This window comes from Pseudophryne corroboree, unplaced genomic scaffold, assembly GCF_028390025.1.
Source record: "Pseudophryne corroboree isolate aPseCor3 unplaced genomic scaffold, aPseCor3.hap2 scaffold_551, whole genome shotgun sequence".
Lineage (NCBI taxonomy): Eukaryota > Metazoa > Chordata > Amphibia > Anura > Myobatrachidae > Pseudophryne > Pseudophryne corroboree.
The window spans coordinates 6,390-75,589 of NW_026970151.1; the positions used below are offsets into that span (position 1 = coordinate 6,390).

General features: G+C 45.2%; 24 non-coding genes and 2 pseudogenes across 24 annotated transcripts; 24 read left to right on the plus strand and 2 right to left on the minus strand.

Moving 5' to 3' along the window:
* The first annotated feature begins 20,243 nt into the window (after nt 1-20,243).
* LOC135032738 (U1 spliceosomal RNA) lies at nt 20,244-20,407 on the plus strand. The gene has a single exon (XR_010228218.1). It is a non-coding gene; the product is annotated as a U1 spliceosomal RNA (small nuclear RNA).
* Nucleotides 20,408-20,559: 152 nt separating this feature from the next.
* LOC135032762 (U1 spliceosomal RNA) lies at nt 20,560-20,701 on the plus strand (annotated as a pseudogene).
* Nucleotides 20,702-21,393: 692 nt separating this feature from the next.
* Nucleotides 21,394-21,557, plus strand: LOC135032733 (U1 spliceosomal RNA). The gene has a single exon (XR_010228213.1). It is a non-coding gene; the product is annotated as a U1 spliceosomal RNA (small nuclear RNA).
* A 152-nt stretch (nt 21,558-21,709) lies between these two features.
* LOC135032703 (U1 spliceosomal RNA) lies at nt 21,710-21,872 on the plus strand. The gene has a single exon (XR_010228187.1). It is a non-coding gene; the product is annotated as a U1 spliceosomal RNA (small nuclear RNA).
* A 674-nt stretch (nt 21,873-22,546) lies between these two features.
* On the plus strand, nt 22,547-22,710 carry LOC135032725 (U1 spliceosomal RNA). The gene has a single exon (XR_010228205.1). It is a non-coding gene; the product is annotated as a U1 spliceosomal RNA (small nuclear RNA).
* Nucleotides 22,711-23,682: 972 nt separating this feature from the next.
* LOC135032763 (U1 spliceosomal RNA) lies at nt 23,683-23,848 on the plus strand. Its single transcript, XR_010228242.1, has one exon. It is a non-coding gene; the product is annotated as a U1 spliceosomal RNA (small nuclear RNA).
* Nucleotides 23,849-24,000: 152 nt separating this feature from the next.
* Nucleotides 24,001-24,163, plus strand: LOC135032764 (U1 spliceosomal RNA). The gene has a single exon (XR_010228243.1). It is a non-coding gene; the product is annotated as a U1 spliceosomal RNA (small nuclear RNA).
* A 671-nt stretch (nt 24,164-24,834) lies between these two features.
* Nucleotides 24,835-24,998, plus strand: LOC135032720 (U1 spliceosomal RNA). The gene has a single exon (XR_010228200.1). It is a non-coding gene; the product is annotated as a U1 spliceosomal RNA (small nuclear RNA).
* Nucleotides 24,999-25,150: 152 nt separating this feature from the next.
* On the plus strand, nt 25,151-25,313 carry LOC135032688 (U1 spliceosomal RNA). The gene has a single exon (XR_010228173.1). It is a non-coding gene; the product is annotated as a U1 spliceosomal RNA (small nuclear RNA).
* A 671-nt stretch (nt 25,314-25,984) lies between these two features.
* On the plus strand, nt 25,985-26,149 carry LOC135032670 (U1 spliceosomal RNA). The gene has a single exon (XR_010228160.1). It is a non-coding gene; the product is annotated as a U1 spliceosomal RNA (small nuclear RNA).
* A 152-nt stretch (nt 26,150-26,301) lies between these two features.
* On the plus strand, nt 26,302-26,464 carry LOC135032696 (U1 spliceosomal RNA). The gene has a single exon (XR_010228180.1). It is a non-coding gene; the product is annotated as a U1 spliceosomal RNA (small nuclear RNA).
* A 674-nt stretch (nt 26,465-27,138) lies between these two features.
* On the plus strand, nt 27,139-27,302 carry LOC135032727 (U1 spliceosomal RNA). Its single transcript, XR_010228207.1, has one exon. It is a non-coding gene; the product is annotated as a U1 spliceosomal RNA (small nuclear RNA).
* A 152-nt stretch (nt 27,303-27,454) lies between these two features.
* On the plus strand, nt 27,455-27,617 carry LOC135032765 (U1 spliceosomal RNA). Its single transcript, XR_010228244.1, has one exon. It is a non-coding gene; the product is annotated as a U1 spliceosomal RNA (small nuclear RNA).
* A 674-nt stretch (nt 27,618-28,291) lies between these two features.
* Nucleotides 28,292-28,455, plus strand: LOC135032753 (U1 spliceosomal RNA). Its single transcript, XR_010228233.1, has one exon. It is a non-coding gene; the product is annotated as a U1 spliceosomal RNA (small nuclear RNA).
* Nucleotides 28,456-28,607: 152 nt separating this feature from the next.
* Nucleotides 28,608-28,770, plus strand: LOC135032671 (U1 spliceosomal RNA). The gene has a single exon (XR_010228161.1). It is a non-coding gene; the product is annotated as a U1 spliceosomal RNA (small nuclear RNA).
* A 674-nt stretch (nt 28,771-29,444) lies between these two features.
* LOC135032754 (U1 spliceosomal RNA) lies at nt 29,445-29,608 on the plus strand. Its single transcript, XR_010228234.1, has one exon. It is a non-coding gene; the product is annotated as a U1 spliceosomal RNA (small nuclear RNA).
* A 152-nt stretch (nt 29,609-29,760) lies between these two features.
* On the plus strand, nt 29,761-29,923 carry LOC135032672 (U1 spliceosomal RNA). Its single transcript, XR_010228162.1, has one exon. It is a non-coding gene; the product is annotated as a U1 spliceosomal RNA (small nuclear RNA).
* A 666-nt stretch (nt 29,924-30,589) lies between these two features.
* On the plus strand, nt 30,590-30,753 carry LOC135032744 (U1 spliceosomal RNA). Its single transcript, XR_010228224.1, has one exon. It is a non-coding gene; the product is annotated as a U1 spliceosomal RNA (small nuclear RNA).
* Nucleotides 30,754-30,905: 152 nt separating this feature from the next.
* Nucleotides 30,906-31,068, plus strand: LOC135032673 (U1 spliceosomal RNA). The gene has a single exon (XR_010228163.1). It is a non-coding gene; the product is annotated as a U1 spliceosomal RNA (small nuclear RNA).
* A 674-nt stretch (nt 31,069-31,742) lies between these two features.
* LOC135032726 (U1 spliceosomal RNA) lies at nt 31,743-31,906 on the plus strand. The gene has a single exon (XR_010228206.1). It is a non-coding gene; the product is annotated as a U1 spliceosomal RNA (small nuclear RNA).
* A 152-nt stretch (nt 31,907-32,058) lies between these two features.
* On the plus strand, nt 32,059-32,219 carry LOC135032702 (U1 spliceosomal RNA). Its single transcript, XR_010228186.1, has one exon. It is a non-coding gene; the product is annotated as a U1 spliceosomal RNA (small nuclear RNA).
* A 674-nt stretch (nt 32,220-32,893) lies between these two features.
* LOC135032755 (U1 spliceosomal RNA) lies at nt 32,894-33,057 on the plus strand. Its single transcript, XR_010228235.1, has one exon. It is a non-coding gene; the product is annotated as a U1 spliceosomal RNA (small nuclear RNA).
* Nucleotides 33,058-33,209: 152 nt separating this feature from the next.
* Nucleotides 33,210-33,372, plus strand: LOC135032680 (U1 spliceosomal RNA). The gene has a single exon (XR_010228165.1). It is a non-coding gene; the product is annotated as a U1 spliceosomal RNA (small nuclear RNA).
* Nucleotides 33,373-34,196: 824 nt separating this feature from the next.
* LOC135032660 (U1 spliceosomal RNA) lies at nt 34,197-34,359 on the minus strand. The gene has a single exon (XR_010228150.1). It is a non-coding gene; the product is annotated as a U1 spliceosomal RNA (small nuclear RNA).
* A 152-nt stretch (nt 34,360-34,511) lies between these two features.
* LOC135032756 (U1 spliceosomal RNA) lies at nt 34,512-34,675 on the minus strand. The gene has a single exon (XR_010228236.1). It is a non-coding gene; the product is annotated as a U1 spliceosomal RNA (small nuclear RNA).
* A 3,497-nt stretch (nt 34,676-38,172) lies between these two features.
* On the plus strand, nt 38,173-38,351 carry LOC135032705 (U1 spliceosomal RNA; annotated as a pseudogene).
* The last annotated feature ends 30,849 nt before the right edge of the window (nt 38,352-69,200 follow it).

Here is a 69,200-nt window from a genome sequence, read left to right on the forward strand (position 1 = left end):
AGGAATTAAGAAAATCTTTATTTAAGGGTGAAGATGTTTCTCACAAAATCGTTGCCCCAATGCATCATTGAAATTCAAGCTGGAAAGATGATTTTAATATATCACTTGTACATTTTGTATTGCTCTTCTGGTGACAATGTAGTTTGTTTTTGTCAATTACCATTTTAATAATCGGGTAAAGAAAATTAATTGGATTTTTGAAAGAAAACAATACTGTCAATATACTATTAAAAAAAATTAAAATGGTAAAAGTTATTGTACTTTAAGTAAAAATAAAAGCTAAAATATCAATCCCAGTTTTGGATTACTTTAATGAACAAAAAAAAAATGCATATAGCAAAGGATAGTTTCAATCTGCCTACCTCTGGGTTATGGGCCCAGCATGCTTCCAGTGCAGTACTCTGCTGCACATGTAAGTGCAAGAGATCCTGAAGCACTCACTCATCATGCGAAAGTACCAATGTGTTTCTTCATTGGTTGCTGGAAGAAACATCTTACAAAAACTCTCCAGATTATTGACTTTTTAAAGTTTTTCTAGGAAACGTTCTAGATGAATGCTTATTAGTCTTTGTCAGTATGTACTTTTTGCAAAGTGTCTCTGTGGCGCAATCGGTTAGTGTGTTCAGCTATTAATCAAAAGGTTGGTGGTTCAATCCCACCCAGGGATGTAATTGACCTTGTGATCAGATTTTGGTGATATTTAAGTAGACAAGTCAAAATTTCGAAAACCCCTGTTATGGTGTAGGGTACCTGGCCTTCTCTGATGTAATCAGAGTTAGATTTGATTCAGTGATTTTATAAAAACAGCTAGGAAGCACAATTTAGCAGTGGGTTGCAGAGAAAAAGAAATATGCTGGCAAAAAAATCCAATTGACTGATTAAACAGCTCTTCATTTTCTGGCTTTATTTTTATGCTAACAAATTTGTTCTCTGAAAAGTGTCCACAAAGCCAAGTATCTGATTAACATCTTTGTAGGGATGGTTTTTCACCTATTACTAAATTAAACTTGCTTCATTGGAAAGGCAGCAAGATGCATCCTCATTTCAATATCTACTGAAATAATACAGGTTGACACCAGGAAACATTAACGCCACTGCATCCTTGCTGCTTTCTCATGTGGAAGTCTGTTTAATGTGAAAACAAGGTGATATCTAATTAGCACACAGGTAAGGAATTAAGAAAATCTTTATTTAAGGGTGAAGATGTTTCTCACAAAATCGTTGCCCCAATGCATCATTGAAATTCAAGCTGGAAAGATGATTTTAATATATCACTTGTACATTTTGTATTGCTCTTCTGGTGACAATGTAGTTTGCTTTTGTCAATTACCATTTTAATAATCGGGTAAAGAAAATTAATTGGATTTTTGAAAGAAAACAATACTGTCAATATACTATTAAAACAAATTAAAATGGTAAAAGTTATTGTACTTTAAGTAAAAATAAAAGAGCAAAAATATCAATCCCAGTTTTGGATTACTTTAATTAACAAAAAAAAAATGCATATAGCAGAGGATAGTTTCAATCTGCCTACCTCTGGGTTATGGACCCAGCATGCTTCCATTACAGTACTCTGCTGCACATGTAAGTGCAAGAGATCCTGAAGCACTCACTCATCATGGGAAAGTACCAATGTGTTTCTTCATTGGTTGATGGAAGAAACATCATACAAAAACTCTCCACATTATTGACTTTTTAAAATGTTTCTAGGAATCGTTCTAGATGAATGCTTATTAGCCTTTGTCAGTATTTACTTTTGCAAAGTGTCGCGGTGGCGCAATCAGTTAGTGTGTAAGGCTATTAACCAAAAGGTTGGTGGTTCAATCCCACCCAGGGACTTAATTGACCTTGTTATCAGATTTTGGTGATCTTTAAGTAGACAAGTCAAAATTTCAAACCCCCTGTTATGGTGTAGGGTACCTGGCCTTCTCTGATGTAATCAGAGTTAGATTTGATTCAGTGATTTTATAAAAACAGCTAGGAAGCACAATTTAGCAGTGGGTTGCAGAGAAAAAGAAAAATGCTGGCAGAAAAATCCAATTGAGTGATTAAACAGCTCTTCATTTTCTGGCTTTATTTTTATGCTAACTAATTTGTTCTCTGAAAAGTGTCCACAAAGCCAAGTATCTGATTAACATATTTGTAGGGATGGTTTTTCACCTATTACTAAATTAAACTTGCTTCATTGGAAAGGCAGCAAGATGCATCCTCATTTCAATATCTACTGAAATAATACAGGTTGACACCAGGAAACATTAACGCCACTGCATCCTTGCTGCTTTCTCATGTGGAAGTCTGTTTAATGTGAAAACAAGGTGATATCTAATTAGCACACAGGTAAGGAATTAAGAAAATCTTTATTTAAGGGTGAAGATGTTTCTCACAAAATCGTTGCCCCAATGCATCATTGAAATTCAAGCTGGAAAGATGATTTTAATATATCACTTGTACATTTTGTATTGCTCTTCTGGTGACAATGTAGTTTGTTTTTGTCAATTACCATTTTAATAATCGGGTAAAGAAAATTAATTGGATTTTTGAAAGAAAACAATACTGTCAATATACTATTAAAAAAAATTAAAATGGTAAAAGTTATTGTACTTTAAGTAAAAATAAAAGCTAAAATATCAATCCCAGTTTTGGATTACTTTAATGAACAAAAAAAAAATGCATATAGCAAAGGATAGTTTCAATCTGCCTACCTCTGGGTTATGGGCCCAGCATGCTTCCAGTGCAGTACTCTGCTGCACATGTAAGTGCAAGAGATCCTGAAGCACTCACTCATCATGCGAAAGTACCAATGTGTTTCTTCATTGGTTGCTGGAAGAAACATCTTACAAAAACTCTCCAGATTATTGACTTTTTAAAGTTTTTCTAGGAAACGTTCTAGATGAATGCTTATTAGTCTTTGTCAGTATGTACTTTTTGCAAAGTGTCTCTGTGGCGCAATCGGTTAGTGTGTTCAGCTATTAATCAAAAGGTTGGTGGTTCAATCCCACCCAGGGATGTAATTGACCTTGTGATCAGATTTTGGTGATATTTAAGTAGACAAGTCAAAATTTCGAAAACCCCTGTTATGGTGTAGGGTACCTGGCCTTCTCTGATGTAATCAGAGTTAGATTTGATTCAGTGATTTTATAAAAACAGCTAGGAAGCACAATTTAGCAGTGGGTTGCAGAGAAAAAGAAATATGCTGGCAAAAAAATCCAATTGACTGATTAAACAGCTCTTCATTTTCTGGCTTTATTTTTATGCTAACAAATTTGTTCTCTGAAAAGTGTCCACAAAGCCAAGTATCTGATTAACATCTTTGTAGGGATGGTTTTTCACCTATTACTAAATTAAACTTGCTTCATTGGAAAGGCAGCAAGATGCATCCTCATTTCAATATCTACTGAAATAATACAGGTTGACACCAGGAAACATTAACGCCACTGCATCCTTGCTGCTTTCTCATGTGGAAGTCTGTTTAATGTGAAAACAAGGTGATATCTAATTAGCACACAGGTAAGGAATTAAGAAAATCTTTATTTAAGGGTGAAGATGTTTCTCACAAAATCGTTGCCCCAATGCATCATTGAAATTCAAGCTGGAAAGATGATTTTAATATATCACTTGTACATTTTGTATTGCTCTTCTGGTGACAATGTAGTTTGCTTTTGTCAATTACCATTTTAATAATCGGGTAAAGAAAATTAATTGGATTTTTGAAAGAAAACAATACTGTCAATATACTATTAAAACAAATTAAAATGGTAAAAGTTATTGTACTTTAAGTAAAAATAAAAGAGCAAAAATATCAATCCCAGTTTTGGATTACTTTAATTAACAAAAAAAAAATGCATATAGCAGAGGATAGTTTCAATCTGCCTACCTCTGGGTTATGGACCCAGCATGCTTCCATTACAGTACTCTGCTGCACATGTAAGTGCAAGAGATCCTGAAGCACTCACTTATCATGGGAAAGTACCAATGTGTTTCTTCATTGGTTGATGGAAGAAACATCATACAAAAACTCTCCACATTATTGACTTTTTAAAATGTTTCTAGGAATCGTTCTAGATGAATGCTTATTAGCCTTTGTCAGTATGTACTTTTGCAAAGTGTCGCGGTGGCGCAATCAGTTAGTGTGTAAGGCTATTAACCAAAAGGTTGGTGGTTCAATCCCACCCAGGGACTTAATTTACCTTGTTATCAGATTTTGGTGATCTTTAAGTAGACAAGTCAAAATTTCGAAAACCCCTGTTATGGTGTAGGGTACCTGGCCTTCTCTGATGTAATCAGAGTTAGATTTGATTCAGTGATTTTATAAAAACAGCTAGGAAGCACAATTTAGCAGTGGGTTGCAGAGAAAAAGAAATATGCTGGCAAAAAAATCCAATTGACTGATTAAACAGCTCTTCATTTTCTGGCTTTATTTTTATGCTAACAAATTTGTTCTCTGAAAAGTGTCCACAAAGCCAAGTATCTGATTAACATCTTTGTAGGGATGGTTTTTCACCTATTACTAAATTAAACTTGCTTCATTGGAAAGGCAGCAAGATGCATCCTCATTTCAATATCTACTGAAATAATACAGGTTGACACCAGGAAACATTAACGCCACTGCATCCTTGCTGCTTTCTCATGTGGAAGTCTGTTTAATGTGAAAACAAGGTGATATCTAATTAGCACACAGGTAAGGAATTAAGAAAATCTTTATTTAAGGGTGAAGATGTTTCTCACAAAATCGTTGCCCCAATGCATCATTGAAATTCAAGCTGGAAAGATGATTTTAATATATCACTTGTACATTTTGTATTGCTCTTCTGGTGACAATGTAGTTTGCTTTTGTCAATTACCATTTTAATAATCGGGTAAAGAAAATTAATTGGATTTTTGAAAGAAAACAATACTGTCAATATACTATTAAAACAAATTAAAATGGTAAAAGTTATTGTACTTTAAGTAAAAATAAAAGAGCAAAAATATCAATCCCAGTTTTGGATTACTTTAATTAACAAAAAAAAAATGCATATAGCAGAGGATAGTTTCAATCTGCCTACCTCTGGGTTATGGACCCAGCATGCTTCCATTACAGTACTCTGCTGCACATGTAAGTGCAAGAGATCCTGAAGCACTCACTCATCATGGGAAAGTACCAATGTGTTTCTTCATTGGTTGATGGAAGAAACATCATACAAAAACTCTCCACATTATTGACTTTTTAAAATGTTTCTAGGAATCGTTCTAGATGAATGCTTATTAGCCTTTGTCAGTATGTACTTTTGCAAAGTGTCGCGGTGGCGCAATCAGTTAGTGTGTAAGGCTATTAACCAAAAGGTTGGTGGTTCAATCCCACCCAGGGACTTAATTGACCTTGTTATCAGATTTTGGTGATCTTTAAGTAGACAAGTCAAAATTTCAAACCCCCTGTTATGGTGTAGGGTACCTGGCCTTCTCTGATGTAATCAGAGTTAGATTTGATTCAGTGATTTTATAAAAACAGCTAGGAAGCACAATTTAGCAGTGGGTTGCAGAGAAAAAGAAAAATGCTGGCAGAAAAATCCAATTGAGTGATTAAACAGCTCTTCATTTTCTGGCTTTATTTTTATGCTAACTAATTTGTTCTCTGAAAAGTGTCCACAAAGCCAAGTATCTGATTAACATATTTGTAGGGATGGTTTTTCACCTATTACTAAATTAAACTTGCTTCATTGGAAAGGCAGCAAGATGCATCCTCATTTCAATATCTACTGAAATAATACAGGTTGACACCAGGAAACATTAACGCCACTGCATCCTTGCTGCTTTCTCATGTGGAAGTCTGTTTAATGTGAAAACAAGGTGATATCTAATTAGCACACAGGTAAGGAATTAAGAAAATCTTTATTTAAGGGTGAAGATGTTTCTCACAAAATCGTTGCCCCAATGCATCATTGAAATTCAAGCTGGAAAGATGATTTTAATATATCACTTGTACATTTTGTATTGCCCTTCTGGTGACAATGTAGTTTGTTTTTGTCAATTACCATTTTAATAATAGGGTAAAGAAAATTAAGTGGATTTTTGAAAGAAAACAATACTGTCAATATACTATTAAAACAAATTAAAATGGTAAAAGTTATTGTACTTTAAGTAAAAATAAAAGCTAAAATATCAATCCCAGTTTTGGATTACTTTAATGAACAACAAAAAAATGCATATAGCAAAGGATAGTTTCAATCTGCCTACCTCTGGGTTATGGACCCAGCATGCTTCCATTGCAGTACTCTGCTGCACATGTAAGTGCAAGCGATCCTGAAGCACTCACTCATCATGCGAAAGTACCAATGTGTTTCTTCATTGGTTGCTGGAAGAAACATCTTACAAACACTCTCCAGATTATTGACTTTTTAAAGTTTTTCTAGGAAACGTTCTAGATGAATGCTTATTAGTCTTTGTCAGTATATACTTTTTGCAAAGTGTCTCTGTGGCGCAATCGGTTAGTGTGTTCAGCTATTAATCAAAAGGTTGGTGGTTCAATCCCACCCAGGGACGTAATTGACCTTGTGATCAGATTTTGGTGATATTTAAGTAGACAAGTCAAAATTGCAAACCCCCTCTTATGGTGTAGGGTACCTGGCCTTCTCTGATGTAATCAGAGTTAGATTTGATTCAGTGATTTTATAAAAAAACAGCTAGGAAGCACAATTTAGCAGTGGGTTGCAGAGAAAAAGAAAAATGCTGGCAGAAAAATCCAATTGAGTGATTAAACAGCTCTTCATTTTCTGGCTTTATTTTTATGCTAACTAATTTGTTCTCTGAAAAGTGTCCACAAAGCCAAGTATCTGATTAACATCTTTGTAGGGATGGTTTTTCACCTATTACTAAATTAAACTTGCTTCATTGGAAAGGCAGCAAGATGCATCCTCATTTCAATGTCTACGGAAATAATACAGGTTGACACCAGGAAACATTAACGCCACTGCATCTTTGCTGTTTTCTCATGTGGAAGTCTGTTTAATGTGAAAACAAGGTGATATCTAATTAGCACACAGGTAAGGAATTAAGAAAATCTTTATTTAAGGGTGAAGATGTTTCTCACAAAATCGTTGCGCCAATGCATCATTGAAATTCAAGCTGGAAAGATGATTTTAATATATCACTAGTACATTTTGTATTGCTCTTCTGGTGACAATGTAGTTTGTTTTTGTCAATTACCATTTTAATAATCGGGTAAAGAAAATTAAGTGGATTTTTGAAAGAAAACAATACTGTCAATTATAAGGGCACGGTCGTGCCCTTATATTAAGGCTGAATCGAACAAACGGAATTCTCCCATAGGGAACTTCTGAGATGGGGGCATGGTGTTTGAGGGGCTACACCTCAAAACTGATAGGACGTACTGAGCTGAAATTTGGCATGGACGCGTAGAATCGTCACCCGCTGCTGCAGGCCAAATTTCAGGGCAAAATAATAAAAAATGAGGAATTGGGAGTAAGCTAAAGTTCCAACTGTCAGTTTTTTTCTGCCACTCCCTCTGTGGCTTTTTGACAACGTTTTCCTATAGAGTGAATGAAGATTTTTTTGGGAAGGCATAACTCAGGATAGAGGACGAATTAAGACTTGGGGTTTGTTTTACTAGATAGAGTATGCCCCAGTGTAGTGCCTTTTGGGGTTGTGGTTTTTCAGAAAGTTATAGGGTTTTTTTAATTAAGAGAAATATGCCCCATTATAGAGATAGGGCATTTCAATTTGTTGCGCCTGCGCAGTGACCGCCAGCAGGGGGTGTACAGAGAGTAGCTCTGGCAGTTGGGCACGAGGAGACAGAGCGGGAAGGAGTCACGTGGAGCTGCAGGAGGACAGCCAGCGGTTCCCGGCGTGTGAGTTCATTGAGGTCCATGAAGCGGGAGGAGATCGCCGGAGCTGCGTAGCACTGGGTGAGTTCTGTCAGGCAGCCCACCGCTGTGTACCCAGCTTCCACTTCTCCCCCGCGTGTCCGGCCACCCTCCCTTCCCGCCCGCCCGGCCACCCTCCCCTCCCGCCCGCCCGCCCGCCCGCTCGCCCGCCCGCTTGCCCGCTGTGTGCCCGGCCGCCCGCCGGACCTTCCCTGGTGGCTGCCTGCGTCTCCTCCCCGCGTCTGTGGTGCGGCTGGCAGTAGGAGGCGTCTCGGGCAGCTGTGTCCGGCCACTCCTCCCTCCTCCTCCTCCCGCTGTGTCCGGCCCTCCCTACCTGCAGTATGCGGTATTTATCAAGGTCTCTATGGTCACCAGTCACCCCCCCTTCCCCCTCTCGCCCTCCCTGCTGTGTGTCCGTCTCCCCCCCCCTGCTGTGTGTCCGTCGCCCCCCCCCTTGCCCTCCCTGCTGTGTGTCCCCCCCTCCTCCCTGCAGTGTGTTCCCCCCCGTGCCCTCCCTGCTGTGTGTCCGGCCACCCTCCCCTCCTCCCGCTGTGTCCGGCCACCCCCCCCCTCCCGCTGTGTCCGGCCACCCCCCCCCTCTCGCTGTGTCCGTCCACCCCCCCCCTCCCGCTGTGTCCGGCCACCCCCCCCTCCCGCTGTGACCGGCCACCCCCCCCCACTCCCGCTGTGTCTGGCCACCCCCCCCTCCCGCTGTGTCCGGCCACCCTCCCCTCCTCCCGCTGTGTCCGGCCACCCTCCCCTCCTCCCGCTGTGTCCGGCCACCCCCCCCTCCCGCTGTGTCCGGCCACCCCCCCTCCCGCTGTGTCCGTCCACCCCCCCCTCCCGCTGTGTCCGGCCACCCTCCCCCTCCCGCTGTGTCCGGCCACCCCCCCCTCATCCCGCTGTGTCCGGCCACCCCCCCTCCTCCCGCTGTGTCAGGCCACCCCCCCTCCTCCCGCTGTGTCTGTCCACCCCCCCTCCTCCTCTCTGCTGTGTGTCCGTTCTCCCCCCGCCCTCCCTGCTGTGTGTCCGTCCCCCCCCGCCCTCCCTGCAGCGCCTGACACACGCACACGCAGCGCCTGACACACACGCACACACGCAGCACCTGACACACACACACAGACGCAGCACCTGACACTCACACGGACCTGACACACACGCACACACTCACACGCAGCGCCTGACACACACAGACACGCAGCGCCTGACACACACAGACACGCAGCGCCTGACACACACACTCACGCACCTGACACACACACACACACTCACGCACCTGACACACACACACTCACGCACCTGACACACGCACACTCACGCACCTGACACACGCACACGGCACGCAGCACCTGACACACACACACAGCACCTGACACACACACACACACACACACGCAGCACCTGACACACAGACATGCAGCGCCTGACACACACACACAGACACGCAGCACCTGACACACACACGCAGACACGCAGCACCTGACACACACACACACACGCAGCACCTGACACACACACGCAGACATGCAGCACCTGACACACACACGCAGACACGCAGCACCTGACACACACACGCAGACACGCAGCACCTGACACAGACACGCAGCACCTGACACACACACATACGCAGCACCTGACACACACACACACACACAGCACCTGACACACACACACGCAGCACCTGACACAGACATGCAGCGCCTGACACACACACGCAGACATGCAGCACCTGACACACACATGCAGCACCTGACAGACACACACACACACACACACATGCAGCACCTGACACACCCACACACACAGACATGCAGCACCTGACACACCCACACACACACGCAGCACCTGACACACATACATACATGTGGCATTTAACGCACACACGCACAGCACCTGACACACAATCATATACACTCAGAGCACCTAACACACACATACACTCGCAGCACCTCACACACACTCGTATACACACGCAGCACCTGCCACTCACACATATATACACATGTAGCACCTGCCACTCCCACATACATGAACAGCACCTAACACACACATATATACATGCAGCACCTGACACACACATACACGTGCAGCACCTGACAGTCACACACATACAGATGCGACACAAACACATACACGCTCAACACCTGACACCCACGTGGCAGCTGACGCATACAAATGCAGCACCTGAGATACACACATATACACGTGCAGCACCTGAGACACACACATACACGTACAGCACCTGACACACACACACATGTATGTACACGTGCGGCTCCAGGCACACACATACGTACGTACACACGCGGAATTTAACACACACACACACACATACACGTGCGGCACCTGACACACATGTACGAACACGCGTGGCTCCTGACACACACACACGCGTGGCTCCTGACACACACACACACACACACATGTACGAACACGCGCGGCTCCTGACACACACACGTATATACGTATACGCACGGCACCTGACACCTACACGTATGTACGTATACGCACGGCTCCTGACACCCACACGCATGTACACGCGCGGCTCCTGGCACACACACACACACACACGTACGTACACGCGCGGCACCTGACACACGCCTGTACGTACACACATGCACAGCACCTGACATACACACATGTAGGTACGCGCCACCTGACACACACACACACACACACGTACACGTACGACACTTGACACACACGTACGTACACGCACGGCACTGACACGTATGTACGCGCACGGCACCTGACACTCACGTACATACTAGTGATGAGTGGGTTCGGTTCGTCGGAATCCGAACCCCCCGAACTTCACCCATTTTACACGGGTCCGAGGCAGGTTCGAACCTTCCCGCCTTGCTCGGCTAGCCTGAGCGCGCACGAACGTCATCATCCCGCTGTCGGATTCTCGCGAGATTCGGATGTCTGCATTCGTGGAAAGGGATCCCATGTGTAAACATGGGACCCCTTTCAGTCCGTCTGGTCCGGGTGTTCGGTTTGTTGTTTTGCCAAGTACGTGGATTTAATCTGGAACCTGGATCAGGTGAGTATAATTATCTTTTATTTTCAGGTACCCGTGGATTCTACTTGGAGAAGAGGACCGACTGCTTCATGTCAACATAGGTAAGTATGTGTGTGTCGGCAGGTGGGAAATAAAGTTATACTTTCACGGTGTCTGTGTCCTGTTTTTATTTGGGTATTTTTTCCCCAGTAGAACTACAGGTACCAGCGGGCCCGTTTTTCTCCTGCATGCTGGTACTTGTGGTTCTCCAAGTACCAGCTTGCGGGGGAGGCTTGCTGGGACTTGTAGTACTACTAGAAAAAACAATATTCTTTAAATTTTCTCAAGGCTATCAGCCTCCCATCCGCAGCCCTTGGATGGGGGGGACAGCCTCGGGCTTCACCCCTGGCCCTTAGGTGGCTGGGGGGGGGACCCCTTGATTGAAGGGGTCACCACTCCCCCAGGGTACCCCGGCCAGGGGTGACTAGTTGGATATTTAATGCCACGGCCGCAGGGCACTGTATAAAAGTGACCCCCGGCTGTGGCATTATCTGTCCAGCTAGTGGAGCCCGATGCTGGTGTAAAAAATACGGGGGACCCCTACTCTTTTTGTCCCCCGTATTTTTTGCACCAGCACCAGGCGCAGAGCCCGGTGCTGGTTTTAAAAATACGGGGGATCCCCTGTCCATTTTTCCCCCGGATTTTTAGAACCAGGACCGGCTCGAAGAGCCCGAGGCTGGTTATGCTTTGAAGGGGGGACCCACGCAATTTTTTTTTCGGGTTTTTCACATTCCATTTAAAAAATAAATAATATTTAAAAAAATATATAAATAATACTTGTGCCTCCAAAAAAGACAAACCAAGTACCTAATCCCTTCTAATATAAATAGATATGCTATTACCAAAAAAAAAAAACTGCAAAAAAAAAACATGTTTTTAAATTTTTTTTATTAGATTCCGCCAGCAAAGTGTGGCGGATTGAAAATGACGAATTTACTGTTTAAAAGCACTGTTGTCGAATTTACAAACTTCAATTGAATATACTTTTGTCGAATTGCCGCATTTGTACCATTGCAGAAAAGTCGAATTTGTCAAATGTCGAATTTTAAAGTCGAATTTTGAAAGCCTGTAAGAATAGGCTCCGTCCCCTTCTACCCCTGTACCTTGCTCTCTCCTGTCTGTGCTCTCTCCCGTCTGTAGGACTAGGCCCCGCCCCCTTCTTACCCTCCTGTGACTGCTCTCTCCTGACAAGCGGACCAGGCCTGCCCCCTACACGCTGCTGGTGTCTTCATTGTTACTTGGTCTGGAGCTCCGTTGGGGAGAGAACTCACGTGAGCTCATTAAGAATGAGGAACTGGGATGTTTTAATTTTATTGTGAGTAGTGTAGTGTGGTGATGTAGTATGTTGTATGGGGGGTATAGTGTAATTATGAAGTGCAGCATATGGGAGGGCTGTAGCATAGTGATGTAGTGTGGCATATGGGGGGTGGTAGCGCATAGGCGTGCGTACAGGGGGTGCCTGGTGCGCACAGGCACTCCCTAATGTCCAGCACCGCTGCACGCCACACTTGCTGTAGCACAGTGATCGCTGACTGTGTGATCGGTGGAGCCTAGCCTGCAGCTCATTTCCGTACCTCCCACCACCGCTGCACCCGACCCCCCTCTGCCTGCTGCTAATACTATGCTGAGTGCATTCGTCGGCGGCCTCACTGGGGGGACTGGCGTCACCTTGCAATGTGACGTGGTGATGTCCGCCCATGCTCTCCTCCCGCCCACCTGTGCTTTCCTCCTGCTGCGGTCTCTCAGTCCTAGTGTGCCGCGGCCGCCACACCACTGGCAGTGTTCCTCTAGGAGGGACTGGGAGCTGCTGGCAGACACATTCTGCTGAGACTTACTTGTCAGTGCGGGTTCCGGACGGCAGGCGGCGGGTGGGAGGGCAGACGGGGAGCAGGTGTCACAAGGAGTGTGTGGGTAACTAATTCACAATACTTCCGCTCAACGTGGCAGTGCTGGTCCTTCATCTCCCATGTCTCTTCACCAGGTGGCGGGCGGCCCGGAAATTAAGTGATGTGTTGTGCAGCAGTCAGTGTGAAGTGACTGTGAGTAACACTGGTGGTGCTGATGATGCTGCTGCAGAATCTGGAAGCAATTAATTCATAAATATAATGTACTCTATCAGTGTTTCTCTGACGTCCTAGTGGATGCTGGGAACTCCGTAAGGACCATGGGGATTAGCGGCTCCGCAGGATACTGGGCACAAAAGTAAAGCTTTAGGACTACCTGGTGTGCACTGGCTCCTCCCCCTATGACAATCCTCCAAGCCTCAGTTAGATTTTTGTGCCCGGCCGAGAAGGGTGCACACTAGGGGCTCTCCTGAGCTTCTTAGTGAAAGTTTAGTTTTAGGTTTTTTATTTTTAGTGAGACCTGCTGGCAACAGGCTCACTGCATCGAGGGACTAAGGGGAGAAGAAGCGAACTCACCTGCGTGCAGAGTGGATTGGGCTTCTTAGGCTACTGGACACCATTAGCTCCAGAAGGACCGAACACAGGCCCAGCCTCGGAGCTCGGTCCCAGAGCCGCGCCGCCGGCCCCCTTACAGAGCCAGAAGCAAGAAGAGGTCCGGAAAATCGGCGGCAGAAGACATCCTGTCTTCACCAAGGTAGCGCACAGCACTGCAGCTGTGCGCCATTGCTCCTCAGCACACTTCACACTTCGGTCACTGAGGGTGCAGGGCGCTAGGGGGGGCACCCTGAGCAGCAATAGAAACACCTTGGCTGGCGAAAATACATCACATATAGCCCCCAGGGCTATATGGATGAATTTTAACCCCTGGCAGATTCCACAGAAAAACGGGAGAAAAGGCCGCCGAGAAGGGGGCGGAGCCTATCTCCTCAGCACACTGGCGCCATTTTCTCTCACAGCTCCGTTGGAGGGAAACTCCCTGGCTCTCCCCTGCAGTTACTACACTACAGAAAGGGGTTAAAAAAGAGAGGGGGGCACTAATTAGGCGTAGTATAACAATACAGCAGCTATAAGGGGAAAAACACTTATATAAGGTTATCCCTGTATATATATATATATATATATATAGCGCTCTGGTGTGTGCTGGCATACTCTCCCTCTGTCTCCCCAAAGGGCTAGTGGGGTCCTGTCCTCTATCAGAGCATTCCCTGTGTGTGTGTGTGTCGGTACGATTGTGTCGACATGTATGAGGAGGAAAATGGTGTGGAGGCGGAGCAATTGCCTGTAATGGAGTTGTCACCCCCTAGGGAGTCGACACCTGAGTGGCTGAGCTTATGGAAGGAATTACGTGACAGTGTCAGCTCTTTACAAAAGATTGATGACATGAGACAGCCGGCTACTCAGCCTGTGCCTGTCCAGGTGTCTCAAAAGCCATCAGGGGCTCTAAAACGCCCGTTACCACAGATGGCAGATACAGACGCCGACACGGATACTGATTCCAGTGTCGACGATTAAGAGACGAATGTGACTTCCAGTAGGGCCACACGTTACATGATTGAGGCTATGGAAAATGTTTTTACACATTTCTGATAATACCAGTACCACTAAAAAGGGTATTATGTTGGGTGAGAAAAAACTGCCTGTAGTTTTTCCTGCATCTGAGGAATTAAATGAAGTGTGTGATGATGCGTGGGTTTCCCCCGATAAAAACTGTTAATTCCTAAAAAGTTATTAGCATCATACCCCTTCCCGCCAGAGGATAGGGCACATTGGGAAACACCCCCTAGGGTGAATAAAGCGCTCACACGCTTGTCTAAACAGGTGGCACTACCGTCCCCGGATACGGCCGCCCTTAAGGAACCTGCTGACAGAAAGCAGTAAAATATCCTAAAATGTATATACACTCACACGGGTGTGATACTGCGACCAGCAATCGCCTCAGCCTGGATGTGCAGTGCTGGGGTGGCTTGGTCGGATTCCCTGACTGACAATATTGATACCCTAGATAGGGACAGTATATTACTGACTATAGAGCATTTAAAAGATGCTTTCTATATATGCGTGATGCACAGAGGGATATTTGCCGACTGGCATCAAGAGTAAGTGCGCTGTCCATTTCTGCCAGAAGAGGGTTATGGACAAGACAGTGGTCAGGTGATGCTGATTCCAAAAGGCATATGGAAGTATCGCCTTATAAAAGGGAGGAGTTATTTGGGGTAGGTCTAACAGACCTGGTGGCCACGGCAACGGCTGGGAAATCCACATTTTTACCCCAGGTAGCCTCTCAACATAAGAAGACGCCGTATTATCAGGCGCAGTCCTTTGGGCCCCATAAGGGCAAGCGGGCAAAAGGCTCCTCATTTCTGCCCCGTGGCAGAGGGAGAGGAAAAAGGCTGCAGCAAACAGCCAGTTCCCAGGAACAGAAACGGTGGGGGCCCGTCTCATAAATTTCAGCGTGCAGTGGGCTCACTCACAGGTGGACCCCTGGATCCTTCAGGTGGTATCTCAGGGGTACAAATTGGAATTCGAGACGTCTCCCCTTCGCCGTTTTCCTAAAGTCTGCTTTACCGACGTCTCCCTCCGACAGGGAGGCGGTATGGGAAGCCATTCACAAGCTGTATTCCCAGCAGGTGATAATCAAGGTACCCCTCCTACAACAGGGAAAGGGGTATTATTCCACGCTGTTTGTGGTACCGAAGCCGGACGGCTCGGTGAGACCTAATTTAAATCTGAAATCCTTGAACACTTACATACAAAGGTTCAAATTCAAGATGGAGTCACTCAGAGCGGTGATGGCAAACCGGGAAGAAGGGGATTATATGGTGTCTCTGGACATCAAGGATGCTTATCTCCATGTCCCAAATTACCCTTCTCACCAAGGGTACCTCAGGTTTGTGGTACAGAACTGTCACTATCAGTTTCAGACGCTGCCGTTTGGTTTGTCCACGGCACCCCGGGTCTTTACCAAAGTAATGGCCGAAATGATGATACTCCTTCGAAGGAAGGGAGTTTTAATTATCCCTTACTTGGACGATCTCCGGATAAGGGCAAGATCCAGGGAACAGTTGGTAGTCGGGGTAGCACTATCTCAAGTAGTGTTGCGGCAGCACGGTTGGATTCTTAATATTCCAAAATCGCAGCTGATTCCGACGACACGTCTTCTATTCCTAAGGATGATCCTGGACACAGTCCAGAAAATAAGAATTTACTTACCGATAATTCTATTTCTCATAGTCCGTAGTGGATGCTGGGGACTCCGAAAGGACCATGGGGAATAGCGGCTCCGCAGGAGACTGGGCACAAAGTAAAAGCTTTAGGACTAGCTGGTGTGCACTGGCTCCTCCCCCTATGACCCTCCTCCAAGCCTCAGTTAGGATACTGTGCCCGGACGAGCGTACACAATAAGGAAGGATTTTGAATCCCGGGTAAGACTCATACCAGCCACACCAATCACACCGTACAACTTGTGATCTGAACCCAGTTAACAGCATGATAACAGAAGGAGCCTCTGAAAAGATGGCTCACAACAACAATAACCCGATTTTTGTAACAATAACTATGTACAAGTAATGCAGACAATCCGCACTTGGGATGGGCGCCCAGCATCCACTATGGACTATGAGAAATAGAATTATCGGTAAGTAAATTCTTATTTTCTCTAACGTCCTAGTGGATGCTGGGGACTCCGAAAGGACCATGGGGATTATACCAAAGCTCCCAACCGGGTGGGAGAGTGCGGATGACTCTGCAGCACCGAATGAGAGAACTCCAGGTCCTCCTCAGCCAGGGTATCAAATTTGTAGAATTTAGCAAACATGTTTTCCCCTGACCAAGTAGCTGCTCGGCAAAGTTGTAAAGCCGAGACCCCTCGGGCAGCCGCCCAAGATGAGCCCACTTTCCGTGTGGAATGGGCTTTTACAGATTTTGGCTGTGGCAGGCCTGCCACAGAATGTGCAAGCTGAATTGTACTACAAATCCAACGAGCAATCGTCTGCTTAGAAGCAGGAGCACCCAGCTTGCTGGGTGCATACAGGATAAACAGCGAATCAGATTTTCTGACTCCAGCCGTCCTGGAAACATATATTTTCAGGGCCCTGACTACGTCCAGCAACTTGGAATCCTCCAAGTCCCTAGTAGCCGCAGGCACCACATATGAAAAATTAGGTAAGGGCTTTTATAGGATAAAGCCGCCAATTCTGAGACACGATGTACAGAGAGCCAACGTAAAAAATAACAATGTTTATTAATAAAACATATAAAAAGATTAATTGTCAAATAACCGGTGAAAAATATATATAAATATATATAAGAACATTCTACCTTTGAGAAAGTCACGTGAACGTGACGAAACGCGTCAGGACCCGCCCCTATCCACACTCAGCTCAGGTGAAATCTTCCAGGTGTTCCTTGGTCCCCGCTGCACCCTCCTTCTACAGCATCCGACATCAGCGGCTTCAGCGCACACGCCGCCACGACCGGGTTGTGAGAGAGACGGTCCATTCCTTTCCGCTGCACAGCGTATATGGGCATTGCAGGACATTGAAGCCGAGGACGCTCGGCTCTTACCAGCCCATTTTGGAAAGGTATTGAATATCAATTTCAACTGAGGGACTTTTTTATTCATTAGGATCCTACCAACACACCTGGTATTTATCAACTATCTAACAAGTGAATCACTGAACTTTTCACCCCAATAAGCTGAGTCATTACAATATACCACTAGTTCACGTCTAGTGACTGTTCTTATATATATTTGTATATATTTTTCACCGGTTATTTGACAATTAATCTTTTTATATGTTTTATTAATAAACATTGTTATTTTTTACGTTGGCTCTCTGTACATCATGTTTCGTTCCTGATATTCAGCGCAGCCGTTTGTTCTTTTTCTATGCTATCACCACAATACTACACATAGTATTCCGGCAAGCGCAGACTATCAGGAACATAAAATTGTGATTATTTAATTCTATGAAACACGTATTGGTTTTCACTTTTTATTTTGATGATTAGGCGCTCGTTTGTTGCAGTTTTTTGTTTTGGTCAATTCTGAGACACGCCTGGCTGAAGCCAGGGCTAACAGCATTACCACTTTCCATGTGAGATATTTTAAGTCCACAGTGGTGAGTGGTTCAAACCAATGTGATTTTAGGAATCCCAAAACTACATTGAGATCCCAAGGTGCCACTGGAGGCACAAAAGGAGGCTGTATATGCAGTACTCCCTTGACAAACGTCTGAACTTCAGGAACAGAAGCCAGTTCTTTTTGGAAGAATATTGACAGGGCCGAAATTTGAACCTTAATGGACCCTAATTTGAGGCCCATAGACAGTCCTGTTTGCAGGAAATGCAGGAAACGACCCAGTTGAAATTCCTCTGTAGGGGCCTTCCTGGCCTCGCACCACGCAACATATTTACGCCAAATACGGTGATAATGTTGTATGGTTACATCCTTCCTGGCTTTGATCAGGGTAGGGATGACTTCATCCGGAATGCCTTTTTCCTTCAGGATCCGGCGTTCAACCGCCATGCCGTCAAACGCAGCCGCGGTAAGTCTTGGAACAGACATGGTCCCTGCTGGAGCAGGTCCTTTCTTAGAGGTAGAGGCCACGGGTCTTCCGTGAGCATCTCTTGAATTTCCGGGTACCAAGTCCTTCTTGGCCAATCCGGAGCCACGAGTATAGTCTTTACTCCTCTCCTTCTTATGATTCTCAGTACTTTTGGTATGAGAGGAAGAGGAGGGAACACATACACTGACTGGTACACCCACGGTGTTACCAGAGAGTCCACAGCTATTGCCTGAGGGTCCCTTGACCTGGCGCAATATCTATCCAGCTTTTTGTTGAGGCGGGACGCCATCATGTCCACCCTTTGGTTTTTCCCAACGGTTCACAATCATGTGGAAGACTTCTGGGTGAAGTCCCCACTCCCCCGGGTGAAGATCGTGTCTGCTGAGGAAGTCTGCTTCCCAGTTGTCCACTCCCGGAATGAACACTGCTGACAGTGCTATCACATGATTCTCCGCCCAGCGAAGAATCCTTGCCACTTCCATCATTGCCCTCCTGCTTCTTGTGCCGCCCTGTCTGTTTACGTGGGCGACTGCCGTGATGTTGTCCGACTGGATCAACACCGGCTGACCCTGAAGCAGAGGTCTTGCCTGACTTAGGGCATTGTAAATGGCCCTTAGTTCCAGGATATTTATGTGAAGTGACGTTTCCATGCTTGACCACAAGCCCAGGAAATTTCTTCCCTGTGTGACTGCTCCCCAGCCTCTCAGGCTGGCATCCGTGGTCACCAGGACCCAATCCTGAATGCCGAATCTGCGGCCCTCTAGGAGATGAGCACTCTGTAACCACCACAGGAGAGACATCCTTGTCCTTGGAGACAGGGTTATCCGCTGATGCATTTGAAGATGCGATCCGGACCATTTGTCCAGCAGATCCCACTGAAAAGTTCTTGCATGGAATCTGCCGAATGGAATCGCTTCGTAAGAAGCCACCATCTTTCCCAGGACCATTGTGCATTGTACTGACACTTGGCCTGGTCTTAGGAGGTTCCTGACTATGTCGGATAACTCCTTGGCTTTCTCCTCCGGGAGAAACACCTTTTTCTGTACTGTGTCCAGAATCATCCCTAGGAACAGCAGACGTGTCGTCGGAATCAGCTGCGATTTTGGAATATTTAGAATCCATCCGTGCTGTCGTAGTACTACTTGAGATAGTGCTACTCCGACCTCTAACTGTTCTCTGGACCTTGCCTGCTTACTTTGTGCCTTCCAATGCACAATGCAAACTACAGGTAGTGCTGCAGGGCCCACACCCTTTTACTTGCCGTACAGAGCAGCTCTGGAGCTGTTACAGTGCCCAGCTGCTGCAAGAAATCAGCTTGAATGCTTCAGGGGCTGGGGCATAGCCAACATGAGCCCCACACCGAAGGAGGGTGGAGGTGTTTAATGCGAACTAGGGGTCATCCAAGCGCCGCAAAAGGCCGCCATGCCCTGCACGCCCCTTTTCTCTTTTCATATGCAGACGAGGGTTGAAGCCAACTTTGACCCACTGCTTGGATGACATCACCGTATGCAAATCCATCTGCTGCAGGCCTTCCCCCAGGAATGCTTGCACTAGTTGTTGCATTTGGTTTGTTGTTTGACCCACTGCTTGGATGACATCACCGTATGCAAATCCATCTGCTGCAGGCCTTCCCCCAGGAATGCTTGCACTAGTTGTTGCATTTGGTTTGTTGTTTGGGGGTGCTTCATTATTAGGCAGCCTTCTGCCCTCCCATGTTCATCTGAAAATTTGTGTTCTCCCTGCAGTTGTTGTCCCCAGATGAGAGTTCCCTTGTGCTGCCTCAGTTGAATCTCCTTTACTTGACAGAGATGTGCCTGAGCAGCGGCCCTCCCCAGCCCTATCCCAAATCATACTTATTTTGCATAGGAGATACCATGGTCATGAAGATTGTTCTCCCAGGGTGAGGTTCATTCATTGCATTCTGGGTATGCTGACCCCTGTGATTTCCCCAAATGTGGGAAACTCGACTGCATTATTTGTGGTAGTGGGGGACTGTGTTTGTGCTTTCCTCTGGTCAGCTCTGGTAAAAGTCAGATTTATTTGTCTCAGATCTTCCTCTAGCCTTGTTCTTCTTTCGAGAGTTCCCTTGTGCTGCCTCAGTTGGATCTCCTTCACTTGACAGGGGGGTACCCGAGCAGCGACCCTCCCCAGCTCTAGCCCAACTTCTACTTACCTGGCAGGTGAGATACTATGATCATGTAGGTGCTTCTCCCAGGGCAAGGCTCACCCATTGCACTCTGGGTGTGCTGCTCCTGCGATTTCCCCAAATGTGGGAAACTTGACTGCATAATTTGTGTTTCCCCTGGTCGGCTCTCATATAATTCAGATCTCTTTGTCTCAGGTCTCTCTCCAGCCTAGTTTGCTGTCTGTTTCAACTTCTCTTTTCTTGAGCCGCTCCCTTCTATGCCCTTGCGCACTATCCTGACTTCTCCCGTCTGCTTACTTTGTGCCTTCCAATGCACAATGCAAACTACAGGTAGTGCTGCAGGGCCCACACCCTTTTACTTGCCGTTCAGAGCAGCTCTGGAGCTGTTACAGTGCCCAGCTGCTGCAAGAAATCAGCTTGAATGCTTCAGGGGCTGGGGCATAGCCAACATGAGCCCCACACCGAAGGAGGGTGGAGGTGTTTAATGCGAACTAGGGGTCATCCAAGCGCCGCAAAAGGCCGCCATGCCCTGCACGCCCCTTTTCTCTTTTCATATGCAGACGAGGGTTGAAGCCAACTTTGACCCACTGCTTGGATGACATCACCATATGCAAATCCATCTGCTGCAGGCCTTCCCCCAGGAATGCTTGTACTAGTTGTTGCATTTGGTTTGTTGTTTGGGGGTGCTTCAGTATTAGGCAGCCTTCTGCCCTCCCATGTTTATCTGGAAATATGTGTTCTCCCTGCAGTTGTTGTCCCCAGATGAGAGTTCCCTTGTGCTGCCTCAGTTGAATCTCCTTTACTTGACAGAGATGTGCCTGAGCAGCGGCCCTCCCCAGCCCTATCCAAAATCATACTTATTTTGCATAGGCGATACCATGGTCATGAAGATTGTTCTCCCAGGGTGAGGTTCATTCATTGCATTCTGGGTATGCTGACCCCTGTGATTTCCCCAAATGTGGGAAACTCGACTGCATTATTTGTGGTAGTGGGGGACTGTGTTTGTGCTTTCCTCTGGACAGCTCTGGTAAAAGTCAGATTTATTTGTCTCAGATCTTCCTCTAGCCTTGTTCTTCTTTCGAGAGTTCCCTTGTGCTGCCTCAGTTGGATCTCTTTCACTTGACAGGGGGGTGCCAGAGCAGCGACCCTCCTCAGCTCTAGCCCAACTCCTACTTACCTGCCAGGTGAGATACTTTGATCATGAAGGTGCTTCTCCCAGGGCAAGGCTCACCCATTGCACTCTGGGTGTGGTGCCCCTGCGATTTCCCCAAATGTGGGAAGCTTGACTGCATAATTTGTGTTTCCCCTGGTCAGCTCTCGTATAATTCAGATCTCTTTGTCTCAGGTCTCTCTCCAGCCTAGTTTGCTGTCTGTTTCCACTTCTTTTTTCATGAGCCCCTCCCTTTTATACCCTTGTGCACTATCCTGACTTCTCCTCCTGTCTGCTTACTTTGTGCCTTCCAATGCACAATGCAAACTACAGGTAGTGCTGCAGGGCCCACACCCTTTTACTTGCCGTACAGAGCAGCTCTGGAGCTGTTACAGTGCCCAGCTGCTGCAAGAAATCAGCTTGAATGCTTCAGGGGCTGGGGCATAGCCAACATGAGCCCCACACCGAAGGAGGGTGGAGGTGTTTAATGTGAACTAGGGGTCATCCAAGCGCCGCAAAAGGCCGCCATGCCCTGCACGCCCCTTTTCTCTTTTCATATGCAGACGAGGGTTGAAGCCAACTTTGACCCACTGCTTGGATGACATCACCGTATGCAAATCCATCTGCTGCAGGCCTTCCCCCAGGAATGCTTGCACTAGTTGTTGCATTTGGTTTGTTGTTTGGGGGTGCTTCAGTATTAAGCAGCCTTCTGCCCTCCCATGTTCATCTGAAAATATGTGTTCTCCCTGCAGTTGTTGTCCCCAGATGAGAGTTCCCTTGTGCTGCCTCAGTTGAATCTCCTTTACTTGACAGAGATGTGCCTGAGCAGCGGCCCTCCCCAGCCCTATCCCAAATCATACTTATTTTGCATAGGAGATACCATGGTCATGAAGATTGTTCTCCCAGGGTGAGGTTCATTCATTGTATTCTGGGTATGCTGACCCCTGTGATTTCCCCAAATGTGGGAAACTCGACTGCATTATTTGTGGTAGTGGGGGACTGTGTTTGTGCTTTCCTCTGGTCAGCTCTGGTAAAAGTCAGATTTATTTGTCTCAGATCTTCCTCTAGCCTTGTTCTTCTTTCGAGAGTTCCCTTGTGCTGCCTCAGTTGGATCTCTTTCACTTGACAGGGGGGTGCCCGAGCAGCGACCCTCCCCAGCTCTAGCCCAACTCCTACTTACCTGCCAGGTGAGATACTATGATCATGAAGGTGCTTCTCCCAGGGCAAGGCTCACCCATTGCACTCTGATTTCCCCAAATGTGGGAAGCTTGACTGCATAATTTGTGTTTCCCCTGGTCGGCTCTCGTATAATTCAGATCTCTTTGTCTCAGGTCTCTCTCCAGCCTAATTTGCTGTCTGTTTCCACTTCTTTTTTCATGAGCCCCTCCCTTTTATACCCTTGTGCACTATCCTGACTTCTCCTCCTGTCTGCTTTCTTTGTGCCTTCCAATGCACAATGCAAACTACAGGTAGTGCTGCAGGGCCCACACCCTTTTATTTGCCGTACAGAGCAGCTCTGGAGCTGTTACAGTGCCCAGCTGCTGCAAGAAATCAGCTTGAATGCTTCAGGGGCTGGGGCATAGCCAACATGAGCCCCACACCGAAGGAGGGTGGAGGTGTTTAATGCGAACTAGGGGTCATCCAAGCGTCGCAAAAGGCCGCCATGCCCTGCACGCCCCTTTTCTCTTTTCATATGCAGACGAGGGTTGAAGCCAACTTTGACCCACTGCTTGGATGACATCACCGTATGCAAATCCATCTGCTGCAGGCCTTCCCCCAGGAATGCTTGCACTAGTTGTTGCATTTGGTTTGTTGTTTGGGGGTGCTTCAGTATTAGGCAGCCTTCTGCCCTCCCATGTTCATCTGAAAATATGTGTTCTCCCTGCAGTTGTTGTCCCCAGATGAGAGTTCCCTTGTGCTGCCTCAGTTGAATCTCCTTTACTTGACAGAGATGTGCATGAGCAGCGGCCCTCCCCAGCCCTATCCCAAATCATACTTATTTTGCATAGGAGATACCATGGTCATGAAGATTACTCTCCCAGGGTGAGGTTCATTCATTGCATTCTGGGTATGCTGACCCCTGTGATTTCCCCAAATGTGGGAAACGCGACTGCTTTATTTGTTGGTAGTGGGGGGACTGTGTTTGTGCTTTCTTCTGGTCAGCTCTGGTAAAAGTCAGATTTCTTTGTCTCAGATCTTCCTCTAGCCTTGTTCTTCTTTCGAGAGTTCCTTTGTGCTGCCTCAGTTGGATCTCCTTCACTTGACAGGGGGGTGCCCGAGCAGCGACCCTCCCCAGCTCTTGCCCAACTCCTACTTACCTGCCAGGTGAGATACTATGATCATGAAGGTGCTTCTCCCAGGGCAAGGCTCACCCATTGCACTCTGGGTGTGCTGCCCCTGCGATTTCCCCAAATGTGGGAAACTTGACTGCATAATTTGTGTTTCCCCTGGTCGGCTCTCGTATAATTCAGATCTCTTTGTCTCAGGTCTCTCTCCAGCCTAGTTTGCTGTCTGTTTCCACTTCTCTTTTCTTGAGCCGCTCCCTTCTATGCCCTTGCGCACTATCCTGACTTCTCCCGTCTGCTTACTTTGTGCCTTCCTACGCACAATGCGAACTACAGGTAGTGCTGCAGGGCCCACACCCTTTTAGTTGCCTTACAGAGCAGCTCTGGAGCTGTTACAGTGCCCAGCTGCTGCAAGAAATCAGCTTGAATGCTTCAGGGGCTGGGGCATAGCCAACATGAGCCCCACACCGAAGGAGGGTGGAGGTGTTTAATGCGAACTAGGGGTCATCCAAGCGCCGCAAAAGGCCGCCATGCCCTGCATAACCCTTTTCTCTTTTCATATGCAGATGAGGGTTCCAGCCAACTTTGGCCCACTGCTTGGATGACATCACCGTATGCAAATCCGTCTTCTGCAGACCTTCACCCAGGAATGCTTTTACTAGTTGTTGCATTTGGTTTGTTGTTTGGGGGTGCTTCAGTATTAGGCAGCCTTCTGTCCTCCCATGTTCATCTGAAAATATGTGTTCTCCCTGCAGTTGTTGTCCCCAGATGAGAGTTCCCTTGTGCTGCCTCAGTTGAATCTCCTTTACTTGACAGAGATGTGCCTGAGCAGCGGCCCTCCCCAGCCCTATCCCAAATCATACTTATTTTGCATAGGAGATACCATGGTCATGAAGATTGTTCTCCCAGGGTGAGGTTCATTCATTGCATTCTGGGTATGCTGACCCCTGTGATTTCCCCAAATTTGGGAAACTCGACTGCATTATTTGTGGTAGTGGGGGACTGTGTTTGTGCTTTCCTCTGGTCAGCTCTGGTAAAAGTCAGATTTCTTTGTCTCAGATCTTCCTCTAGCCTTGTTCTTCTTTCGAGAGTTTCCTTGTGCTGCCTCAGTTGGATCTCCTTCACTTGACAGGGGGGTGCCCGAGCAGCGACCCTCCCAAGCTCTAGCCCAACTCCTACTTACCTGCCAGGTGAGATACTATAATCAGGAAGGTGCTTCTCCCAGGGCAAGGCTCACCCATTGCACTCTGGGTGTGCTGCTCCTGCGATTTCCCCAAATGTGGGAAACTTGACTGCATAATTTGTGTTTCCCCTGGTCGGCTCTCGTATAATTCAGATCTCTTTGTCTCAGGTCTCTCTCCAGCCTAGTTTGCTGTCTGTTTCAACTTCTCTTTTCTTGAGCCGCTCCCTTCTATGCCCTTGCGCACTATCCTGACTTCTCCCGTCTGCTTACTTTGTGCCTTCCAATGCACAATGTAAACTACAGGTAGTGCTGCAGGGCCCACACCCTTTTACTTGCCGTTCAGAGCAGCTCTGGAGCTGTTACAGTGCCCAGCTGCTGCAATAAATCAGCTTGAATGCTTCAGGGGATGGGGCATGGCCAACATGAGCCCCACACCAAAGGAGGGTGGGGGTGTTTAATGCGAACTAGGGGTCATCCAAGCACCGCAAAAGGCCGCCATGCCCTGCACGCCCCTTTTCTCTTTTCATATGCAGATGAGGGTTGAAGCCAACTTTGACCCACTGCTTGGATGACATCACCGTATGCAAATCCGTCTTCTGCAGAACTTACCCCAGGAATGCTTGCACTAGTTGTTGCATTTGGTTTGTTGTTTGGGGGTGCTTCAGTATTAGGCAGCCTTCTGCCCTCCCATGTTCATCTGAAAATATGTGTTCTCCCTGCAGTTGTTGTCCCCAGATGAGAGTTCCCTTGTGCTGCCTCAGTTGAATCTCCTTTACTTGACAGAGATGTGCATGAGCAGCGGCCCTCCCCAGCCCTATCCCAAATCATACTTATTTTGCATAGGAGATACCATGGTCATGAAGATTACTCTCCCAGGGTGAGGTTCATTCATTGCATTCTGGGTATGCTGACCCCTGTGATTTCCCCAAATGTGGGAAACGCGACTGCTTTATTTGTTGGTAGTGGGGGACTGTGTTTGTGTTTTCCTCTGGTCAGCTCTGGTAAAAGTCAAATTTCTTTGTCTCAGATCTTCCTCTAGCCTTGTTCTTCTTTCGAGAGTTTCCTTGTGCTGCCTCAGTTGGATCTCCTTCACTTGACAGGGGGGTGCCCGAGCAGCGACCCTCCCCAGCTCTAGCCCAACTCCTACTTACCTGCCAGGTGAGATACTATGATCATGAAGGTGCTTCTCCCAGGGCAAGGCTCACCCATTGCACTCTGGGTGTGCTGCCCCTGCGATTTCCCCAAATGTTGGAAACTTGACTGCATAATTTGTGTTTCCCCTGGTCAGGTCTCGTATAATTCAGATCTCTTTGTCTCAGGTCTCTCTCCAGCCTAGTTTGCTGTCTGTTTCAACTTCTCTTTTCTTGAGCCGCTCCCTTTTATACCCTTGTGCACTATCCTGACTTCTCCTCCTGTCTGCTTACTTTGTGCCTTCCAATGCGCAATGCAAACTACAGGTAGTGCTGCAGGGCCCACACCCTTTTACTTGCCTAACAGAACAGCTCTGGAGCTGTTACAGTGCCAAGCTGCTGCAAGAAATCAGCTTGAATGCTTCAGGGGATGGGGCATGGCCAACATGAGCCCCACACCGAAGGAGGGTGGGGGTGTTTAATGCGAACTAAGGGTCATCCAAGCGCCGCAAAAGGCCGCCATGCCCTGCATACCCCTTTTCTCTTTTCATATGCAGATGAGGGTTCCAGCCAACTTTGGCCCACTGCTTGGATGACATCACCGTATGCAATTCCGTCTTCTGCAGAACTTCCCCCAGGAATGCTTGTACTAGTTGTTGCATTTGGTTTGTTGTTTGGGGGTGCTTCAGTATTAGGCAGCCTTCTGCCCTCCCATGTTCATCTGAAAATATGTGTTCTCCCTGCAGTTGTTGTCGCCAGATGAGAGTTTCCTTGTGCTGCCTCAGTTGAATCTCCTTTACTTGACAGAGATGTGCATGAGCAGCGGCCCTCCCCAGCCCTATCCCAAATCATACTTATTTTGCATAGGAGATACCATGGTCATGAAGATTGTTCTCCCAGGGTGAGGTTCATTCATTGCATTTTGGGTATGCTGACCCCTGTGATTTCCCCAAATGTGGGAAACTCGACTGCATTATTTGTGGTAGTGGGGGACTGTGTTTGTGCTTTCCTCTGGTCAGCTCTGGAAAAAGTCAGATTTCTTTGTCTCAGATCTTCCTCTAGCCTTGTTCTTCTTTCGAGAGTTCCCTTGTGCTGCCTCAGTTGGATCTCTTTCACTTGACAGGGGGGTGCCCGAACAGCGACTTTCCCCAGCTCTAGCCCAACTCCTACTTACCTGCCAGGTGAGATACTATGATCATGAAGGTGCTTCTCCCAGGGCAAGGCTCACCCATTGCACTCTGGGTGTGCTGCCCCTGCGATTTCCCCAAATGTGGGAAACTTGACTGCATAATTTGTGTTTCCCCTGGTCGGCTCTCGTATAATTCAGATCTCTTTGTCTCAGGTCTCTCTCCAGCCTAGTTTGCTGTCTGTTTCCACTTCTCTTTTCTTCAGCCGCTCCCTTCTATACCCTTGTGCACTATCCTGACTTCTCCTCCCATCTGCTTACTTTGTGCCTTCCAATGCACAATGCAAACTACAGGTAGTGCTGCAGGGCCCACACCCTTTTACTTGCCTTACAGAGCAGCTCTGGAGCTGTTACAGTGCCCAGCTGCTGCAAGAAATCAGCTTGAATGCTTCAGGGGATGGAGCATGGCCAACATGAGCCCCACACCAAAGGAGGGTGGAGGTGTTTAATGCGAACTAGGGGTCATCCAAGCACCGCAAAAGGCCGCCATGCCCTGCACGCCCCTTTTCTCTTTTCATATGCAGATGAGGGTTGAAGCCAACTTTGACCCACTGCTTGTATGACATCACCGTATGCAAATCCGTCTTCTGCAGAACTTCCCCCAGGAATGCTTGGACTAGTTGTTGCATTTGGTTTGTTGTTTGGGGGTGCTTCAGTATTAGGCAGCCTTCTGCCCTCCCATGTTCATCTGAAAATATGTGTTCTCCCTGCAGTTGTTGTCCCCAGATGAAAGTTCCCTTGTGCTGCCTCAGTTGAATCTCCTTTACTTGACAGAGATGTGCATGAGCAGCGGCCCTCCCCAGCCCTATTCCAAATCATACTTATTTTGCATAGGAGATACCATGGTCATGAAGATTTTTCTCCCAGGGTGAGGTTCATTCATTGCATTTTGGGTATGCTGACCCCTGTGATTTCCCCAAATGTGGGAAACTTGACTGCATTATTTGTGGTAGTGGGAGACTGTGTTTGTGCTTTCCTCTGGTCAGCTCTGGTAAAAGTCAGATTTCTTTGTCTCAGATTTTCCTTTAGCCTTGTTCTTCTTTCGAGAGTTCCCTTGTGCTGCCTCAGTTGGATCTCCTTCACTTTACAGGGGGGTACCCGAGCAGCGACCCTCCCCAGCTCTAGCCCAACTCCTACTTACCTGCCAGGTGAGATACTATGATCATGAAGGTGCTTCTCCCAGGGCAAGGCTCACCCATTGTACTCTGGGTGTGCTGCTCCTGCAATTTCCCCAAATGTGGGAAACTTGACTGCATAATTTGTGTTTCCCCTGGTCGGCTCTCGTATAATTCAGATCTCTTTGTCACAGGTCTCTCTCCAGCCTAGTTTGCTGTCTATTTCCACTTCTCTTTTCTTCAGCCGCTCCCTTCTATACCCTTGTGCACTATCCTGACTTCTCCTCCCGTCTGCTTACTTTGTGCCTTCCAATGCACAATGCAAACTACAGGTAGTGCTGCAGGGCCCACACCCTTTTACTTGCCTTACAGAGCAGCTCTGGAGCTGTTACAGTGCCCAGCTGCTGCAAGAAATCAGCTTGAATGCTTCAGGGGATGGGGCATGGCCAACATGAGCCCCACACCAAAGGAGGGTGGAGGTGTTTAATGCGAACTAGGGGTCATCCAAGCACCGCAAAAGGCCGCCATGCCCTGCACGCCCCTTTTCTCTTTTCATATGCAGATGAGGGTTGAAGCCAACTTTGACCCACTGCTTGGATGACATCACCGTATGCAAATCCGTCTTCTGCAGAACTTCCCCCAGGAATGCTTGCACTAGTTGTTGCATTTGGTTTGTTGTTTGGGGGTGCTTCAGTATTAGGCAGCCTTCTGCCCTCCCATGTTCATCTGAAAATATGTGTTCTCCCTGCAGTTGTTGTCCCAAGATGAGAGTTCCCTTGTGCTGCCTCAGTTGAATCTCCTTTACTTGACAGAGATGTGCATGAGCAGCGGCCCTCCCCAGCCCTATTCCAAATCATACTTATTTTGCATAGGAGATACCATGGTCATGAAGATTTTTCTCCCAGGGTGAGGTTCATTCATTGCATTTTGGGTATGCTGACCCCTGTGATTTCCCCAAATGTGGGAAACTTGACTGCATTATTTGTGGTAGTGGGAGACTGTGTTTGTGCTTTCCTCTGGTCAGCTCTGGTAAAAGTCAGATTTCTTTGTCTCAGATTTTCCTTTAGCCTTGTTCTTCTTTCGAGAGTTCCCTTGTGCTGCCTCAGTTGGATCTCCTTCACTTTACAGGGGGGTACCCGAGCAGCGACCCTCCCCAGCTCTAGCCCAACTCCTACTTACCTGCCAGGTGAGATACTATGATCATGAAGGTGCTTCTCCCAGGGCAAGGCTCACCCATTGTACTCTGGGTGTGCTGCTCCTGCAATTTCCCCAAATGTGGGAAACTTGACTGCATAATTTGTGTTTCCCCTGGTCGGCTCTCGTATAATTCAGATCTCTTTGTCTCAGGTCTCTCTCCAGCCTAGTTTGCTGTCTGTTTCCACTTCTCTTTTCTTCAGCCGCTCCCTTCTATACCCTTGTGCACTATCCTGACTTCTCCTCCCGTCTGCTTACTTTGTGCCTTCCAATGCACAATGCAAACTACAGGTAGTGCTGCAGGGCCCACACCCTTTTACTTGCCTTACAGAGCAGCTGTTACAGTGCCCAGCTGCTGCAAGAAATCAGCTTGAATGCTTCAGGGGCTGGGGCATAGCCAACATGAGCCCCACACCGAAGGAGGGTGGAGGTGTTTAATGCAAACTAGGGGTCAGACAAGCGCCGCAAAAGGCCACCATGCCCTGCACGCCCCTTTTCTGTTTTCATATGCAGACGAGGGTTGAAGCCAACTTTGACCCACTGCTTGGATGACATCACCATATGCAAATCCATCTGCGGCAGGCCTTCCCCCAGGAATGCTTGCACTAGTTGTTGCATTTGGTTTGTTGTTTGGGGGTGCTTCAGTATTAGGCAGCCTTCTGCCCTCCCATGTTCATCTGAAAATATGTGTTCTCCCTGCAGTTGTTGTCCCAAGATGAGAGTTCCCTTTTGCTGCCTCAGTTGAATCTCCTTTACTTGACAGAGATGTGCATGAGCAGCGGCCCTCCCCAGCCCTATTCCAAATCATACTTATTTTGCATAGGAGATACCATGGTCATGAAGATTGTTCTCCCAGGGTGAGGTTCATTCATTGCATTTTGGGTATGCTGACCCCTGTGATTTCCCCAAATGTGGGAAACTTGACTGCATTATTTGTGGTAGTGGGAGACTGTGTTTGTGCTTTCCTCTGGTCAGCTCTGGTAAAAGTCAGATTTCTTTGTCTCAGATTTTCCTTTAGCCTTGTTCTTCTTTCGAGAGTTCCCTTGTGCTGCCTCAGTTGGATCTCCTTCACTTTACAGGGGGGTACCCGAGCAGCGACCCTCCCCAGCTCTAGCCCAACTCCTACTTACCTGCCAGGTGAGATACTATGATCATGATGGTGCTTCTCCCAGGGCAAGGCTCACCCATTGCACTCTGGGTGTGCTGCCCCTGCGATTTCCCCAAATGTGGGAAACTTGACTGCATAATTTGTGTTTCCCCTGGTCGGCTCTCGTATAATTCAGATCTCTTTGTCTCAGGTCTCTCTCCAGCCTAGTTTGCTGTCTGTTTCCACTTCTCTTTTCTTCAGCCGCTCCCTTCTATACCCTTGTGCACTATCCTGACTTCTCCTCCCGTCTGCTTACTTTGTGCCTTCCAATGCACAATGCAAACTACAGGTAGTGCTGCAGGGCCCACACCCTTTTACTTGCCTTACAGAGCAGCTCTGGAGCTGTTACAGTGCCCAGCTGCTGCAAGAAATCTGCTTGAATGCTTCAGGGGATGGGGCATGGCCAACATGAGCCCCACACCAAAGGAGGGTGGAGGTGTTTAATGCGACCTAGGGGTCATCCAAGCACCGCAAAAGGCCGCCATGCCCTGCACGCCCCTTTTCTCTTTTCATATGCAGATGAGGGTTGAAGCCAACTTTGACCCACTGCTTGGATGACATCACCGTATGCAAATCCGTCTTCTGCAGAACTTCCCCCAGGAATGCTTGCACTAGTTGTTGCATTTGGTTTGTTGTTTGGGGGTGCTTCAGTATTAGGCAGCCTTCTGCCCTCCCATGTTCATCTGAAAATATGTGTTCTCCCTGCAGTTGTTGTCCCCAGATGAGAGTTCCCTTGTGCTGCCTCAGTTGAATCTCCTTTACTTGACAGAGATGTGCATGAGCAGCGGCCCTCCCCAGCCCTATTCCAAATCATACTTATTTTGCATAGGAGATACCATGGTCATGAAGATTGTTCTCCCAGGGTGAGGTTCATTCATTGCATTTTGGGTATGCTGACCCCTGTGATTTCCCCAAATGTGGGAAACTTGACTGCATTATTTGTGGTAGTGGGGGACTGTGTTTGTGCTTTCCTCTGGTCAGCTCTGGTAAAAGTCAGATTTCTTTGTCTCAGATTTTCCTCTAGCCTTGTTCTTCTTTCGAGAGTTCCCTTGTGCTGCCTCAGTTGGATCTCCTTCACTTTACAGGGGGGTACCCGAGCAGCGACCCTCCCCAGCTCTAGCCCAACTCCTACTTACCTGCCAGGTGAGATACTATGATCATGAAGGTGCTTCTCCCAGGGCAAGGCTCACCCATTGCTCTGGGTGTGCTGCTCCTGCGATTTCCCCAAATGTGGGAAACTTGACTGCATAATTTGTGTTTCCCCTGGTCGGCTCTCGTATAATTCAGATCTCTTTGTCTCAGGTCTCTCTCCAGCCTAGTTTGCTGTCTGTTTCCACTTCTCTTTTCTTGAGCCGCTCCCTTCTATGCCCTTGCGCACTATCCTGACTTCTCCTCCTGTCTGCTTACTTTGTGCCTTCCAACGCACAATGCGAACTACAGGTAGTGCTGCAGGGCCCACACCCTTTTACTTGCCTTACAGAGCAGCTCTGGAGCTGTTACAGTGCCCAGCTGCTGCAAGAAATCAGCTTGAATGCTTCAGGGGCTGGGGCATAGCCAACATGAGCCCCACACCAAAGGAGGGTGGAGGTGTTTAATGCAAACTAGGGGTCAGCCAAGCGCCGCAAAAGGCCACCATGCCCTGCACGCCCCTTTTCTCTTTTCATATGCAGACGAGGGTTGAAGCCAACTTTGACCCACTGCTTGGATGACATCACCATATGCAAATCCATCTGCGGCAGGCCTTCCCCCAGGAATGCTTGCACTAGTTGTTGCATTTGGTTTGTTGTTTGGGGGTGCTTCAGTATTAGGCAGCCTTCTGCCCTCCCATGTTCATCTGAAAATATATGTTCTCCCTGCAGTTGTTGTCCCCAGATGAGAGTTCCCTTGTGTTGCCTCAGTTAAATCTCCTTTACTTGACAGAGATGTGCATGAGCAGCGGCCCTCCCCAGCCCTATTCCAAATCATACTTATTTTGCATAGGAGATACCATGGTCATGAAGATTTTTCTCCCAGGGTGAGGTTTATTCATTGCATTTTGGGTATGCTGACCCCTGTGATTTCCCCAAATGTGGGAAACTTGACTGCATTATTTGTGGTAGTGGGAGGCTGTGTTTGTGATTTCTTCTGGTCAGCTCTGGTAAAAGTCAGATTTCTTTGTCTCAGATTTTCCTTTAGCCTTGTTCTTCTTTCGAGAGTTCCCTTGTGCTGCCTCAATTGGATCTCCTTCACTTTACAGGGGGGTACCCGAGCAGCGACCCTCCCCAGCTCTAGCCCAACTCCTACTTACCTGCCAGGTGAGATACTATGATCATGAAGGTGCTTCTCCCAGGGCAAGGCTCACCCATTGTACTCTGGGTGTGCTGCTCCTGCGATTTCCCCAAATGTGGGAAACTTGACTGCATAATTTGTGTTTCCCCTGGTCGGCTCTCGTATAATTCAGATCTCTTTGTCTCAGGTCTCTCTCCAGCCTAGTTTGCTGTCTGTTTCCACTTCTCTTTTCTTCAGCCGCTCCCTTCTATACCCTTGTGCACTATCCTGACTTCTCCTCCCGTCTGCTTACTTTGTGCCTTCCAATGCACAATGCAAACTACAGGTAGTGCTGCAGGGCCCACACCCTTTTACTTGCCTTACAGAGCAGCTCTGGAGCTGTTACAGTGGCCAGCTGCTGCAAGAAATCAGCTTGAATGCTTCAGGGGCTGGGGCATAGCCAACATGAGCCCCACACCGAAGGAGGGTGGAGGTGTTTAATGCAAACTAGGGGTCAGTCAAGCGCCGCAAAAGGCCACCATGCCCTGCACGCCCCTTTTCTGTTTTCATATGCAGACGAGGGTTGAAGCCACCTTTGACCAACTGCTTGGATGACATCACCACAAATCCATCTGCGGCAGGCCTTCCCCCAGGAATGCTTGCACTAGTTGTTGCATTTGGTTTGTTGTTTGGGGGTGCTTCAGTATTAGGCAGCCTTCTGCTCCACCCTCCTTTGGTGTGGGGCTCATGTTGGCCATGTCCCATCCCCTGAAGCATTCAAGCAGATTTCTTGCAGCAGCTGGGCACTGTAACAGCTCCAGAGACGCTCTGTAAGGCAAGTAAAAGGGTGTGGGCCCTGCAGCACTACCTGTAGTTTGCATTGTGCATTGGAAGGCACAAAGTAAGCAGACGGGAGGAGAAGTCAGGATAGTGCACAAGGGTATAGAAGGGAGCGGCTGAAGAAAAGAGAAGTGGAAACAGACAGCAAACTAGGCTGGAGAGAGATCTGAGACAAAGAGATCTGAATTATACGAGAGCCGACCAGGGGAAACACAAATTATGCAGTCAAGTTTCCCACATTTGGGGAAATCGCAGGGGCAGCACACCCAGAGTGCAATGGGTGAGCCTTGCCCTGGGAGAAGCACCTTCATGATCATAGTATCTCACCTGGCAGGTAAGTAGGAGTTGGGCTAGAGCTGGGGAGGGTCGCTGCTCGGGCACCCCCCTGTTAAGTGAAGGAGATCCAACTGAGGCAGCACAAGGGAACTCTCGAAAGAAGAACAAGGCTAAAGGAAAATCTGAAACAAAGAAATCTGACTTTTACCAGAGCTGACCAGAAGAAATCACAAACACAGCCTCCCACTACCACAAATAATGCAGTCGAGTTTCCCACATTTGGGGAAATCACAGGGGTCAGCATACCCAAAATGCAATGAATGAACCTCACCCTGGGAGAAAAATCTTCATGACCATGGTATCTCCTATGCAAAATAAGTATGATTTGGAATAGGGCTGGGGAGGGCCGCTGCTCATGCACATCTCTGTCAAGTAAAGGAGATTCAACTGAGGCAGCACAAGGGAACTCTCATCTTGGGACAACAACTGCAGGGAGAACATATATTTTCAGATGAACATGGGAGGGCAGAAGGCTGCCTAATACTGAAGCACCCCCAAACAACAAACCAAATGCAACAACTAGTGCAAGCATTCCTGGGGGAAGGCCTGCCGCAGATGGATTTGCATATGGTGATGTCATCCAAGCAGTTGGTCAAAGTTGGCTTCAACCCTCGTCTGCATATGAAAAGAGAAAAGGGGCGTGCAGGGCATGGTGGCCTTTTGCGGCGCTTGGCTGACCCCTAGTTTGCATTAAACACCTCCACCCTCCTTTGGTGTGGGGCTCATGTTGGCTATGCCCCAGCCCCTGAAGCATTCAAGCTGAATTCTTGCAGCAGCTGGGCACTGTAACAGCTCCAGAGCTGCTCTGTAAGGCAAGTAAAAGGGTGTGGGCCCTGCAGCACTACCTGTAGTTCGCAGATGGATTTGCCGCCATAGAATGCGCCTGCTGAATCGTGTTACAGATCCAGAGAGCAATAGTCTGCTTTGAAGCAGGGGTGCCAATCTTGTTGGCTGCATACAGGACAAACAGTGCTTCTGTTTTTCTGACTCTAGCCGTTCTGGCCACGTAAATTTTCAAAGCCCTGACCACATCAAGGGACTCGGAATCCTCCAAGTCACGCGTAGCCACAGGCATCACAATAGGTTGGTTCATATGAAAGGATGATTCCACTTTTAGCAGGAATTGAGGACGGGTCTGCAATTCCGCTGCCACCGCGCTACAACCCCGGCCGACGCAATTGCCGGTCTGAGTAAGGTACCAGAATGTGTGTAAATGGACTTTAGGGTAACCTCCTGCTTGCGGTCAGCAGGGTCCCTGATGGTAGCCGTATCCTGGGATGGCAGCGCTACCTTTTTGGATAAGCGTGTCAATGCTTTATCCACCCTAGCGGAGGATTCCCACCGTATCCTGTCCATTGGCGGGAAAGGATACGCCATAAGAATCCTTTTGGGAATCTGCAGCTTTTTGTCTGGAGATTCCCAAGCTTTTTCACATAATTCGTTCAACTCATGTGAGGGGGGAAAGGTTATCTCAGGTTTCTTTCCCTTATACATGTGTACCCTCGTGTCAGGGACAGGGGACTCTGTGATGTGCAAAACATCTTTTAGTGCAATAATCATATATCGAATACATTTAGCCAATTTTGGCTGTAACTTTGCATCATCGTAGTCGACACTGGAGTCAGAATCCGTGTCGGTATCTGTGTCAACTATTTGGGATAGTGGGCGCTTTTGAGACCCCGAAGGTCCTTGCGACATAGGGACAGGCATGGGTTGACTCCCTGACTGTTCCCTAGCTTCAGCTTTGTCTAATCTCTTGTGTAATAAGTTTACATTAGCACTTAAAACATTCCACATATCCATCCAGTCAGGTGTCGGCGTTGTCGATGGAGACACCACATTAATTTGCTCCTGCTCCTCTCTAGGAGAGCCTTCTACCTCAGACATGTCGACACACGTGTACCGACACACCATACACTCAGGGAATCCTCTTATCTGAGGACAGTTCCCCAACAAGGCCCTTTGGAGAGACAGAGAGAGAGAGTATGCCAGCACACACCCCAGCGCTATATGACCCAGGAAAAAAACACAATAATTTTATGTTTACCCAGTAGCGCTGTATTTCCATATATATATGCGCCTAATTATGTGCCCCCCTCTTCTTTAAGACCCTCTTTCTACCGTGGTATAAGCAGGGGAGAGTCCGTGGAGCTTCCCCTCAGCGGTGCTGTGGAGAAAATGGCGCTGGTGAGTGCAGAGGGAGAAGCCCCACCCCCTCAGCGACGGGCTTCTGTCCCGCTCAAATATAGTAAAAAAAAGGCGGGGGCTCTTATATATATATACAGTGCCTAGCTGCATATATATTTATTTTGCCAAAGAGAGGTCTATATTGCTGCCCAGGGCATCCCCCCTGCGCCCTTCACCCTTACACTGACTGCCGTGTGAGAGGTGTATGGGAGCAATGGAGCACAGCTTTACTGCTGTGCGTTACCTCAGTGAAGATCATGAAGTCTTCCGCCGCCTCTGAAGTCTTCTTTTCTTCTCATACTCACCCGGCTTCTATCTTCCGGCTCTGCGAGGGGGACGGCGGCGCGGCGCTGGGACGGACGGCGAGGGTGAGACCTGCGTACCGATCCCTCTGGAGCTAATGCTGTACAGTAGCCTAAGAAGCAGAGCCTATCAACTCACAGAAGTAGGTGTGCATCTCTTCCCTCCGCCCCTCGATGCAGGGAGTCTGTTGCCAGCAGGCTCCCTGAAAATAAAAAAATCTAACAAATATACTTTCTGTCAGGAAACTCAGGAGAGCTCCCTGAAAAGCACCCAGTCTCCTCTGGGCACAGTAGTAAACTGAGGTCTGGAGGAGGGGCATAGAGGGAGGAGCCAGTGCACACCCAGATCTAAAGTCTTTCTTAAAGTGCCCATGTCTCCTGCGGAGCCCGTCTATCCCCCATGGTCCTTACGGAGTCCCCAGCATCCTCTAGGACGTAAGAGAAAAATTATGCTGGCAGAAAAATCCAATTGAGTGATTAAACAGCTCCAGAGCTGCTCTGTAAGGCAAGTAAAAGGGTGTGGGCCCTGCAGCACTACCTGTAGTTTGCATTGTGCATTGGAAGCCTAGTTTGCTGTCTGTTTCCACTTCTTTTTTCTTGAGCCCCTCCCGTCTATACCCTTGTGCACTATCCTGACTTCTCTTCCCGTCTGCTTACTTTGTGCCTTCCAAAGCACAATGCAAACTACAGGTAGTGCTGCAGGGCCCACACCCTTTTACTTGCCTTACAGAGCAGCTCTTGAGCTGTTACAGTGCCCAGCTGCTGCAAGAAATCAGCGTGAATGCTTCAGGGGCTGGGGCATGGCCAACATGAGCCCCACACCGAAGGAGGGTGGGGGTGTTTAATGCGAACTAGGGGTCTCGCACAATGCGAACTACAGGTAGTGCTGCAGGGCCCACACCCTTTTACTTGCCTTACAGAGCAGCTCTGGAGCTGTTACAGTGCCCAGCTGCTGCAAGAAATGTGAACTAGGGGTCATCCAAGTGCCGCAAAAGGCTGCCATGCCCTGCACGCCCCTTTTCTCTTTTCATATGCAGACGAGGGTTGAAGCCAACTTTGACCCACTGCTTGGATGACATCGCCATATGCAAATCCATCTGCTGCAGGCCTTCCCCCAGGAATGCTTGCACTAGTTGTTGCATTTGGTTTGTTGTTTGGGGGTGCTTCAGTATTAGGCAGCCTTCTGCCCTCCCATGTTCATCTGAAAATATGTGTTCTCCCTGCAGTTGTTGTCCCCAGATGAGAGTTCCCTTGTGCTGCCTCAGTTGAATCTCCTTTACTTGACAGAGATGTGCCTGAGCAGCGGCCCTCCCCAGCCCTATCCCAAATCATACTTATTTTGCATAGGAGATACCATGGTCATGAAGACTGTTCTCCCAGGGAGCGGTTCATTCATTGCATTCTGGGTATGCTGACCCCTGTGATTTCCCCAAATGTGGGAAACTCGACTGCATTATTTAATGCGAACTAGGGGTCATCCAAGCACCGCAAAAGGCCGCCATGCCCTGCATATCCCTTTTCTCTTTTCATAAGCAGACGAGGTTTGAAGCCAACTTTGACCCACTGCTTGGATGACATCACTTGCTGCCTTACCAATGAAGCAAGTTTAATTTAATAATAGGTGAAAAACCATCCCTACAAAGGTGTTAATCAGATACTTGGCTTTGTGGACACTTTTCAGAGCACAAATTTGTTAGCATAAAATAAAGCCAGAAAATGAAGAGCTGTTTAATCACTCAATTGGATTTTTCTGCCAGCATATTTCTTTTTCTCTGCAACCCACTGCTAAATTGTGCTTCCTAGCTGTTTTTATAAAATCACTGAATCAAATCTAACTCTGATTACATCAGAGAAGGCCAGGTACCCTACACCATAACAGGGGGTTTGAAATTTTGACTTGTCTACTTAAAGATCACCAAAATCTGATAACAAGGTCAATTAAGTCTCTGGGTGGGATTGAACCACCAACCTTTTGGTTAATAGCCTTACACACTAACTGATTGCGCCACAGCAACACTTTGCAAAAGTCCATACTGACAAAGGCTAATATGCATTCATCTAGAACGATTCCTAGAAACATTTTAAAAAGTCAATAATGTGGAGAGTTTTTGTAAGATGTTTCTTCCATCAACCAATGAAGAAACACATTGGTACTTTCCCATGATGAGTGAGTGCTTCAGGATCTTTTGCACTTACATGTGCAGCAGAGTACTGTAATGGAAGTGCTGGGTCCATAACCCAGAGGTAGGCAGATTGAAACTATCCTCTGCTATATGCATTTTTTTTTGTTAATTAAAGTAATCCAAAACTGGGATTGATATTTTTGCTCTTTTATTTTTACTTAAAGTACAATAACTTTTACAATTTTAATTTGTTTTAATAGTATATTGACAGTATTGTTTTCTTTCAAAAATCCAATTAATTTTCTTTACCCGATTATTAAAATGGTAATTGACAAAAACAAACTACATTGTCACCAGAAGAGCAATACAAAATGTACAAGTGATATATTAAAATCATCTTTCCAGCTTGAATTTCAATGATGCATTGGGGCAACGATTTTGTGAGAAACATCTTCACCCTTAAATAAAGATTTTCTTAATTCCTTACCTGTGTGCTAATTAGATATCACCTTGTTTTCATATTAAACAGACTTCCACATGAGAAAACAGCAAAGATGCAGTGGCGTTAATGTTTCCTGGTGTCAACCTGTATTATTTCCGTAGATATTGAAATGAGGATGCATCTTGCTGCCTTTCCAATGAAGCAAGTTTAATTTAGTAATAGGTGAAAAACCATCCCTACAAAGATGTTAATCAGATACTTGGCTTTGTGGACACTTTTCTGAGAACAAATTTGTTATCATAAAAATAAAGCCAGAAAATGAAGAGCTGTTTAATCACTCAATTGGATTTTTCTGCCAGCATTTTTCTTTTTCTCTGCAACCCACTGCTAAATTGTGCTTCCTAGCTGTTTTTTTTATAAAATCACTTAATCAAATCTAACTCTGATTACATCAGAGAAGGCCAGGTACCCTACACCATAAGAGGGGGTTTGCAATTTTGACTTGTCTACTTAAATATCACCAAAATCTGATGACAAGGTCAATTACGTCCCTGGGTGGGATTGAACCACCAACCTTTTGACAAATAGCTGAACACACTAACCGATTGCGCCACAGAGACACTTTGCAGAAAATACATACTGACAAAGACTAATAAGCATTCATCTAGAACGTTTCCTAGAAAAACTTTAAAAAGTCAATAATCTGGAGAGTTTTTGTAAGATGTTTCTTCCAGCAACCAATGAAGAAACACATTGGTACTTTCGCATGATGAGTGAGTGCTTCAGGATCTCTTGCACTTACATGTGCAGCAGAGTACTGCAATGGAAGCATGCTGGGCCCATAACCCAGAGGTAGGCAGATTGAAACTATCCTTTGCTATATGCATTATTTTTTTGTACATTAAAGTAATTCATAACTGGGATTGATATTTTAGCTTTTATTTTTACTTAAAGTACAATAACTTTTACCATTTTAATTTGTTTTAATAGTATATTGACAGTATTGTTTTCTTTCAAAAATCCAAGCCACTGCATCTTTGCTGTTTTCTCATATGGAAGTCTGTTTAATGTGAAAACAAGGTGATATCTAATTAGCACACAGGTAAGGAATTAAGAAAATCTTTATTTAAGGGTGAAGATGTTTCTCACAAAATCGTTGCCCCAATGCATCATTGAAATTCAAGCTGGAAAGATGATTTTAATATATCACTTGTACATTTTGTATTGCTCTTCTGGTGACAATGTAGTTTGTTTTTGTCAATTACCATTTTAATAATCGGGTAAAGAAAATTAATTGGATTTTTGAAAGAAAACAATACTGTCAATATACTATTAAAACAAATTAAAATGGTAAAAGTTATTGTACTTTAAGTAAAAATAAAAGCTAAAATATCAATCCCAGTTTTGGATTACTTTAATGAACAAAAAAAAATGCATATAGCAAAGGATAGTTTCAATCTGCCTACCTCTGGGTTATGGGCCCAGCATGCTTCCAGTGCAGTACTCTGCTACACATGTAAGTGCAAGAGATCCTGAAGCACTCACTCATCATGCGAAAGTACCAATGTGTTTCTTCATTGGTTGCTGGAAGAAACATCTTACAAAAACTCTCCAGATTATTGACTTTTTAAAGTTTTTCTAGGAAACGTTCTAGATGAATGCTTATTAGTCTTTGTCAGTATGTACTTTTTGCAAAGTGTCTCTGTGGCGCAATCGGTTAGTGTGTTCAGCTATTAATCAAAAGGTTGGTGGTTCAATCCCACCCAGGGACGTAATTGACCTTGTGATCAGATTTTGGTGATATTTAAGTAGACAAGTCAAAATTGCAAACCCCCTCTTATGGTGTAGGGTACCTGGCCTTCTCTGATGTAATCAGAGTTAGATTTGATTAAGTGATTTTATAAAAAAACAGCTAGGAAGCACAATTTAGCAGTGGGTTGCAGAGAAAAAGAAAAATGCTGGCAGAAAAATCCAATTGAGTGATTAAACAGCTCTTCATTTTCTGGCTTTATTTTTATGATAACAAATTTGTTCTCTGAAAAGTGTCCACAAAGCCAAGTATCTGATTAACATCTTTGTAGGGATGGTTTTTCACCTATTACTAAATTAAACATGCTTCATTATAAAGGCAGCAAGATGCATCCTCATTTCAATATCTACGGAAATAATACAGGTTGACACCAGGAAACATTAACGCCACTGCATCTTTGCTGTTTTCTCATGTGGAAGTCTGTTTAATGTGAAAACAAGGTGATATCTAATTAGCACACAGGTAAGGAATTAAGAAAATCTTTATTTAAGGGTGAAGATGTTTCTCACAAAATCGTTGCCCCAATGCATCATTGAAATTCAAGCTGGAAAGATGATTTTAATATATCACTTGTACATTTTGTATTGCTCTTCTGGTGACAATGTAGTTTGTTTTTGTCAATTACCATTTTAATAATCGGGTAAAGAAAATTAATTGGATTTTTGAAAGAAAACAATACTGTCAATATACTATTAAAACAAATTAAAATGGTAAAAGTTATTGTACTTTAAGTAAAAATAAAAGAGCAAAAATGTCAATCCCAGTTTTGGATTACTTTAATTAACAAAAAAAAATGCATATAGCAGAGGATAGTTTCAATCTGCCTACCTCTGGGTTATGGACCCAGCATGCTTCCATTACAGTACTCTGCTGCACATGTAAGTGCAAGAGATCCTGAAGCACTCACTCATCATGGGAAAGTACCAATGTGTTTCTTCATTGGTTGATGGAAGAAACATCTTACAAAAACTCTCCAGATTATTGACTATTTAAAGTTTTTATAGGAAACGTTCTAGATGAATGCTTATTAGCCTTTGTCAGTATGTACTTTTGAAAAGTATCGCTGTGGCGCAATCAGTTAGTGTGTACGGCAATTAACCAAAAGGTTGGTGGTTCAATCCCACCCAGGGACGTAATTGACCTTGTTATCAGATTTTGTTGATCTTTAAGTAGACAAGTCAAAATTTCGAATACCCCTGTTATGGTGTAGGGTACCTGGCCTTCTCTGATGTAATCAGAATTAGATTTGATTCAGTGATTTTATAAAAACAGCTAGGAAGCACAATTTAGCAGTGGGTTGCAGAGAAAAAGAAATATGCTGGCAAAAAAATCCAATCGAGTGATTAAACAGCTCTTCATTTTCTGGCTTTATTTTTATGCTAACAAATTTGTTCTCTGAAAAGTGTCCACAAAGCCAAGTATCTGATTAACATCTTTGTAGGGATGGTTTTTCACCTATTACTAAATTAAACTTGCTTCATTGGAAAGGCAGCAAGATGCATCCTCATTTCAATATCTACTGAAATAATACAGGTTGACACCAGGAAACATCAACGCCACTGCATCCTTGCTGCTTTCTCATGTGGAAGTCTGTTTAATGTGAAAACAAGGAGATATCTAATTAGCACACAGGTAAGGAATTAAGAAAATCTTTATTTAAGGGTGAAGATGTTTCTCACAAAATCGTTGCCCCAATGCATCATTGAAATTCAAGCTGGAAAGATGATTTTAATATATCACTTGTACATTTTGTATTGCTCTTCTGGTGACAATGTAGTTTGCTTTTGTCAATTACCATTTTAATAATCGGGTAAAGAAAATTAATTGGATTTTTGAAAGAAAACAATACTGTCAATATACTATTAAAACAAATTAAAATGGTAAAAGTTATTGTACTTTAAGTAAAAATAAAAGAGCAAAAATATCAATCCCAGTTTTGGATTACTTTAATTAACAAAAAAAAATGCATATAGCAGAGGATAGTTTCAATCTGCCTACCTCTGGGTTATGGACCCAGCATGCTTCCATTACAGTACTCTGCTGCACATGTAAGTGCAAGAGATCCTGAAGCACTCACTCATCATGGGAAAGTACCAATGTGTTTCTTCATTGGTTGATGGAAGAAACATCTTACAAAAACTCTCCACATTATTGACTTTTTAAAATGTTTCTAGGAATCGTTCTAGATGAATGCTTATTAGCCTTTGTCAGTATCTACTTTTGCAAAGTGTTGCTGTGGCGCAATCAGTTAGTGTGTAAGGCTATTAACCAAAAGGTTGGTGGTTCAATTCCACCCAGGGACTTAATTGACCTTGTTATCAGATTTTGGTGATCTTTAAGTAGACAAGTCAAAATTTCAAACCCCCTGTTATGGTGTAGGGTACCTGGCCTTCTCTGATGTAATCAGAGTTAGATTTGATTCAGTGATTTTATAAAAACAGCTAGGAAGCACAATTTAGCAGTGGGTTGCAGAGAAAAAGAAATATGCTGGCAGAAAAATCCAATTGAGTGATTAAACAGCTCTTCATTTTCTGGCTTTATTTTTATGCTAACTAATTTGTTCTCTGAAAAGTGTCCACAAAGCCAAGTATCTGATTAACATATTTGTAGGGATGGTTTTTCACCTATTACTAAATTAAACTTGCTTCATTGGAAAGGCAGCAAGATGCATCCTCATTTCAATATCTACTGAAATAATACAGGTTGACACCAGGAAACATTAACGCCACTGCATCCTTGCTGCTTTCTCATGTGGAAGTCTGTTTAATGTGAAAACAAGGTGATATCTAATTAGCACACAGGTAAGGAATTAAGAAAATCTTTATTTAAGGGTGAAGATGTTTCTCACAAAATCGTTGCCCCAATGCATCATTGAAATTCAAGCTGGAAAGATGATTTTAATATATCACTTGTACATTTTGTATTGCTCTTCTGGTGACAATGTAGTTTGTTTTTGTCAATTACCATTTTAATAATAGGGTAAAGAAAATTAAGTGGATTTTTGAAAGAAAACAATACTGTCAATATACTATTAAAACAAATTAAAATGGTAAAAGTTATTGTACTTTAAGTAAAAATAAAAGCTAAAATATCAATCCCAGTTTTGGATTACTTTAATGAACAAAAAAAAATGCATATAGCAAAGGATAGTTTCAATCTGCCTACCTCTGGGTTATGGGCCCAGCATGCTTCCATTGCAGTACTCTGCTGCACATGTAAGTGCAAGAGATCCTGAAGCACTCACTCATCATGCGAAAGTACCAATGTGTTTCTTCATTGGTTGCTGGAAGAAACATCTTACAAAAACTCTCCAGATTATTGACTTTTTAAAGTTTTTCTAGGAAACGTTCTAGATGAATGCTTATTAGTCTTTGTCAGTATATAGTTTTTGCAAAGTGTCTCTGTGGCGCAATCGGTTAGTGTGTTCAGCTATTAATCAAAAGGTTGGTGGTTCAATCCCACCCAGGGACGTAATTGACCTTGTGATCAGATTTTGGTGATATTTAAGTAGACAAGTCAAAATTGCAAACCCCCTCTTATGGTGTAGGGTACCTGGCCTTCTCTGATGTAATCAGAGTTAGATTTGATTAAGTGATTTTATAAAAAAACAGCTAGGAAGCACAATTTAGCAGTGGGTTGCAGAGAAAAAGAAAAATGCTGGCAGAAAAATCCAATTGAGTGATTAAACAGCTCTTCATTTTCTGGCTTTATTTTTATGATAACAAATTTGTTCTCTGAAAAGTGTCCACAAAGCCAAGTATCTGATTAACATCTTTGTAGGGATGGTTTTTCACCTATTACTAAATTAAACTTGCTTCATTGGAAAGGCAGCAAGATGCATCCTCATTTCAATATCTACGGAAATAATACAGGTTGACACCAGGAAACATTAACACCACTGCATCTTTGCTGTTTTCTCATGTGGAAGTCTGTTTAATGTGAAAACAAGGTGATATCTAATTAGCACACAGGTAAGGAATTAAGAAAATCTTTATTTAAGGGTGAAGATGTTTCTCACAAAATCGTTGCCCCAATGCATCATTGAAATTCAAGCTGGAAAGATGATTTTAATATATCACTTGTACATTTTGTATTGCTCTTCTGGTGACAATGTAGTTTGTTTTTGTCAATTACCATTTTAATAATCGGGTAAAGAAAATTAAGTGGATTTTTGAAAGAAAACAATACAGTCAATTATAAGGGCACGGTCGTGCCCTTATATTAAGGCTGAATCGAACAAACGGAATTCTCCCATAGGGAACTTCTGAGATGGGGGCATGGTGTTTGAGGGGCTACACCTCAAAACTGATTGGACGTACTGAGCTGAAATTTGGTATGGACGCGTAGAATCGTCACCCGCTGCTGCAGGACAAATTTCAGGGCAAAATAATAAAAAATGAGGAATTGGGAGTAAGCTAAATTTCCAACTGTCAGTTTTTTTCTGCCACTCCCTCTGTGGCTTTTTGACAACGTTTTCCCATAGAGTGAATGAAGATTTTTTTGGGAAGGCATAAGTCAGGATAGAGGACGAATTAAGACTTGGGGTTTGTTTTACTAGATAGAGTATGCCCCAGTGTAGTGCCTTTTGGGGTTGTGGTTTTTCAGAAAGTTATAGGGTTTTTTTAATTAAGAGAAATATGCCCCATTATAGAGATAGGGCATTTCAATTTGTTGCGCCTGCGCAGTGACCGCCAGCAGGGGGTGTACAGAGAGTAGCTCTGGCAGTTGGGCACGAGGAGACAGAGCGGGAAGGAGTCACGTGGAGCTGCAGGAGGACAGCCAGCGGTTCCCGGCGTGTGAGTTCATTGAGGTCCATGAAGCGGGAGGAGATCGCCGGAGCTGCGTAGCACTGGGTGAGTTCTGTCAGGCAGCCCACCGCTGTGTACCCAGCTTCCACTTCTCCCCCGCGTGTCCGGCCACCCTCCCCTCCCGCCCGCCCGGCCACCCTCCCCTCCCGCCCGCCCGCCCGCCCGCCCGCTCGCCCGCCCGCTCGCCCGCTGTGTGCCCGGCCGCCCGCCGGACCTTCCCTGGTGGCTGCCTGCGTCTCCTCCCCGCGTCTGTAGTGCGGCTGGCAGTAGGAGGCGCCTCGGGCAGCTGTGTCCGGCCACTCCTCCCTCCTCCTCCTCCCGCTGTGTCCGGCCCTCCCTCCGTGCAGTATGCGGTATTTATCAAGGTCTCTATGGTCACCAGTCACCCCCCCCTCCCCCTCTCGCCCTCCCTGCTGTGTGTCCGTCTCCCTCCCCCCCCCCTGCTGTGTGTCCGTCGCCCCCCCCCTTGCCCTCCCTGCTGTGTGTCCCCCCCCTCCTCCCTGCAGTGTGTTCCCCCCCGCGCCCTCCCTGCTGTGTGTCCGGCCACCCTCCCCTCCTCCCGCTGTGTCCGGCCACCCTCCCCTCCTCCCGCTGTGTCCGGCCACCCCCCCCTCCCGCTGTGTCCGGCCACCCCTCCCTCTCGCTGTGTCCGTCCACCCCCCCTCCCGCTGTGTCCGGCCACCCCCCCCTCCCGCTGTGTCCGGCCACCCCCCCCTCCCGCTGTGTCTGGCCACCCCCCCCTCCCGCTGTGTCCGGCCACCCTCCCCTCCTCCCGCTGTGTCCGGCCACCCCCCCCCTCCCGCTGTGTCCGGCCACCCCCCCTCCCGCTGTGTCCGTCCACCCCCCCCTCCCGCTGTGTCCGGCCACCACCCCCTCCCGCTGTGTCCGGCCACCCCCCCCTCCCGCTGTGTCCGGCCACCCCCTCTCCTCCCGCTGTGTCCGGCCACCCCCCCTCCTCCCGCTGTGTCCGGCCACCCCCCTCCTCCCGCTGTGTCCGGGGCCACCCCCCCTCCTCCCGCTGTGTCCGGCCACCCCCCCTCCTCCTCTCTGCTGTGTGTCCGTTCTCCCCCCGCCCTCCCTGCTGTGTGTCCGTCCCCCCCCCGCCCTCCCTGCTGTCCGTCCCCCCCGCCCTCCCTGCAGCGCCTGACACACGCACACGCAGCGCCTGACACACACGCACACACGCAGCACCTGACACACACACACAGACGCAGCACCTGACACTCACACGGACCTGACACACACGCACACACTCACACGCAGCGCCTTACACACACAGACACGCAGCGCCTGACACACACAGACACGCAGCACCTGACACACACACACTCACGCACCTGACACACACACTCACGCACCTGACACACACACACACACTCACGCACCTGACACACACACACTCACGCACCTGACACACGCACACTCACGCACCTGACACACGCACACGGCACGCAGCACCTGACACACACACACAGCACCTGACACACACACACGCAGCACCTGACACACAGACATGCAGCGCCTGACACACACACACGCAGACATGCAGCACCTGACACACACACGCAGACACGCAGCACCTGACACACACACACACACACACACACACACACACACGCAGCACCTGACACACACACGCAGACACGCAGCACCTGACACACACACGCAGACACGCAGCACCTGACACACACACACACACACACACACACTGCACCTGACACACACACACACACACACACACACGCAGCACCTGACACAGACATGCAGCGCCTGACACACACGCAGACATGCAGCACCTGACACACACATGCAGCACCTGACAGACACACACACACACACACATGCAGCACCTGACACACCCACACACACAGACATGCAGCACCTGACACACCCACACACACACGCAGCACCTGACACACATACATACATACATGTGGCATTTAACGCACACACGCACAGCACCTGACACACAATCATATACACTCAGAGCACCTAACACACACATACACTCGCAGCACCTCACACACACTCGTATACACACGCAGCACCTGCCACTCACACATATATACACATGTAGCACCTGCCACTCCCACATACATGAACAGCACCTAACACACACATATATACATGCAGCACCTGACACACACATACACGTGCAGCACCTGACAGTCACACACATACAGATGCGACACAAACACATACACGCTCAACACCTGACACCCACGTGGCAGCTGACGCATACAAATGCAGCACCTGAGATACACACGTACAGCACCTGACACACACACACATGTATGTACACGCGCGGCTCCAGGCACACACATACGTACGTACACACGCGGAATTTAACACACACACACACATACACGTGCGGCACCTGACACACATGTACGAACACGCGCGGCTCCTGACACACACACACACACGCGTGGCTCCTGACACACACACACATGTACGAACACGCGCGGCTCCTGACACACACACGTATATACGTATACGCACGGCACCTGACACCTACACGTATGTACGTATACGCACGGCTCCTGACACCCACACGCATGTACACGCGCGGCTCCTGGCACACACACACACGTACGTACACGCGCGGCACCTGACACACGCCTGTACGTACACACATGCACAGCACCTGACATACACACATGTAGGTACGCGCCACCTGACACACACACACACACGTACACGCACGACACTTGACACACACGTACGTACACGCACGGCACTGACACGTATGTACGCGCACGGCACCTGACACTCACGTACATACTAGTGATGAGTGGGTTCGGTTCGTCGGAATCCGAACCCCCCGAACTTCACCCATTTTACACGGGTCCGAGGCAGGTTCGAACCTTCCCGCCTTGCTCGGCTAGCCCGAGCGCGCACGAACGTCATCATCCCGCTGTCGGATTCTCGCGAGATTCGGATGTCTGCATTCGTGGAAAGGGATCCCATGTGTAAACATGGGACCCCTTTCAGTCCGTCTGGTCCGGGTGTTCGGTTTGTTGTTTTGCCAAGTACGTGGATTTAATCTGGAACCTGGATCAGGTGAGTATAATTATCTTTTATTTTCAGGTACCCGTGGATTCTACTTGGAGAAGAGGACCGACTGCTTCATGTCAACATAGGTAAGTATGGGTGTGTCGGCAGGTGGGAAATAAAGTTAAATTTTTACGGTGTCTGTGTCCTGTTTTTATTTGGGTATTTTTTCCCCAGTAGAACTACAGGTACCAGCGGGCCTGTTTTTCTCCTGCATGCTGGTACTTGTGGTTCTCCAAGTACCAGCTTGCGGGGGAGGCTTGCTGGGACTTGTAGTACTACTAGAAAAAACAATATTATTTAAATTTTCTCAAGGCTATCAGCCTCCCATCCGCAGCCCTTGGATGGGGGGGACAGCCTCGGGCTTCACCCCTGGCCCTTGGGTGGCTGGGGGGGACCCCTTGATTGAAGGGGTCCCCACTCCCCAAGGGTACCCCGGCCAGGGGTGACTAGTTGGATATTTAATGCCACGGCCGCAGGGCACTGTATAAAAGTGACCCCCGGCTGTGGCATTATCTGTCCAGCTAGTGGAGCCCGATGCTGGTGTAAAAAATACGGGGGACCCCTACTCTTTTTGTTCCCCGTATTTTTTGCACCAGCACCAGGCGCAGAGCCCGGTGCTGGTTTTAAAAATACGGGGGATCCCCTGTCCGTTTTTCCCCCAGATTTTTAGAACCAGGACCGGCTCGAAGAGCCCGAGGCTGGTTATGCTTTGGAGGGGGGACCCACGCAATTTTTTTTCGGGTTTTTCACATTCCATTTAAAAAATAAATAATATTTTAAAAAATATATAAATAATACTTGTGCCTCCAAAAAAGACAAACCAAGTACCTAATCCCTTCTAATATAAATAGATATGCTATTACCAAAAAAAAAAAACTGCAAAAAAAAAAACATGTTTTTAATTTTTTTTTATTAGATTCCGCCAGCAAAGTGTGGCGGATTGAAAATGACGAATTTACTGTTTAAAAGCACTGTTGTCGAATTTACAAACTTCAATTGAATATACTTTTGTCGAATTGCCGCATTTGTACCATTGCAGAAAAGTCGAATTTGTCAAATGTCGAATTTTAAAGTCGAATTTTGAAAGCGTGTAAGAATAGGCTCCGTCCCCTTCTACCCCTGTACCTTGCTCTCTCCTGTCTGTGCTCTCTCCCGTCTGTAGGACTAGGCCCCGCCCCCTTCTTACCCTCCTGTGACTGCTCTCTCCTGACAAGTGGACCAGGCCTGCCCCCTACACGCTGCTGGTGTCTTCATTGTTACTTGGTCTGGAGCTCCGTTGGGGAGAGAACTCACGTGAGCTCATTAAGAATGAGGAACTGGGATGTTTTAATTTTATTGTGAGTAGTGTAGTGTGGTGATGTAGTATGTTGTATGGGGGGTATAGTGTAATTATGAAGTGCAGCATATGGGAGGGCTGTAGCATAGTGATGTAGTGTGGCATATGGGTGGTGGTAGCGCATAGGCGTGCGTACAGGGGGTGCCTGGTGCGCACAGGCACTCCCTAATGTCCAGCACCGCTGCACGCCACGCTTGCTGTAGCACAGTGATCGCTGAGTGTGTGATCGGTGGAGCCTAGCCTGCAGCTCATTTCCGTACCTCCCACCACCGCTGCACCCGACCCCCCTCTGCCTGCTGCTAATACTATGCTGAGTGCATTCGTCGGCGGCCTCACTGGGGGGACTGGCGTCACCTTGCAATGTGACATGGTGATGTCCGCCCATGCTCTCCTCCCGCCCACCTGTGCTTTCCTCCTGCTGCGGTCTCTCAGTCCTAGTGTGCCGCGGCCGCCACACCACTGGCAGTGTTCCTCTAGGAGGGACTGGGAGCTGCTGGCAGACACATTCTGCTGAGACTTACTTGTCAGTGCGGGTTCCGGACGGCAGGCGGCGGGTGGGAGGGCAGACGGGGAGCAGGTGTCACAAGGAGTGTGTGGGTAACTAATTCACAATACTTCCGCTCAACGTGGCACTGCTGGTCCTTCATCTCCCATGTCTCTTCACCAGGTGGCGGGCGGCCCGGAAATTAAGTGATGTGTTGTGCAGCAGTCAGTGTGAAGTGACTGTGAGTAACACTGGTGGTGCTGATGATGCTGCTGCAGAATCTGGAAGCAATTAATTCATAAATATAATGTACTCTATCAGTGTTTCTCTGACGTCCTAGTGGATGCTGGGAACTCCATAAGGACCATGGGGATTAGCGGCTCCGCTGGAGACTGGGCACAAAAGTAAAGCTTTAGGACTACCTGGTGTGCACTGGCTCCTCCCCCTATGACAATCCTCCAAGCCTCAGTTAGATTTTTGTGCCCGGCCGAGAAGGGTGCACACTAGGGGCTCTCCTGAGCTTCTTAGTGAAAGTTTAGTTTTAGGTTTTTTATTTTCAGTGAGACCTGCTGGCAACAGGCTCACTGCATCGAGGGACTAAGGGGAGAAGAAGCGAACTCACCTGCGTGCAGAGTGGATTGGGCTTCTTAGGCTACTGGACACCATTAGCTCCAGAGGGACCGAACACAGGCCCAGCCTCGGAGCTCGGTCCCAGAGCCGCGCCGCCGGCCCCCTTACAGAGCCAGAAGCAAGAAGAGGTCCGGAAAATCGGCGGCTGAAGACATCCTGTCTTCACCAAGGTAGCGCACAGCACTGCAGCTGTGCGCCATTGCTCCTCAGCACACTTCACACTTCGGTCACTGAGGGTGCAGGGCGCTAGGGGGGGGCGCCCTGAGCAGCAATAGAAACACCTTGGCTGGCGAAAATACATCACATATAGCCCCCAGGGCTATATGGATGAATTTTAACCCCTGCCAGATTCCACAGAAAAACGGGAGAAAAGGCCGCCGAGAAGGGGGCGGAGCCTATCTCCTCAGCACACTGGCGCCATTTTCTCTCACAGCTCCGTTGGAGGGAAGCTCCCTGGCTCTCCCCTGCAGTTACTACACTACAGAAAGGGGTTAAAAAAGAGAGGGGGGCACTAATTAGGCGTAGTATAACAATACAGCAGCTATAAGGGGAAAAACACTTATATAAGGTTATCCCTGTATATATATTATTAGCGCTCTGGTGTGTGCTGGCATACTCTCCCTCTGTCTCCCCAAAGGGCTAGTGGGGTCCTGTCCTCTATCAGAGCATTCCCTGTGTGTGTGCTGTGTGTCGGTACGATTGTGTCGACATGTATGAGGAGGAAAATGGTGTGGAGGCGGAGCAATTGCCTGTAATGGAGTTGTCACCCCCTAGGGAGTCAACACCTGAGTGGCTGAGCTTATGGAAGGAATTACGTGACAGTGTCAGCTCTTTACAAAAGATTGATGACATGAGACAGCCGGCTACTCAGCCTGTGCCTGTCCAGGTGTCTCAAAAGCCATCAGGGGCTCTAAAACGCCCGTTACCGCAGATGGCAGATACAGACGCCGACACGGATACTGATTCCAGTGTCGACGATTAAGAGACGAATGTGACTTCCAGTAGGGCCACACGTTACATGATTGAGGCTATGGAAAATGTTTTTACACATTTCTGATAATACCAGTACCACTAAAAAGGGTATTATGTTGGGTGAGAAAAAACTGCCTGTAGTTTTTCCTGCATCTGAGGAATTAAATGAAGTGTGTGATGATGCGTGGGTTTCCCCCGATAAAAACTGTTAATTCCTAAAAAGTTATTAGCATCATACCCCTTCCCGCCAGAGGATAGGGCACATTGGGAAACACCCCCTAGGGTGAATAAAGCGCTCACACGCTTGTCTAAACAGGTGGCACTACCGTCCCCGGATACGGCCGCCCTTAAGGAACCTGCTGACAGAAAGCAGTAAAATATCCTAAAATGTATATACACTCACACGGGTGTGATACTGCGACCAGCAATCGCCTCAGCCTGGATGTGCAGTGCTGGGGTGGCTTGGTCGGATTCCCTGACTGACAATATTGATACCCTAGATAGGGACAGTATATTACTGACTATAGAGCATTTAAAATATGCTTTCTATATATGCGTGATGCACAGAGGGATATTTGCCGACTGGCATCAAGAGTAAGTGCGCTGTCCATTTCTGCCAGAAGAGGGTTATGGACAAGACAGTGGTCAGGTGATGCTGATTCCAAAAGGCATATGGAAGTATCGCCTTATAAAAGGGAGGAGTTATTTGGGGTAGGTCTAACAGACCTGGTGGCCACGGCAACGGCTGGGAAATCCACATTTTTACCCCAGGTAGCCTCTCAACATAAGAAGACGCCGTATTATCAGGCGCAGTCCTTTGGGCCCCATAAGGGCAAGCGGGCAAAAGGCTCCTCATTTCTGCCCCGTGGCAGAGGGAGAGGAAAAAGGCTGCAGCAAACAGCCAGTTCCCAGGAACAGAAACGGTGTGGGCCCGTCTCATAAATTTCAGCGTGCAGTGGGCTCACTCACAGGTGGACCCCTGGATCCTTCAGGTGGTATCTCAGGGGTACAAATTGGAATTCGAGACGTCTCCCCTTCGCCGTTTTCCTAAAGTCTGCTTTACCGACGTCTCCCTCCGACAGGGAGGCGGTATGGGAAGCCATTCACAAGCTGTATTCCCAGCAGGTGATAATCAAGGTACCCCTCCTACAACAGGGAAAGGGGTATTATTCCACGCTGTTTGTGGTACCGAAGCCGGACGGCTCGGTGAGACCTAATTTAAATCTGAAATCCTTGAACACTTACATACAAAGGTTCAAATTCAAGATGGAGTCACTCAGAGCGGTGATGGCAAACCGGGAAGAAGGGGATTATATGGTGTCTCTGGACATCAAGGATGCTTATCTCCATGTCCCAAATTACCCTTCTCACCAAGGGTACCTCAGGTTTGTGGTACAGAACTGTCACTATCAGTTTCAGACGCTGCCGTTTGGTTTGTCCACGGCACCCCGGGTCTTTACCAAAGTAATGGCCGAAATGATGATACTCCTTCGAAGGAAGGGAGTTTTAATTATCCCTTACTTGGACGATCTCCGGATAAGGGCAAGATCCAGGGAACAGTTGGTAGTCGGGGTAGCACTATCTCAGGTAGTGTTGCGGCAGCACGGTTGGATTCTTAATATTCCAAAATCGCAGCTGATCCCGACGACACGTCTTCTATTCCTAAGGATGATCCTGGACACAGTCCAGAAAATAAGAATTTACTTACCGATAATTCTATTTCTCATAGTCCGTAGTGGATGCTGGGGACTCCGAAAGGACCATGGGGAATAGCGGCTCCGCAGGAGACTGGGCACAAAGTAAAAGCTTTAGGACTAGCTGGTGTGCACTGGCTCCTCCCCCTATGACCCTCCTCCAAGCCTCAGTTAGGATACTGTGCCCGGACGAGCGTACACAATAAGGAAGGATTTTGAATCCCGGGTAAGACTCATACCAGCCACACCAATCACACCGTACAACTTGTGATCTGAACCCAGTTAACAGCATGATAACAAAGAGATAGGCATTGGAAAATTCAGGGCTATAACAAGTAGATGAAGCACTAACAGGAGGCTTTAAAATTTTCATTCTAGTGTCTTTCGTTTGGGAGAAAAATGCAAAGGTACAATACAGCTTTTCCTTGCCGATATCTCTCTTTTGCAAAGAGATAGGCATTGGAAAATTCAGGGCTATAACGTGTAGATGAAGCATTAACAGGAGGCTTTAAAATTTTCATTCTAGTGTCCTTCGTTTGGGAGAAAAATGCAAAGGTACAATACAGCTTTTCCTTGCCGATATCTCTCTTTTGCAAAGAGATAGGCATTGGAAAATTCAGGGCTATAACGTGTAGATGAAGCACTAACAGGAGGCTTTAAAATTTTTATTCTAGTGTCCTTCGTTTGGGAGAAAAATGCAAAGGTACAATACAGCTTTTCCTTGCCGATATCTCTCTTTTGCAAAGAGATAGGCATTGGAAAATTCAGGGCTATAACGTGTAGATGAAGCACTAACAGGAGGCTTTAAAATTTTCATTCTAGTGTCTTTCGTTTGGGAGAAAAATGCAAAAGTACAATGCAGCTTTTCCTTGCCGATATCTCTCTTTTGCAAAGAGATAGGCATTGGAAAATGCAGGGCTATAACGTGTAGATGAAGCACTAACAGGAGGCTTTAAAATTTTCATTCTAGTGTCTTTCGTTTGGGAGAAAAATGCAAAGGTACAATACAGCATTTCCTTGCCGATATCTCTCTTTTGCAAAGAGATAGGCATTGGAAAATTCAGGGCTATTACGTGTAGATGAAGCACTAACAGGAGGCTTTAAAATTTTCATTCTAGTGTCTTTCGTTTGGGAGAAAAATGCAAAAGTACAATGCAGCTTTTCCTTGCCGATATCTCTCTTTTGCAAAGAGATAGGCATTGGAAAATGCAGGGCTATAACGTGTAGATGAAGCACTAACAGGAGGCTTTAAAATTTTCATTCTAGTGTCTTTCGTTTGGGAGAAAAATGCAAAGGTACAATACAGCATTTCCTTGCCGATATCTCTCTTTTGCAAAGAGATAGGCATTGGAAAATTCAGGGCTATAACGTGTAGATTAAGCACTAACAGGAGGCTTTAAAATTTTCATTCTAGTGTCCTTCGTTTGGGAGAAAAATGCAAAGGTGCAATACAGCTTTTCCTTGCCGATATCTCTCTTTTGCAAAGAGATAGGCATTGGAAAATTCAGGGCTATAACGTGTAGATGAAGCACTAATAGGAGGCTTTAAAATTTTCATTCTAGTGTCCTTCGTTTGGGAGAAAAATGCAAAGGTACAATACAGCTTTTCCTTGCCGATATCTCTCTTTTGCAAAGAGATAGGCATTGGAAAATTCAGGGCTATAACGTGTAGATGAAGCACTAATAGGAGGCTTTAAAATTTTCATTCTAGTGTCCTTCGTTTGGGAGAAAAATGCAAAGGTACAATACAGCTTTTCCTTGCCGATATCTCTCTTTTGCAAAGAGATAGGAATTGGAAAATTCAGGGCTATAACGTGTAGATGAAGCACTAACAGGAGGCTTTAAAATTTTCATTCTAGTGTCTTTCGTTTGGGAGAAAAATGCAAAAGTACAATGCAGCTTTTCCTTGCCGATATCTCTCTTTTGCAAAGAGATAGGCATTGGAAAATGCAGGGCTATAACGTGTAGATGAAGCACTAACAGGAGGCTTTAAAATTTTCATTCTAGTGTCTTTCGTTTGGGAGAAAAATGCAAAGGTACAATACAGCATTTCCTTGCCGATATCTCTCTTTTGCAAAGAGATAGGCATTGGAAAATTCAGGGCTATTACGTGTAGATGAAGCACTAACAGGAGGCTTTAAATTTTTCATTCTAGTGTCTTTCGTTTGGGAGAAAAATGCAAAAGTACAATGCAGCTTTTCCTTGCCGATATCTCTCTTTTGCAAAGAGATAGGCATTGGAAAATGCAGCGCTATAACGTGTAGATGAAGCACTAACAGGAGGCTTTAAAATTTTCATTCTAGTGTCTTTCGTTTGGGAGAAAAATGCAAAGGTACAATACAGCTTTTCCTTGCCGATATCTCTCTTTTGCAAAGAGATAGGCATTGGAAAATTCAGGGCTATAACGTGTAGATGAAGCACTAATAGGAGGCTTTAAAATTTTCATTCTAGTGTCCTTCGTTTGGGAGAAAAATGCAAAGGTACAATACAGCTTTTCCTTGCCGATATCTCTCTTTTGCAAAGAGATAGGCATTGGAAAATTCAGGGCTATAACGTGTAGACGAAGCACTAACAGGAGGCTTTAAAATTTTCATTCTAGTGTCTTTCGTTTGGGAGAAAAATGCAAAGGTACAATACAGCTTTTCCTTGCCGATATCTCTCTTTTGCAAAGAGCTAGGCATTGGAAAATTCAGAGCTATAACGTGTAGATGAAGCACTAACAGTAGGCTTTAAAATTTTAATTCTAGTGTCTTTCGTTTGGGAGAAAAATGCAAAGGTACAATACAGCTTTTCCTTGCCGATATCTCTCTTTTGCAAAGAGATAGGCATTGGAAAATGCAGGGCTATAACGTGTAGATGAAGCACTAACAGGAGGCTTTAAAATTTTCATTCTAGTGTCTTTCGTTTGGGAGAAAAATGCAAAGGTACAATACAGATTTTCCTTGCCGATATCTCTCTTTTGCAAAGAGCTAGGCATTGGAAAATTCAGGGCTATAACGTGTAGATGAAGCACTAACAGGAGGCTTTAAAATTTTCATTCTAGTGTCCTTCGTTTGGGAGAAAAATGCAAAGGTACAATACAGCTTTTCCTTGCCAATATCTCTCTTTTGCAAAGAGCTAGGCATTGGAAAATTCAGGGCTATACCGTGTAGTTGAAGCACTAACAGGAGGCTTTTAAATTTTCATTCTAGTGTCCTTCGTTTGGGAGAAAAATGCAAAGGTACAATACAGCTTTTCCTTGCCGATATCTCTCTTTTGCAAAGAGATAGGCATTGGAAAATTCAGGGCTATAACGTGTAGATGAAGCACTGACAGGAGGCTTTAAAATTTTCATTCTAGTGTCTTTCGTTTGGGAGAAAAATGCAAAGGTACAATACAGCTTTTCCTTGCCGATATCTCTCTTTTGCAAAGAGCTAGGCATTGGAAAATTCAGGGCTGTAACGTGTAGATGAAGCACTAACAGTAGGCTTTAAAATTTTCATTCTAGTGTCTTTCGTTTGGGAGAAAAATGCAAAGGTACAATACAGCTTTTCCTTGCCAATATCTCTCTTTTGCAAAGAGCTAGGCATTGGAAAATTCAGGGCTATACCGTGTAGATGAAGCACTAACAGGAGGCTTTTAAATTTTCATTCTAGTGTCCTTCGTTTGGGAGAAAAATGCAAAGGTACAATACAGCTTTTCCTTGCCGATATCTCTCTTTTGCAAAGAGATAGGCATTGGAAAATTCAGGGCTATTACGTGTAGATGAAGCACTAACAGGAGGCTTTAAAATTTTCATTCTAGTGTCTTTCGTTTGGGAGAAAAATGCAAAAGTACAATGCAGCTTTTCCTTGCCGATATCTCTCTTTTGCAAAGAGATAGGCATTGGAAAATGCAGGGCTATAACGTGTAGATGAAGCACTAACAGGAGGCTTTAAAATTTTCATTCTAGTGTCTTTCGTTTGGGAGAAAAATGCAAAGGTACAATACAGCATTTCCTTGCCGATATCTCTCTTTTGCAAAGAGATAGGCATTGGAAAATTCAGGGCTATAACGTGTAGATTAAGCACTAACAGGAGGCTTTAAAATTTTCATTCTAGTGTCCTTCGTTTGGGAGAAAAATGCAAAGGTGCAATACAGCTTTTCCTTGCCGATATCTCTCTTTTGCAAAGAGATAGGCATTGGAAAATTCAGGGCTATAACGTGTAGATGAAGCACTAATAGGAGGCTTTAAAATTTTCATTCTAGTGTCCTTCGTTTGGGAGAAAAATGCAAAGGTACAATACAGCTTTTCCTTGCCGATATCTCTCTTTTGCAAAGAGATAGGCATTGGAAAATTCAGGGCTATAACGTGTAGATGAAGCACTAATAGGAGGCTTTAAAATTTTCATTCTAGTGTCCTTCGTTTGGGAGAAAAATGCAAAGGTACAATACAGCTTTTCCTTGCCGATATCTCTCTTTTGCAAAGAGATAGGAATTGGAAAATTCAGGGCTATAACGTGTAGATGAAGCACTAACAGGAGGCTTTAAAATTTTCATTCTAGTGTCTTTCGTTTGGGAGAAAAATGCAAAAGTACAATGCAGCTTTTCCTTGCCGATATCTCTCTTTTGCAAAGAGATAGGCATTGGAAAATGCAGGGCTATAACGTGTAGATGAAGCACTAACAGGAGGCTTTAAAATTTTCATTCTAGTGTCTTTCGTTTGGGAGAAAAATGCAAAGGTACAATACAGCATTTCCTTGCCGATATCTCTCTTTTGCAAAGAGATAGGCATTGGAAAATTCAGGGCTATTACGTGTAGATGAAGCACTAACAGGAGGCTTTAAATTTTTCATTCTAGTGTCTTTCGTTTGGGAGAAAAATGCAAAAGTACAATGCAGCTTTTCCTTGCCGATATCTCTCTTTTGCAGAGAGATAGGCATTGGAAAATGCAGCGCTATAACGTGTAGATGAAGCACTAACAGGAGGCTTTAAAATTTTCATTCTAGTGTCTTTCGTTTGGGAGAAAAATGCAAAGGTACAATACAGCTTTTCCTTGCCGATATCTCTCTTTTGCAAAGAGATAGGCATTGGAAAATTCAGGGCTATAACGTGTAGATGAAGCACTAATAGGAGGCTTTAAAATTTTCATTCTAGTGTCCTTCGTTTGGGAGAAAAATGCAAAGGTACAATACAGCTTTTCCTTGCCGATATCTCTCTTTTGCAAAGAGATAGGCATTGGAAAATTCAGGGCTATAACGTGTAGACGAAGCACTAACAGGAGGCTTTAAAATTTTCATTCTAGTGTCTTTCGTTTGGGAGAAAAATGCAAAGGTACAATACAGCTTTTCCTTGCCGATATCTCTCTTTTGCAAAGAGCTAGGCATTGGAAAATTCAGAGCTATAACGTGTAGATGAAGCACTAACAGTAGGCTTTAAAATTTTAATTCTAGTGTCTTTCGTTTGGGAGAAAAATGCAAAGGTACAATACAGCTTTTCCTTGCCGATATCTCTCTTTTGCAAAGAGATAGGCATTGGAAAATGCAGGGCTATAACGTGTAGATGAAGCACTAACAGGAGGCTTTAAAATTTTCATTCTAGTGTCTTTCGTTTGGGAGAAAAATGCAAAGGTACAATACAGATTTTCCTTGCCGATATCTCTCTTTTGCAAAGAGCTAGGCATTGGAAAATTCAGGGCTATAACGTGTAGATGAAGCACTAACAGGAGGCTTTAAAATTTTCATTCTAGTGTCCTTCGTTTGGGAGAAAAATGCAAAGGTACAATACAGCTTTTCCTTGCCAATATCTCTCTTTTGCAAAGAGCTAGGCATTGGAAAATTCAGGGCTATACCGTGTAGTTGAAGCACTAACAGGAGGCTTTTAAATTTTCATTCTAGTGTCCTTCGTTTGGGAGAAAAATGCAAAGGTACAATACAGCTTTTCCTTGCCGATATCTCTCTTTTGCAAAGAGATAGGCATTGGAAAATTCAGGGCTATAACGTGTAGATGAAGCACTGACAGGAGGCTTTAAAATTTTCATTCTAGTGTCTTTCGTTTGGGAGAAAAATGCAAAGGTACAATACAGCTTTTCCTTGCCGATATCTCTCTTTTGCAAAGAGCTAGGCATTGGAAAATTCAGGGCTATAACGTGTAGATGAAGCACTAACAGTAGGCTTTAAAATTTTCATTCTAGTGTCTTTCGTTTGGGAGAAAAATGCAAAGGTACAATACAGCTTTTCCTTGCCAATATCTCTCTTTTGCAAAGAGCTAGGCATTGGAAAATTCAGGGCTATACCGTGTAGATGAAGCACTAACAGGAGGCTTTTAAATTTTCATTCTAGTGTCCTTCGTTTGGGAGAAAAATGCAAAGGTACAATACAGCTTTTCCTTGCCGATATCTCTCTTTTGCAAAGAGATAGGCATTGGAAAATTCAGGGCTATAACGTGTAGATGAAGCACTAACAGGAGGCTTTAAAATTTTAATTCTAGTGTCTTTCGTTTGGGAGAAAAATGCAAAGGTACAATACAGTTTTTCCTTGCCGATATCTCTCTTTGGCAAAGAGATAGGCATTGGAAAATTCAGGGCTATAACGTGTAGATGAAGCACTAACAGGAGGCTTTAAAATTTTCATTCTAGTGTCTTTCGTTTGGGAGAAAAATGCAAAAGTACAATGCAGCTTTTCCTTGCCGATATCTCTCTTTTGCAAAGAGATAGGCATTGGAAAATGCAGGGCTATAACGTGTAGATGAAGCACTAACAGGAGGCTTTAAAATTTTCATTCTAGTGTCTTTCGTTTGGGAGAAAAATGCAAAGGTACAATACAGCATTTCCTTGCCGATATCTCTCTTTTGTAAAGAGATAGGCATTGGAAAATTCAGGGCTATTACGTGTAGATGAAGCACTAACAGGAGGCTTTAAAATTTTAATTCTAGTGTCTTTCGTTTGGGAGAAAAATGCAAAGGTACAATACAGTTTTTCCTTGCCGATATCTCTCTTTGGCAAAGAGATAGGCATTGGAAAATTCAGGGCTATAACGTGTAGATGAAGCACTAACAGGAGGCTTTAAAATTTTCATTCTAGTGTCTTTCGTTTGGGAGAAAAATGCAAAGGTACAATACAGCTTTTCCTTGCCGATATCTCTCTTTTGCAAAGAGATAGGCATTGGAAAATTCAGGGCTATAACGTGTAGATGAAGCACTAACAGGAGGCTTTAAAATTTTCATTCTAGTGTCTTTCGTTTGGGAGAAAAATGCAAAGGTACAATACAGCATTTCCTTGCCGATATCTCTCTTTTGTAAAGAGATAGGCATTGGAAAATTCAGGGCTATTACGTGTAGATGAAGCACTAACAGGAGGCTTTAAAATTTTCATTCTAGTGTCTTTCGTTTGGGAGAAAAATGCAAAAGTACAATGCAGCTTTTCCTTGCCGATATCTCTCTTTTGCAAAGAGATAGGCATTGGAAAATGCAGGGCTATAACGTGTAGATGAAGCACTAACAGGAGGCTTTAAAATTTCCATTCTAGTGTCTTTCGTTTGGGAGAAAAATGCAAAGGTATAATACAGCATTTCCTTGCCGATATCTCTCTTTTGCAAAGAGATAGGCATTGGAAAATTCAGGGCTATAACGTGTAGATGAAGCACTAACAGGAGGCTTTAAAATTTTCATTCTAGTGTCTTTCGTTTGGGAGAAAAATGCAAAGGTATAATACAGCATTTCCTTGCCGATATCTCTCTTTTGCAAAGAGATAGGCATTGGAAAATTCAGGGCTATAACGTGTAGATGAAGCACTAACAGGAGGCTTTAAAATTTTCATTCTAGTGTCTTTCGTTTGGGAGAAAAATGCAAAGGTACAATACAGCTTTTCCTTGCCGATATCTCTCTTTTGCAAAGAGATAGGCATTGGAAAATTCAGGGCTATAACGTGTAGATGAAGCACTAACAGGAGGCTTTAAAATTTTCATTCTAGTGTCTTTCGTTTAGGAGAAAAATGCAAAGGTACAATACAGTTTTTCCTTGCCAATATATCTCTTTTGCAAAGAGATAGGCATTGGAAAATTCAGGGCTATACCGTGTAGATGAAGCACTAACAGGAGGCTTTTAAATTTTCATTCTAGTGTCCTTCGTTTGGGAGAAAAATGCAAAGGTACAATACAGCTTTTCCTTGCCGATATCTCTCTTTTGCAAAGAGATAGGCATTGGAAAATTCAGGGCTATAACGTGTAGATGAAGCCCTAACAGGAGGCTATAAAATTTTCATTCTAGTGTCTTTCGTTTGGGAGAAAAATGCAAAGGTACAATACAGCTTTTCCTTGCCGATATCTCTCTTTTGCAAAGAGATAGGCATTGGAAAATTCAGGGCTATAACGTGTAGATGAAGCACTAACAGGAGGCTTTAAAATTTTCATTCTAGTGTCTTTCGTTTGGGAGAAAAATGCAAAGGTACAATACAGCTTTTCCTTGCCGATATCTCTCTTTTGCAAAGAGATAGGCATTGGAAAATTCAGGGCTATAACGTGTAGATGAAGCACTAACAGGAGGCTTTAAAATTTTCATTCTAGTGTCCTTCGTTTGGGAGAAAAATGCAAAGGTACAATACAGCTTTTCCTTGCCGATATCTCTCTTTTGCAAAGAGATAGGCATTGGAAAATTCAGGGCTATAACGTGTAGATGAAGCACTAATAGGAGGCTTTAAAATTTTCAATCTAGTGTCCTTCGTTTGGGAGAAAAATGCAAAGGTACAATACAGCTTTTCCTTGCCGATATCTCTCTTTTGCAAAGAGCTAGGCATTGGAAAATTCAGGGCTATAACGTGTAGATGAAGCACTAACAGGAGGCTTTAAAATTTTCATTCTAGTGTCTTTCCTTTGGGAGAAAAATGCAAAAGTACAATGCTGCTTTTCCTTGCCGATATCTCTCTTTTGCAAAGAGATAGGCATTTGAAAATGTAGGGCTATAACGTGTAGATGAAGCACTAACAGGAGGCTTTAAAATTTTCATTCTAGTGTCTTTCGTTTGAGAGAAAAAATGCAAAGGTACAATACAGCTTTTCCTTGCCAATATCTCTCTTTTGCAAAGAGCTAGGCATTGGAAAATTCAGGGCTATACCGTGTAGATGAAGCACTAACAGGAGGCTTTTAAATTTTCATTCTAGTGTCCTTCGTTTGGGAGAAAAATGCAAAGGTACAATACAGTTTTTCCTTGCCGATATCTCTCTTTGGCAAAGAGATAGGCATTGGAAAATTCAGGGCTATAACGTGTAGATGAAGCACTAACAGGAGGCTTTAAAATTTTCATTCTAGTGTCTTTCGTTTGGGAGAAAAATGCAAAGGTACAATACAGTTTTTCCTTGCCGATATCTCTCTTTGGCAAAGAGATAGGCATTGGAAAATTCAGGGCTATAACGCGTAGATGAAGCACTAACAGGAGGCTTTAAAATTTTCATTCTAGTGTCTTTCGTTTGGGAGAAAAATGCAAAGGTACAATACAGCTTTTCCTTGCCAATATCTCTCTTTTGCAAAGAGCTAGGCATTGGAAAATGCAGGGCTATAACGTGTAGATGAAGCACTAACAGGAGGCTTTAAAATTTTCATTCTAGTGTCTTTCGTTTGGGAGAAAAATGCAAAGGTACAATACAGCATTTCCTTGCCGATATCTCTCTTTTGTAAAGAGATAGGCATTGGAAAATTCAGGGCTATTACGTGTAGATGAAGCACTAACAGGAGGCTTTAAAATTTTCATTCTAGTGTCTTTCGTTTGGGAGAAAAATGCAAAAGTACAATGCAGCTTTTCCTTGCCGATATCTCTCTTTTGCAAAGAGATAGCAATTGGAAAATGCAGGGCTATAACGTGTAGATGAAGCACTAACAGGAGGCTTTAAAATTTTCATTCTAGTGTCTTTCGTTTGGGAGAAAAATGCAAAGGTACAATACAGATTTTCCTTGCCGATATCTCTCTTTTGCAAAGAGCTAGGCATTGGAAAATTCAGGGCTATAACGTGTAGATGAAGCACTAACAGTAGGCTTTAAAATTTTAATTCTAGTGTCTTTCGTTTGGGAGAAAAATGCAAAGGTACAATACAGCTTTTCCTTGCCGATATCTCTCTTTTGCAAAGAGCTAGGCATTGGAAAATTCAGGGCTATACCGTGTAGATGAAGCACTAACAGGAGGCTTTTAAATTTTCATTCTAGTGTCCTTCGTTTGGGAGAAAAATGCAAAGGTACAATACAGCTTTTCCTTGCCAATATCTCTCTTTTGCAAAGAGATAGGCATTGGAAAATTCAGGGCTATACCGTGTAGATGAAGCACTAACAGGAGGCTTTAAAATTTTCATTCTAGTGTCTTTCGTTTGGGAGAAAAATGCAAAGGTACAATACAGCATTTCCTTGCCGATATCTCTCTTTTGCAAAGAGATAGGCATTGGAAAATTCAGGGCTATAACGTGTAGATGAATCACTAACAGGAGGCTTTAAAATTTTCATTCTAGTGTCTTTCGTTTGGGAGAAAAATGCAAAGGTACAATACAGCTTTTCCTTGCCGATATCTCTCTTTTGCAAAGAGCTAGGCATTGGAAAATTCAGGGCATTAACGTGTAGATGAAGCACTAACAGTAGGCTTTAAAATTTTCATTCTAGTGTCCTTCGTTTGGGAGAAAAATGCAAAGGTTCAATACAGCTTTTCCTTGCCGATATCTCTCTTTTGCAAAGAGCTAGGCATTGGAAAATTCAGGGCTATAACGTGTAGATGAAGCACTAACAGGAGGCTTTAAAATTTTCATTCTAGTGTCTTTCGTTTGGGAGAAAAATGCAAAGGTACAATACAGCTTTTCCTTGCCGATATCTCTCTTTTGCAAAGAGCTAGGCATTGGAAAATTCAGGGCTATACCGTGTAGATGAAGCACTAACAGCAGGCTTTTAAATTTTCATTCTAGTGTCCTTCGTTTGGGAGAAAAATGCAAAGGTACAATACAGCTTTTCCTTGCCGATATCTCTCTTTTGCAAAGAGATAGGCATTGGAAAATTCAGGGCTATAACGTGTAGATGAAGCACTAACAGGAGGCTTTAAAATTTTCATTCTAGTGTCTTTCGTTTGGGAGAAAAATGCAAAGGTACAATACAGCTTTTCCTTGCCGATATCTCTCTTTTGCAAAGAGATAGGCATTGGAAAATTCAGGGCTATAACGTGTAGATGAAGCACTAATAGGAGGCTTTAAAATTTTCATTCTTGTGTCCTTCGTTTGGGAGAAAAATGCAAAGGTACAATACAGCTTTTCCTTGCCGATATCTCTCGTTTGCAAAGAGATAGGCATTGGAAAATTCAGGGCTATAACGTGTAGATGAAGCACTAACAGGAGGCTTTAAAATTTTCATTCTAGTGTATTTCGTTTGGGAGAAAAATGCAAAGGTACAATACCGCTTTTCCTTGCCGATATCTCTCTTTTGCAAAGAGCTAGGCATTGGAAAATTCAGGGCTATAACGTGTAGATGAAGCACTAATAGGAGGCTTTAAAATTTTCAATCTAGTGTCCTTCGTTTGGGAGAAAAATGCAAAGGTACAATACAGCTTTTCCTTGCCAATATCTCTCTTTTGCAAAGAGCTAGGCATTGGAAAATTCAGGGCTATACCGTGTAGATGAAGCACTAACAGGAGGCTTTAAAATTTTCATTCTAGTGTCTTTCGTTTGGGAGAAAAATGCAAAGGTACAATACAGCATTTCCTTGCCGATATCTCTCTTTTGCAAAGAGATAGGCATTGGAAAATTCAGGGCTATAACGTGTAGATGAAGCACTAACAGGAGGCTTTAAAATGTTCATTCTAGTGTCTTTCGTTTGGGAGAAAAATGCAAAGGTACAATACAGCTTTTCCTTGCCGATATCTCTCTTTTGCAAAGAGATAGGCATTGGAAAATTCAGGGCTATAACGTGTAGATGAAGCACTAACAGGAGGCTTTAAAATTTTCATTCTAGTGTCCTTCGTTTGGGAGAAAAATGCAAAGGTACAATACAGCTTTTCCTTGCCGATATCTCTCTTTTGCAAAGAGATAGGCATTGGAAAATTCAGGGCTATAACGTGTAGATGAAGCACTAACAGTAGGCTTTAAAATTTTCATTCTAGTGTCTTTCGTTTGGGAGAAAAATGCAAAGGTTCAATACAGCTTTTCCTTGCCGATATCTCTCTTTTGCAAAGAGCTAGGCATTGGAAAATTCAGGGCTATAACGTGTAGATGAAGCACTAACAGGAGGCTTTAAAATTTTCATTCTAGTGTCTTTCGTTTGGGAGAAAAATGCAAAGGTACAATGCAGCTTTTCCTTGCCGATATCTCTCTTTTGCAAAGAGATAGGCATTGGAAAATTCAGGGCTATAACGTGTAGATGAAGCACTAACAGGAGGCTTTACAATTTTCATTCTAGTGTCTTTCGTTTGGGAGAAAAATGCAAAGGTACAATACAGCTTTTCCTTGCCGATATCTCTCTTTTGCAAAGAGATAGGCATTGGAAAATTCAGGGCTATAACGTGTAGATGAAGCACTAACAGGAGGCTTTAAAATTTTCATTCTAGTGTCCTTCGTTTGGGAGAAAAATGCAAAGGTACAATACAGCTTTTCCTTGCCGATATCTCTCTTTTGCAAAGAGATAGGCATTGGAAAATTCAGGGCTATAACGTGTAGATGAAGCACTAATAGGAGGCTTTAAAATTTTCAATCTAGTGTCCTTCGTTTGGGAGAAAAATGCAAAGGTACAATACAGCTTTTCCTTGCCAATATCTCTCTTTTGCAAAGAGCTAGGCATTGGAAAATGCAGGGCTATAACGTGTAGATGAAGCACTAACAGGAGGCTTTAAAATTTTCATTCTAGTGTCTTTCGTTTGGGAGAAAAATGCAAAGGTACAATACAGCATTTCCTTGCAGATATCTCTCTTTTGCACAGAGATGGGCATTGGAAAATTCAGGGCTATAACGTGTAGATGAAGCACTAACAGGAGGCTTTAAAATTTTAATTCTAGTGTCTTTCGTTTGGGAGAAAAATGCAAAGGTACAATACAGCTTTTCCTTGCCGATATCTCTCTTTTGCAAAGAGCTAGGCATTGGAAAATTCAGGGCTATACCGTGTAGATGAAGCACTAACAGGAGGCTTTTAAATTTTCATTCTAGTGTCCTTCGTTTGGGAGAAAAATGCAAAGGTACAATACAGCTTTTCCTTGCCAATATCTCTCTTTTGCAAAGAGATAGGCATTGGAAAATTCAGGGCTATACCGTGTAGATGAAGCACTAACAGGAGGCTTTAAAATTTTCATTCTAGTGTCTTTCGTTTGGGAGAAAAATGCAAAGGTACAATACAGCATTTCCTTGCCGATATCTCTCTTTTGCAAAGAGATAGGCATTGGAAAATACAGGGCTATAACGTGTAGATGAATCACTAACAGGAGGCTTTAAAATTTTCATTCTAGTGTCTTTCGTTTGGGAGAAAAATGCAAAGGTACAATACAGCTTTTCCTTGCCGATATCTCTCTTTTGCAAAGAGCTAGGCATTGGAAAATTCAGGGCATTAACGTGTAGATGAAGCACTAACAGTAGGCTTTAAAATTTTCATTCTAGTGTCCTTCGTTTGGGAGAAAAATGCAAAGGTTCAATACAGCTTTTCCTTGCCGATATCTCTCTTTTGCAAAGAGCTAGGCATTGGAAAATTCAGGGCTATAACGTGTAGATGAAGCACTAACAGGAGGCTTTAAAATTTTCATTCTAGTGTCTTTCGTTTGGGAGAAAAATGCAAAGGTACAATACAGCTTTTCCTTGCCGATATCTCTCTTTTGCAAAGAGCTAGGCATTGGAAAATTCAGGGCTATACCGTGTAGATGAAGCACTAACAGCAGGCTTTTAAATTTTCATTCTAGTGTCCTTCGTTTGGGAGAAAAATGCAAAGGTACAATACAGCTTTTCCTTGCCGATATCTCTCTTTTGCAAAGAGATAGGCATTGGAAAATTCAGGGCTATAACGTGTAGATGAAGCACTAACAGGAGGCTTTAAAATTTTCATTCTAGTGTCTTTCGTTTGGGAGAAAAATGCAAAGGTACAATACAGCTTTTCCTTGCCGATATCTCTCTTTTGCAAAGAGATAGGCATTGGAAAATTCAGGGCTATAACGTGTAGATGAAGCACTAATAGGAGGCTTTAAAATTTTCATTCTAGTGTCCTTCGTTTGGGAGAAAAATGCAAAGGTACAATACAGCTTTTCCTTGCCGATATCTCTCGTTTGCAAAGAGATAGGCATTGGAAAATTCAGGGCTATAACGTGTAGATGAAGCACTAACAGGAGGCTTTAAAATTTTCATTCTAGTGTATTTCGTTTGGGAGAAAAATGCAAAGGTACAATACCGCTTTTCCTTGCCGATATCTCTCTTTTGCAAAGAGCTAGGCATTGGAAAATTCAGGGCTATAACGTGTAGATGAAGCACTAATAGGAGGCTTTAAAATTTTCAATCTAGTGTCCTTCGTTTGGGAGAAAAATGCAAAGGTACAATACAGCTTTTCCTTGCCAATATCTCTCTTTTGCAAAGAGCTAGGCATTGGAAAATTCAGGGCTATACCGTGTAGATGAAGCACTAACAGGAGGCTTTAAAATTTTCATTCTAGTGTCTTTCGTTTGGGAGAAAAATGCAAAGGTACAATACAGCATTTCCTTGCCGATATCTCTCTTTTGCAAAGAGATAGGCATTGGAAAATTCAGGGCTATAACGTGTAGATGAAGCACTAACAGGAGGCTTTAAAATGTTCATTCTAGTGTCTTTCGTTTGGGAGAAAAATGCAAAGGTACAATACAGCTTTTCCTTGCCGATATCTCTCTTTTGCAAAGAGATAGGCATTGGAAAATTCAGGGCTATAACGTGTAGATGAAGCACTAACAGGAGGCTTTAAAATTTTCATTCTAGTGTCCTTCGTTTGGGAGAAAAATGCAAAGGTACAATACAGCTTTTCCTTGCCGATATCTCTCTTTTGCAAAGAGATAGGCATTGGAAAATTCAGGGCTATAACGTGTAGATGAAGCACT